The following is a 72089-nucleotide window of genomic DNA, read 5'->3' on the forward strand; positions in this document are numbered from 1 at the left end:
GAAAATTGGGATTGAAATGTGACTTCTACAGTGTTTACAAGGTTTTTCTTTTTTTTGGACCTAGTTTTTGACCCGGCACAAACCAGTTTCAAACTCGGCCGAGTTTTCATTGGGACAAAGCTTCTGACCAAGTTTCATGAAGATGGGACAATAAATGTGGCCTCTAGAGTGTTTACGAGCAAATGTTAACGGACGGACGGACAAAGACCGGTCACAAAAGCTCACCTGAGCAATTTAAAGCCAATGAAAACGCTTAAAAAGTATATTACACATGTTTAACATAAAAATATTCGTAATGGTTATATTACATTGGGAAACGGGGTATGGCACGTGAGAAAAGGGCACCATATCTTGCACGTTAAATAAATTGTGGCGCCTTAAAGCAATTCAGCTTAATATCTATAAGAAAATTTACTTAATCCTTTAACAGAATTTAATCAGACTGATACTTTCAAGAACACGAAATTGAGCACTTTTGTTGGGAAAACACAATTATTAAACTTGTGTAAATGCAAGTTTAGGCAGAAGATTGTCTCCTATTCATTGTACCAGGTCACTTTCACACATTTAAATTCCTTATCCTTACCATGTGGTGAAACTAAGTTTTTGTAAGACCAGCCAATGTTGACTCCCTTAAGTGTGAATGTCATACTTTGCTTGAGTATGGTATGAAAGTACGGAGGGTGTACATCCCATACACAATCGGTTACTAGTTGTAACAATTCTATCTCAACCGACTACTTGATTACTCCAGGTGTATGGTAAATACACCATGGGCAAGTGACTGCTCTAAGCCAATTGGATAAGGTCATTTTTAGCATGGCGTTTTCGGAGAAAACCCTATGTATTGTCATAGCCAGCTCGTGTCGTCCGACGTCCGCGTAGTGCTAAAACCTTAACATTGGCTCTAAAATCAAAGTGCTTCCACCTACAACTTTGAAACTTCATATGTAGATGCATCTTGATAAGTTCTACACGCCAATTTGGGGTCACTAGGTCAAAGGTTAAGGTCACTGTGACCTCTAAAAAAAAATCTGACAAGCTTTCATATATTCAAAACTGCACCCGTAGCCGAGCGTTTCACCCGTTATGCGTTGCTCTTGTTGTAGGAGCCATGAGGCTAGATATTTTAACATACTGAATTCCTTAATGATACTTCAGTGGTATATCCTTCATCTTATAACATGTGATATGGATATATGATGTTTTCCTGAATTACAGGAGATTGTCCTGGATGCTGTTAAGAATGGTGCATCATGCAGAGGTAGCATTGGCAATATGTAATATGTGCATTTATGTCTTGGACACAATTTCAGGTTGCCTAAGTGGGCAACACAAACAGCAACATGGAAACAAAACAGGAACAATAAGTTATTAGCCAGCAATTATAAAACCAACTTAGTGCATGTTTCAAAACATGTACATGTGTATATATATCTTCTACCAATAGTTTTGATATTCTCTTAGAACAAAGAACATCAGTCTGTCTCAACAAGGTGACAATTACTGCATTTTATGAGCTAATTAAATGATGGTCGGGGCATATGGATTTAATCAAAATAATGACATTTATTTTAATAATACATAATTATTATATCTACATTTCACATAGTTTAAGTTTATACATTATTTACATTTGTAATATTTTGGTTGAGCACAATGCAACTTAAGTTATTCAAACCATCTGAACCTAAGGAACAGAGAACTTTAATGGATCTTGAGAAGTTTGCCTTTATCATCCACTACTGGATAAATGAAAAACAACCATGATCTGGGAATACTGGTCTTAACTCTTTAAGTGCTGGAACCGAATTTTAAAGGCCTTTGCAAACAGTTTGGATCCAGATGAGACGCCACAGAACGTGGCGTCTCATCAGGATCCAAACTGTTTGCTATTCTGATAGTATTCTTTGTAAAAAATCAAAGAAAATGCGAATTTTAGAAATTCAGCAGACATTTTAGCAGACGACAAATTTCCCAGCATGCAAAGGGTTAATGCATGTGCATATTGTCCTCCCAGTTAAGCACAGGCCAATCAGGGACAACACTTTCTGTTACACTATTATTATTAATTATCAATTATTTCAGAAATAATATTTTTCTATCATGGTTTGTTGTCAAATAACCCACAGTAAGGAGTATAGATGCGTAGCAATTAAATCAAGAGTGCGAAGCACGAGTGATTTGATAACACGCATCTATACAACTTACTGTGGGTTATTCGACAACAAACCATCATAGAAAAATATTTTTCGATTCTAACACTATTCTGATTGATTTGGTTCAAGCTTGTGATCTATATTTTTCAATACTCCGCCCTTCTTAGTACAAAGTTCACTATTTAGTGACGTCATTGAATTGTACAAACATATGACGTCGTTTTCATTCATAAATATTTTGCAGATGACGTCACTTTCATTGAAAACAACAATCGTAGAAATTTAATGACGTCACGTTTATTGATGCTACTGAAAAGGTGACATGCTATAAATGTTTTCTGAATTACGTTTCCTAACAAATAACATTCTTTGTAGGCGTGGTTATGCCACTTATCACCAAATATACAATTTGTTGTTTCATTACATTTATATACATGCTACAATTATTACATTTCTTTTAGAGCGGGTTTTAGCACGTGCATTTTACTGCAATATTTTCTTTATTTATTTGGAACTATTTTCGAAACATTAAGCTCCGCCCATAAGTTATTGCAGAATAACCCACACTTGATTTCCTTCTTTGTCTATAGAAAACAAGTCATGTGCCGTGTTAGAATTAAGAAATAATTTTTTGTATCATGGTTTGTTGTCGAATAACCCACAGTAAGGAGTATAGATGCGTAGGAGTTTAATCACAAGTGCGAAGCAGGAGTGATTTGATAACACGCATCTATACAACCTACTGTGGGTTATTCTACAACAAACTATCATAGAAAAATATTATTTCGATTCTAACACGTTTTTCTGATTGATTTGGTTCAAGCTTTAGGAAGTGAACTATATTTTTCAATACTCCGCCCTCTTAAGAACAAAGTTCACTATTTAGTGACGTCATTGAATTGTACAAACATATGACGTCAATTTCATTCATAAATATTTTGCAAATGACGTCACTTTCATTGAAAACAGCAATTGTAGAAACTTTATGACGTCACGTTTATTGATGTTACTAAAAAGCTGACATGTTATAAATGTTTTCTGAATTACGTTTCCTAACAAATAACATTCTTTATTTAATGCTTTCCGGTGGTTTATAGAGAAATATCAGTGAATTAAAACTGATAATTTCACTGTTTCAAACAGTGAAAATTATCAGTGAGAATTATCGATAATTTTCATTGTTTACTGTGAAATGACGTCATTTTTTTGACGAAATGACGTCATTATCCCAGCAAAATTCGTTAGTTAAACTCTTGAACAATGTATATAAACTGTGAAAAATGCATTAAATAAAAAGAAAATTTGTTGGATTCGGTGGATTATCGACTTTAATTCACTCGTGATCATAGAAAACATATATTTTCACTTGTGGCTGCGCCACTCGTGAAAATATTATTTTCTATGATCACTCGTGAATTAAAATCGATAATCCACCGGATCCAACAAATATCCTCTATTTGTAGGCGTGGTTATGCCACTTATCACCAAATATAGTTTGTTGTTTCATTACATTTATATACATGCTACATTTATTACATTTCTTTTAGTGCAATATTTTCTTTATTTTTTCGGAACTATTTTCGAAACAAGAAGCTCCGCCCATAAGTTATTGCAGAATAACCCACGCTTGATTTCCTTCTTTGTGTATAGAAAACAAGTCGCGTGCTGTGTTAGAATATTAATTAATTATTATTGAAAATACTAAATTCATTATAACGCAGAATTCCATAAAAGTGGAAAGTTCTGTCCCTCATTTGCCTGAGGGGCCTGCAAAGGCTACTCTTAATATCTTTACTCACAACACTGCTTAAAAGAGGCAAAAATTGACAGCTGAATATTGAAGTATATTGGGTGGACGTCGTCATTGTCAAAACAAATGAAATGTACACTTCCGGGGTAGAAATACATGAAAGTAAAGGCGTTAACACAATATTTTGTTGTGTTCATAGACGAGTACCTCGGCTTTAAAAAGTATGTTTCAATGGAGAGTCTCGACCATTAATTTTTACCATATAACAGTAAGAGGTGTAGGTTCCATTGTGCACTGCAGGCACATGTCTATAAAATAGTTCAATAGATGAACAAAAATTATGAAATGTATTTCGATGTAAATCACTGCGGGGAATCACGTGATCACAAAAGTACATCGTACGCACAAAATGGCGGAAAAAGCTCTCGCTTAATGATGAAAATCAAGGTAGTATCATATTTTATAATATCTAAATTAATGATAACTATGCGCAAAGTACCCGCTTAGTCTCCTTAATATGTACTCTGGTAATTGTCGTTTTTCTTAGATTTCTGTAGTTTTCTCCAACATTCAGACACAATAAACTATTAAAATTGTACATCGTCTGAACATACTTTATTTTGACGCGTTTGCTATTCAAGATGACAAACAAACAAATAAATACAACAGTTTTTGCTTTCTAACATGCTTAGAATATTTCGTACAAGGTTTTCCACGTTGTTTAAGCTTTTTTAGATCTGTGGCGAGGAATTTGGATTACGAGGACTGATTCCAGCCACTACAGCAGTACATAAAAAGGTCCTCGTTACCAGTAGCTTCCCACATATTTGAGTTCCCAGCATAGCCTAAGGTAATTTACTGAATCACATCAGCACAAATTATCTATGTTAGTCTAACAACAATAACTGAGAGTACTGTTTAAAACCAGTTGTTACAAACAATGAGACTATTATTATAGTACATACTTTTAATCACGTTATTAATAAACATTTATATTTATTATACAAAATTAAGCAATAACATTAGCATTTAACTGACTTACATAAAATATATTGTCTGTTTTTAATTCTTTAAAAAGTACAGATGAAAATCACTTTCTCAATAATGTAAACATTACAATTTCCCAACTGACATCTGAAAATAGCCTGAAATTAAGAAAAGTTGCATCCATTTCATGGGCAATGAACAAATACAAATGATTAGTTGTGTGTAACCACAAGCACATAAAACAAGTTGTAACCTCCTTAATAGAAAAAGTGTCCGTGGCAATTCATGGCTAGTGTAACCTTGCACATAATAGTAACAATGGCTTGTCATCAAGTGAGCCACGTTTTGGAAGAATGGGACAAAAAGCATGTGCGTAACTTGCAATCCCAGAATATCTCTGCAGTCCAAACAGGCTTATCACGGATGGCACTTTCTGAAGTTTTTTTTTATTAAAGAAGTCTCTAGTAAAAATCCAGATTGGAGAAAAGTGTCGTCCCTGATATACCTATGCACACTGCACAGGCTAATCTGGGATGACACTTTACACACATGCACACTGCACAGGCTAATCTGGGATGACACTTTACACACATGCACACTGCACAGGCTAATCTGGGATGACACTTTACACACATGCACACTGCACAGGCTAATCTGGGATGACACTTTACACACATGCACACAGCACAGGCTAATCTGGGATGACACTTTACACACATGCATTAAACTCAATTTGCCCAGCCCAGAGTAAGGCTCCAGTGTAATGTTAGCCTTGATTTACCAGAAGCCTTCAAGTTAAAAGTGCCTGGCTCAAGTGTTATGTTAGCCTTGATTCACCAGAAGCCTTCAAGTTAAAAGTGCCTGGCTCAAGTGTTATGTTAGCCTTGATTCACCAGAAGCCTTCAAGTTAAAAGTGCCTGGCTCAAGTGTTATGTTAGCCTTGATTCACTAGAAGCCTTCAAGTTAAAAGTGCCTGGCTCAAGTGTTATGTTAGCCTTGATTCACCAGAAGCCTTCATGTTAAAAGGGCCTGGCTCAAGTGTTATGTTAGCCTTGATTCACCAGAAGCCTTAAGTTAAAAGTGCCTGGCTCAAGTGTTATGTTAGCCTTGATTCACCAGAAGCCATCAAGTTAAAAGTGCCTGGCTCAAGTGTTATGTTAGCCTTGATTCACCAGAAGCCTTCATGTTAAAAGGGCCTGGCTCAAATGTTATGTTAGCCTTGATTCACCAGAAGCCTTCAAGTTAAAAGTGCCTGGCTCAAGTGTTATGTTAGCCTTGATTCACCAGAAGCCTTCATGTTAAAAGGGCCTGGCTCAAATGTTATGTTAGCCTTGATTCACCAGAAGCCTTCAAGTTAAAAGTGCCTGGCTCAAGTGTTATGTTAGCCTTGATTCACCAGAAGCCTTCATGTTAAAAGGGCCTGGCTCAAATGTTATGTAAGCCTTGATTCACCGGAGCCTTTATGTTAACCAAGCTTCTAAAAAAAAGACCTTGGCAAACATTGTAGACCCAGATGAGACGCCGCATGATGCGGCATCTCATCAGGGTCTGCACTGTTTGCTTAAAGGAATTTCTGTAAGAAATATTCTAAATATAGAAATAAATATACTAGACATCCATAGTTTTGGAAATAAATTGATCCAATTTAGAAGGATAGGAGAGTCCACTAGGCTTAAATGGGTTAAAAGTGCCTGGTCCATGATGATCCATTTTCTTTGAGAAGAATTATCCCACAATCTTCGCTTTCATCCATGAACTTCTATCTCATAAAATCTGATTCTGAAATACACAATGAAAAGACAAAAACACATAAAATATAGCTAAATGTCAGTGTACATGACCATGTAAAATTGCAGTTTTGCAACATTATCAATTTATTTTAAACACTGAAATATTAACCAAGATATAAACAACTACAATATGATGACATGGAATAACCCTGACAAAATATTTTTTTCTTTTTATTCCAATGAATGAACATGTATTTCAATGTACAAATGATTTATATGACAATAGAAATAACAAGAGCTGTCAGAGGACAGCGTGTTCGACTATTCGAGTGCTTGACAGTATAACATAAGCAATCATGGGGAAATTATTCATATTCAAAAATTTAATAGACGATCTTTCAAAAATAAAAAAAGGAAAAAAAAAATTGGGGGGTAGGGGGATGAGAGGGGGTATAATGTGGTGTGTGGTAATTTACAAGATGTTTACAAAAAAAAAAATATTTTGGGGGGGGGGGAGGGAGGGATTCTGGGTAGGGGCGTGGGGTATTGTTTGGGTGGAATCCATTGTGGTATTCAGGTAAGTGTTGTATTGTCAAAGTAATTATAAAATGTGATCATAAATAAAGAAGTTATGGCAATTTAAGCAAATGTTCAATTATCTAAGTGTAAAAGGGGCCATAATTATGTAAAAATGCTTATAGGTTGGGATCATGTTGGTAAACAAGAATGCAACATATAAAAGCAATATGTCAAAGGATATAGGAAATATTTGGGGTAGTACGCAAACTTTAACATAGTTTTACCAATAATATGCATATTCTAAGAATAAAAGGGGCAATAATTATGACAAAATGCTTGATAGAGTTGTCTGCTCTTGTTATAGGTTGGGATGATGTTGGTAAACAAGTATGCAAAATATGAAAGCAAAATGTCAAGGGACAATGAAAATAAATGGGGTAGTACGAAAACTTTATCATTTGCTGCATATTCTAAGTGGAAAAGGGGCCATAATTATGACAAAATGCTTGATAGTTGTCTGCTCTTGTTTATAGGTTGGGGTCATGTTGGTAAACAAGTATGCAAAATATGAAAGCAATATGTCAAGGGACAATGAAAATATTTGGGGTAGTACGCAAACTTTGACATTTGCACTCTAACGCTAACGCTTACGGGAACGCCGATGCCGGGGTGAGTAGGATAGCTCCACTATATATATTTCATATCGTCACCTTAGTGTAAAACAGTGATAAGTCCATATTTCAAAATTTTACAGGAGAGTAAAAAAACTGATTGTTATAAAAGATTGAGCTTTGATTTTAACACTGTTAACATTTTTATACAGTTTTTAAACTAAAAATATATTAGATAAAATGTATTTCAGTATATTGCTACCAAGTAATATTATATTTGATGAATTTGCACATAACTTCATTTGACACTGAGATATTTTTAGTGCGATACTGTAACAAGTGCACTTATTACTATATTGCACTGGACATTCTTTGTGCAATAACTGAATAAGGTAAGTTATTATGGTTTAAAATCAAACAATTTACTGAATTTCTTGCAAAATTAAGAATAAAATGTTTAAGGATATTGAAAACAAAATAATGTTTACACCAATTTTGATGTAGGAAGCAAAATTATGAGCACAGGGGTTCTGCCATGCATTGCATTATGAATCTTTTTAAGATGAAATGATTTTTTTTCTTTCATTTTTAAAGAAACATCTTGCATATTAATGAAAAAAACACATGCATTGTTTGATAATTTATTAATCAGCTTTAAACAATAATATGTCACTGGTTAACAACATTCATCGAAATTTAATTTGTAAACTTCAGAAAAATAATTTCATTGGAACAGGCACAAATTGAGGAGAATGACAACATCACCATACGTTGATACAGTATACTTCGGCTAATATTATTCAATGTGAGTTAAATACAATTTGTCAAATGTGAATGACAAAAAATGTTAACCAATTAGACAAACAAGACATCTTTTACTACATGGCTTTTCTTCTATATTGATGAATCGTTACAATTTCATAGCTTCACCTAGGCTGAAGTTGACAGTACTATCATCTTGAATTTTACTGTCACACTCCCAGTATATAAGTATTGATATATAAAAAGGCTACTGATAAGCCCTCATACACTTTTATTAAAACTGGAGAATTTTGTTGCACTTTTTAACTTTAAGTAGATAAAAGTTCAAGTTTTCTTCTTAAATTTTGTTGCAAAATACCATGATATCTTACAAAACACTACAGGAAAAAATATCCAGTATAAATTTGATCATTATTGTAGCTGAGAGTAATAACAACAGTAACAATTTGGTTATCACTCACAGGGCAAATCTTTGTAGAATGCATCAATAGACTGTTTTATTTAGCCTGAGGAATGGTCTGCTTGAAACCAGGCCTGAAAGTCCTTTTAGGCAAGGCAATTGCAAATATTGTGAGCGGCAATATCCTTAAGAAGTACAAATGTATTTCCAAGCTAAGTAAAGAAACAGGGATTTCGAGAAAAGTACTAGACAGGCCACTGCAAAGGCATTGATGGCTATTCCATAGAGAAGAAAGGTCATGGAAAGAGAAAGAATCAAAAAGGAGGTGATCAACTTCATGGAGCGACACGAGTTCTGTGCTGAAAACCCAAATGCCAAGGTATCAAAATCGTTTTTTTGTTGCCTGCATCCTGACTATATACTTTTGACAAAGCTGATAACCTGAAATACATGTTCATGCAGCAAACATAAAAATTTCGCTATGAAATTTAAAAGCATTCGCTCTGTAGGAATTGATATTTCACCAAACCCAGAAACGGTTAGCAAGAAAGTATCTGAACAGGACATGACAGATATGCTAACCAATAAAATACAGGATGACACAGAAGTCGAGTTTGAGGAATTGAAACGTGTAGAAGTAGATGGGAAGAAGAAAATGAAAAAAGTTAAATCCAAGAACACAAAAGAAGAGTATAATCAAACATACACAACTGCAGTTCCGATATTTCTTACAGCATGTTTCTAGGGTGAAGACGCAATATACTGCCATAAGAAATCTAAAAGCCAACTTGCCAAGAAATGAAATATTGATCCATATGGATTTTGCAGAAAATTTCACATGCAGCAACGCCAACAGATTTCAAAGCGCTTATTGGAACAGCACAGGAGTTACACTGCACCCGGTAGTTGCTTACTATAAAGAAGAAGAAGAGCTGAAACACAAGAATTTGATTTTTGTTTCTGATGTCACAAACCATAATTCCACAGTTGTGGTCACGATCTTGAAAAAAAACTAGTCCCTGACATGAAAGCATGACTGCGTTTTATAATGGAACTGAGTATGAAACCACAGCCAAAGAACTCGAGATGAAAAACCTGAATTCTGTTTTGGGAACCATAAAGTTGCATGTATTATTTGCTGCACACAATCAGTTATATACCGCCAAGGTCTCATGTTACTGCGAAGCCTGTTCAAAAGGCGGAAACTGTGGACACTGGAAAATAGACACGTACCAGAAAAACACAATGTAAGTAACGAAGACAGCCTACGCGACTGTTCACTTAAACGGAAGTTGATAGATCATGAAGGAAATGTCGATGAAAACAGAAAAAAGTACAGAAGCTAAACATACCTAAAATGTGCGCAGACAGAAATGGCTCTTCACATATCGCAGATGAAAATGTGTCGCCCAAAGTCTCAGATAAAAATGAATCCCCATTGATCAAACCAGTCAAAGACCAGTGCTCCAGCTAGGTCTAAATTGAAGGGTGCCCCGCCCTGCCCCTCCGATACTCCGCCCTGCCCTTCCAAGGGGCCCCCCTCCCCCTGCCCTTTATTTTTTTTTTTTTTTTTTTACATTAAATTATGATAATTACCGGTAATGAATCTCTTTTTACATTGTTATTGATTTACTCTTCATTGTAGACATTGAATGTTTTAATAATAATGGGAATAATATATTCTAACAATTATTAAAAACATATAAATGAACATGCAGCAGCAACAGGAAGCATTCCAGAGACACAAGCGCACTTGAAAGTGCACATTTGACAAAATACTGTGCGTTGAAAGTGCCCTTTTGACAAAAAGCCCCCCCCCCTGCCCTTTTCAAATCCTAGCTGGAGCACTGAAGACGCATACTACGTAAATTTGGATGATGTCGTCTACCCAGGGAAACTTCTCAACGTTGATGATGACAAACAGGAGGCGACAGTTTTATTCATGGAGGAAACTCAAGGAAAAGGAGATTTGAAACTGTTTAAGTGGCCTTTATGAGATGACGTACAAGGCGTTGAATTCGAACAGTTTGTACGTGAAATCCAAGAGCCAACTGCTTGCAACAAAAGCAAAAGGCAGTTTAAACTTGAAGATTCCCATTACACGTTTTTTGACACCACTTTCAATAAGCAAAAGCAAAAGGCAGTTTATGTAGTTTGTTTTGTGAATATTGATTATTTTGACAAGTGTCAGGTATGTGGACTCGAAAATAGTTCTAAGAAGTGCGTATATAAACTACATGTACTGTAGAACTCATAAATGTTATATTTATTAAATGTGAACGTTTTAATCATAATGTTTGTTATTTGAAAATGTAAACGTAGTTGACTTAGTTGTAATTGCATGTTGTCTATCGGAACGAAATAGACTTGTCAAGCTCGTTAAATGGGCCGTCCAACAGATTTTGGCATGTATTGAAGCTTGTAATTAAATGCTTTATATTGATAAATTTAAACATTTGAACTAAAAATCTCCTGTAAGAAAACAATAATACAATTTAAAAAACGGAAAAAAAGTAAACCTCAACAGGGCTCAAACCACTGACCCCTGGAGTCCTGGAGTAAAAAGCCTCCCATCTAGACCACTTGACCATCCACGCTAATGTTTTGAGCGGATGTATTTTATAGCTATATAAACAATCCTCGTAGTTTCCCAAAATATCGTTTCGCGTCGATACGATGCTTTATCTGTTGGACTTTAAGAGTTCTTTAAATCTATGTTTTTCCATGTACATGTGTATTTAAAGATTTTTCAAGTTAAGCCATTAGATTTTTATCATTTTTTTATAAAACATGTGTATCAATGAAACGAATTAGGCATGCTTATAAAGATTCTTTGAATTGTACGTATGCACGTTTGATGGTCAGGTACGTTAAAAATACAAAGGTTGTAAACATACTTGATTTTGGCTGAGGTATTATTTTTTCCTTTAAAAAAAATATTAATGATGTTTTGTAAAAATGTTTGTTTGAATTTGATTATAAACGGACATTGTTCAAATGTCATGTATATAATCCTTTAAATGAACAGCATGATTTAACAAACAGCCCTTTTTAAAACGTGTTAAGTCATTTAAAAAAATGATGACACAAATTCAAATGATTCACAAAAAATGAAATAACAGTCAGGAATCTGTTTAGCACAAATTACCACATATAATGATAAATGATAATTGAATCTGTGCGAGTTGATTTAAATGTATTGATGTGTTAAAATGAATATAACGTTCCTGACATTAGAATATCAGTGTGTCAATGATTATGCAAATATTATGAAAATTGGATATTTCTAGATGACCCCGTTGTTATTTTATGTACAGTTTGGTGTTCAAGTTGATTTTAATAAAGTTTATGGTTCAATTGCTTTGTTTTAATTTTCCAACATTTCTCTATGAGTTAATGTCCCTTTAACTTGGATTCAATGCATAGTTTCTAGCGATGATATCATCATTTGGCCTTGATATATTACACTTATCACTATATTACACCAAATAACTTTGCTGGAAATCAATCTTATTTTGGTGCAATAAGTGAACAAGTGCACTTGTGACTTTCTTTCACAATGCAAAGCAGTTAAAATGAAAATAACATTGGTGAAGTAAGTAGACAAGTGCACTTATTTACTTACTGCACCGAACAGAATTATGTGTGTAAATAATACAGTATGACATTTTCTTAAAAATTACCAATTAAACTGGAATACCATTCTGATATTTATTTAGGACATGTATGACATGATTTTAGATCATTTTATGCAAAAAAGTCATTTTTGAAAAAAATGTCACTTATCACTGTTTTGCGCTAAGGTGACGATATATAATAGTAGAGCTAAAAATATAATAAATCAATATATATTTGCATGAATCTGATTATACACAGATCCGCTAACATATAAATGAAACCATGTATGTCTTATCCCATTTGCTCATGATAATCTTGTAAGATGTTCAAAAGCAAGTAAACCGAAAGCCAATTTGCAATCACTTGTTTCTGTGACATGCTTTGATTGTGTAAATTACTTATCCTTATCAAGGGACAATGAAAATAATTGGGGTAGTACAAAAACTTTAACATTTGCACGTTAACGCTCACGGAAACGCCAATGCCGGGGTGAGTAGGATAGCTCCACTATATATATTTCATATATAATAGTAGAGCTAAAAATGCAGAAGCCATTTAAACAAGAATACAATCTGAGCATGCAATCATAATTCATTGCAAAACGTCTTTTGAATTCAACTGTTACTGCCTACCAAAAATGATGAATATTTGAAAACCTCAATTTTTCAAGATACAGTGCATTGAAGAAATGTGATAAAAGTGAATAACACAACTAAGTCGATTGTAAGTCAAAAAATGTTCTTTAAATAATTATGTGTAACATTGTTAAAAACAAGAGCTGTTAGAAGACAGCGCGCTCGACTATTTAATGTGCTTGACAGTATAACGTAAGCCATCATAGGGAAATTGTTCAAATTCAATAAGGTCAAGGTAATATCGTTTATTACTTTAGAAGTAAAGTCACTGTTGATCAAACCACAAAATTTAAACAAAATATTCAAAGTAACTATGTCAAAAACGGCCATAATTCCGTCAAAATGCCAACCAGAGTTATGCAACGTTTCCTGGGTTCATGTTGGTAAAGAAGTATGCAAAATATAAAAGCAATATGTCAAGGGACATTCATAAAAAAGATTATTCAAATATTGTTTTAGTATTTGTTCACATCCCTAATTATCAACATATCAGGCAGACATATTTTAACTCCGTACCATGTGCATTAAAAAATATATATATTTACAAAAAAGTTTAATAATGTTTGAAAATCAGAGCTTTTTCATTTACATGGCTTATACCCCCACTCCACTTTGTCAGCTGTTGTCAAGGACACAGTCAGCTGTTGTAAGGACACACAAATAAGGATTGTATTTATTATTGAACATAAAAAAGTGAGTAGCACATTTAAACTTCATAGTGAGGGCTGGTTCAAAGTTTTAAATTAAAAGCTAGAGAAGACCGAAAAAAGTTATACATGTATTTAATGCAGACTGAGGTGACTTAAATATACACCTGACCCCCCCCCCCTCCCCCCTTAAAACTCTGTATGCAGGGGTAATGAAGATATTGATGCTTACTTGTAGGGCAATTCCTAGCCTCGTGTTCTGTACTACCGCATCTGCAAATAGAATACATACATTGAAGATGGCTTATCAAAGTGCACTAATTATTGAGAAACCAAAACTAATTAGTACTATAAGAAGAGCTGTCTCCATAGGATGACATATGCCCCCAATAAACGCTTTGATACAAGTTATGAGCATTTTTCGAAACCTAAATGCAGATTTCGAAACCTAAACGCAGAACCTCATTTCAAGGTCAAGTGGGTCAAAATTTGTGTGCATATTAAAAGGTCTTGTCCATATACACATGCATTCCAAATATGAAGGTGATATCTGAAGCGACATAGAAGTTATGAGCTTTTTTTTGAAACCTAAACGCAAAGTGTGACAGACAGACAGACGGACAGACAGATGGATGGACGGACAGTGCTATCACTATATGCCCTCCTTCAGGGCTTCGGGGGAATAAAAATGGAGGCTCAAAAATTTAACTTTCAAGCGTGACTTGATCTAGATCCTGTTTAAATGGCCCATAAATCCTACACATCATCTCTATTATATAAATACATGAGGCAAGATCCATCAATAATATTCAAAAGTCATGGAAGTTTTGGAGCATACACAAAATGATGCTAAAATTTTGACCTTCAATCAAAAACGTACTGTTAAGATGGTGTGATTGGTGCATGCCTTTTGCTCATGATCTCAATGAGCAAAACAGTTAGGCCTAGTTTCATATAAAACAAGTATGCAACATATAAAAGCAATATGTCAAAGGATATAGGAACAAGGGCTGTTTGTAAAACATTCATGTCCCCCATATGGGCTATCCGTTGTAGTGGCAGCCATTGTGTGAATACGTTTTTTGTCACTGTGACCTTGACCTTTGACCTAGTGACCTGAAAATCAATAGGGGTCATCTGCGATTAACGATCAATGTACCTATGAAGTGTCATGATCCTAGGCAAAAGCGTTCTTGAGTTATCATCCGAAAATCATTTTACTATTTCGGGTCACCGTGACCTTGACCTTGTGACCTCAAAATCAAAAGGGGTCATCTGCGAGTCATGATCAATCTACCTGTGAAGTTTCATGATCCTAGGCATATGCGTTCTTGAGTTATCATCCGAAAACCATTTTACTATTTCGGGTCACCGTGACCTTGACCTAGTGACCTCAAAATTAATAGGGGTCATCTGCGAGTCATGATCAATCTACCCATGAAGTTTCATGATCCTAGGCGTATGCATTCTTGAGTTATCATCCGGAAACCATTTTACTATTTCGGGTCACCGTGACCTTGACCTTTGACCTAGTGACCTCAAAATCAATAGGGGTCATCTGTGAGTCATGATCAATCTACCCATGAAGTTTCATGATTCTAGACGTATGCGTTCTTGAGTTATCATTCAAAAACCATTTTACTGTTTCTGGTCACCGTGACCTTGACCTTTGACCTAGTGACCTCAAAATCAATAGGGGTCATCTGCAAGTCATGATCAATGTACCTATGAAGTTTCATGATCCTAGGCCCAAGCGTTCTTGAGTTATCGTCTGACAACCACCTGGTGGACGGACCGACCGACAGACGGACATGAGCAAAGCAATATACCCCTCTTCTTCGACGGGGGGCATAAATATTTGGGGTAGTACACAAACTTTAACATAGATTTATCAATAATATGCATATTCTAAGTATAAAAGGGGCAATGATTATGACAAAATGCTTGATAGAGTTGTCTGCTCTTGTTTATAGGTTGGGGTGATGTTGGTAAACAAGTATGCAAAATATGAAAGCAATATGTCAAGGGACAATGAAAATAAATGAGGTAGTACAAAAACGTTAACATTTGCACGCTAACGGAAACGGAACGCCGACGTGAGTAGGATAGCTCCACTATATATATTTCATATATAATACTCGAGCTAAAAAGACCATTGAAATCCAAAACTCACAAAGCCAAAGGCACCATTTGCAACCGATTAAGCAAATTAATAACAAATAAACACAAAGTGTGACGGAAAGAAGGACATACGGACGGACAGTCCAAGCACTATATGCCCTTCTTCGGGGGCATAAAAAAAGAGCTGTCACCATAGGATGACATGCCACCTATTAAAGCTTTGATAGAAGTTATGAGCATTTATTGAAACCTAAACGCAGATTTCAAAACCTAAACACAGACCCTAAGTTCAAGGTGAAGGTCACAGGGGTAAAAATTTGTGTGCGTATGGAAAGGCCTCAGCATACCAAAACATGAAGGTTATATCTCAAGGGACATAGAAGTTATGAGCATTTTTCAAAACTTAAACCCAGATTTCCAAGCCTAAACGTGGACCATTAGTTCAAGGTCAAGGTAACAATAGTGAAAATTTGTGTGTGTATGGAAAGACTTTGTCCATATACACATGCATACCAAATATGAAGGTTATATCTCAAGGGACATAGAAGTTATGAGCATTTTTCAAAACATAAACGCAGATTTTGAAATCTAAATGCGTACCCTAAGTTCAAGGTCATAGGGGTGAAAATTTGTGTGCGTATGGAAAGGCCTTGTCCATATACACATGCATACCAAATATGAAGGTTATATCTCAAGGGACATAGAAGTTATGAGCATTTTTCGAAACTCAAACACAGATTTCGAAACCTACACGTGGACCCCAAGTTCAAGGTGAAAGTCAGAGGGGATGAAATTTTTTGTGCCTATGGAAAGGCCTTGTCCATATACACATGCATACCAAATATGAAGGTTATATCTCAAGAGACATAGAAGTTATGAGCATTTTTCAAAACCTAAACGCAAAGTGTGACGGAAAGACAGATGGACGGACAGTCCGATCACTATATGCCCCCTTTTCTTCGAAAGGGGGCATAAAAAGACATGTCAAGCATTTAAAATGGTACCTAATCATTTTCAGCATCTACCAGTAAGCAATTAACTCTAGCAAACAGTTGCTTTAAGGCTTCATGTGCTGTCTTTTTCTTAAATTTAAGCGTACCAGGACTATTAAATGCGCGAGTTTTGTAAAGTACAAAACAACAGTTCTATACTGTGTTTCTGGTGTCTGAGTATAAACAGGTTTTATTTTAGGATTTCCGATGGTTTAAAGAAGAATATTGGTGAATTAATTATTTTCCCCATTGTGATCCCCCCCCATGTCAACAAGGGCGATTACTCTGCATTGAATGTTTATAAAAACATACAGATATAAGCTTCCCTTGAACATTTATGTAATATCCCAAAGGGGATTTATGTTGTCCAGAATGGCACAAATACAAAAATAATAATTTGTAAGCATAATTTAAAAAGAAAATTTGTTGGATTTGATAGAATATTGATTTTAATTCACTCGTGACTATAGAAAAAAAATATTTTCACTCGTGCGCCACTCGTAAAATATCATTTTCTATGATCACTCGTTAATTAAAATCTATATTCCAACAAATCCAACACATATCCTCTATTTATTAACCTAGCTGTAATGTGTAGTTATGGCACGATGCAACTTTTTTATTATTAATATTTCTGTAAAAATAGCATCTACAAATTTGGTATGTCTTAACTGAAAGAACGTGCATATTTGCCATATGGCCCTCTATCGATATATAGATTTTCCTCAACATTCCTTATGTTGTAGGTGAATACAGCTTAAAGTTTCACTCATTTCTGTACCCATAGTAAGCTCAATTTTTGACGGTTAAAAATTCCCTGTTAATAATATATCTTCCCAATAATACCCTCTATCCATACACCAAGTTTTATCAACCAAGCCTAAGTACATTTCAAGTCATCGCAGGATTCAGACTATAGTTTGTCCAGATTAAAGTATATCTTTAACCATATTTCCAAAATGTTTTTCCACATACCAAGATTAATCAATGTAGGTTACATTCTTTCTGAATTGATCCATATTCCGACAAACAGACCAACATACAGGCACTCAGAACCAACAGTGGAAAACCTTAAGTCCCCTACAGTAACAATGGTATAAGACTAATAAACCTTTTGGTAATAAAACAAACAAGATGGCCAAAAGTTCTAGTTTGTTAATCTGAGAACCAAAGTAACTTAACCCTTAAAGCGCTGGAGCTGAATTTTAAAGGCCTTTGCAAACAGTTTGGATCCAGATGAGACGCCACAGAACGTGGCGTCTCATCAGGATCCAAACTGTTTGCTATTCTGATAGTATTCTTTGAAAAAAATCGAAGAAAATGCTAATTTTAGAAATTCTGCAGACGACATTTTAGCAGACGACAAATTTCCCAGCATGCAAAGGGTTAAGGTATCTAAGCATCTTTTGTGATGTATTTAAAATAATTGTGTCTTCCAGCCTTGCTTTTTACCATCAACCATTTTGGACAGGGCTGAGGTATCATAAGAACAAATGTTTTGATGCAGAGTTTTAAACTAAATAGGCGAAAACATTTTACTTCCAAATTATAACAAGGTTTCACTACAGTCATAAAGAAAAACTGCCCAACTAACGTGCAGCTGTGTTCTTTTAATGGTCTGAAACCATTTCATTAGACCAACTATTCTGGCTAAGTTTCCTGAGGATTGAACACAAAATGTGACTTCTGGTAACTTCACAAAGTTTTACTATAGCCATGAAAGGACACCATCCATGCTCCAAGGCTGAAATGTTTTCAATGATCTGGAACCATTTGAAAACTTGACCAAATAATCATTTAAGCCTAAGTTCTGGGTAAGTATTTTGAATGCAGCTGAGGAATTATAAGAACAAATGCTTTGATAAAAGTTTCATGCTAATAGGGCAAAAACCTGTGAGTAATGAATACTTAAGTGTTTACAGGAATTACCATAATATTACCACATACAGAGTAAGGATAACTGCCCTGCCTCCCGCCAGACATGTTTATAAACAGACTGTCACCATTTTCAAACTTGGCTGAGATAAATGATTTGAGCAAGTATCATATAGATTAGACATACAGTGTGACTTCTAGAGTATTCACGAGTATCATATAGATTAGACATACAGTGTAACTTCTAGAGCATTCACAAGTATCATATAGATTAGACATACAGTGTGATTTCTAGAGTATTCACAAGTATCATATAGATTAGACATACAGTGTGACTTCTAGAGTATTCACGAGTATCATATTGATTAGACATACAGTGTGACTTTTAGAGTATTCACAAGTATCATATAGATTAGACATACAGTGTGACTTCTAGAGTATTCACAAGTATCATATAGATTAGACATAAAGTGTGACTTCTAGAGTATTCACAAGTATCATATAGATTAGACATACAGTGTGACTTCTAGAGTATTAACAAGTATCATATAGATTAGACATACAGTGTGACTTCTAGAGTATTCACAAGTATCATATAGATTAGACATTCAGTGTGACTTTTAGAGTATTCACAAGTATCATATAGATTAGACATACAGTGTGACTTCTAGAGTATTCACAAGTATCATATAGATTAGACATACAGTGTGACGTCTAGAGTATTCACAAGTATCATATAGATTAGACATACAGTGGGACTTCTAGAGTATTCACAATTATCATATAGATTAGACATACAGTGGGACTTCTAGAGTATTCACAAGTATAATATAGATTAGACATACAGTGGGACTTCTAGAGTATTCACAAGTATCATATAGATTAGACATACAGTGGGACTTCTAAAGTATTCACAAGTATCATATAGATTAGACATACAGTGTGACTTCTAGAGCATTCACAAGTATCATATAGATTAGACATACAGTTTGACTTCTGGAGTATTCACAAGTATCATATAGATTAGACATACAGTGTGACTTCTAGAGTATTCACAAGTATCATATAGATTAGACATACAGTTTGACTTCTAGAGTATTCACAAGTATCATATAGATTTGACATACAGTGTGACTTCCAGAGTATTCACAAGTATCATATAGATTAGACATACAGTTTGACTTCTGGAGTATTCACAAGTATCATATAGATTAGACATACAGTGTGACTTCTAGAGTATTCACAAGTATCATATAGATTAGACATACAGTGTGACTTCTAGAGTATTCACAAGTATCATATAGATTAGACACAACAGCCATATAAGATCAACAGCCTAAAGCCATTCCAAGAAAACTGTTTGGCTCCTCGTGGCCATGTTTTTCAAGGGAACAGAGCCATTTTAAACAACCAAAATATAATCAGAAAAAGAGTTCCAGATAAGTTTCATAAAGATTAGTTTGGGACTTAAGAAATGTTCACATGGATTCACTATAGCAATATAAGAATGTTCACATGGATTCACTATAGCAATATAAGAATGTTCACATGGATTCAGTATAGCAATATAAGAATGTTCACATGGATTCACTATAGCAATATAAGAATGTTCACATGGATTCACTATAGCAATATAAGAATGTTCACATTGATTCACTAAAGCAATATAAGAATGTTTTCATGGATTCACTATAGCAATATAAGAATGTTCACATGGATTTACCAAAGCAATATAAGAAAAACTGCCTTGCCTCTAGACATACATGTTTTTCAATAGACCAGAATTATCTATACAACTATCTTAATTTAACTTAATGACCAAGTTTTTGATCCATGTGACAATTTTCAATCATCGGAAGAAATTTTCCAACCAAGTTTTAAGAAGTTTGGCCAATAAAAGTTACCTCTAGTGAGTTCACAAGATAAATGTTGATGACCAATGATGAATGACAGACCAAAGATGAAATGGGTAATAATGTTTTACTTACCTGACAATATCTTGGTCATAAAGAGTTAACAGAACAATACAGTATTTAACGTTATTACTCTCAGTTTTTGGACACTCTAAATTATCAAACACCCCCATTTTTATCCAAAATAATATTTTTTCGTGACTATATTTTCGGATATGTGGATTTTCGTCCATAATATATGACTCTAAATTTGCGGACAGTTTGTTTTACAATGCTATTTTACCAGAATTTTTCCCTGTTGATCTTATCTGGTGACACTTTAATTATGCGTTTTTATATCCAGATTAAGGATTTACAATCTGGCAGACAAATTTCTTGAGGCAATGGACAATTAAATTTGCGTTATTGGGTAATTAACTATGTATGCCACTTATTGACAATTGTTTCACCCAACAGCTTAATACTTATTGTCTCAAAATTTTGGGACATGAAAAACAAAATAATTATTTTTAAGTGTCCGAAAACTTTTAGTTATTACAGTATTCTTAATTTGTGGTAAACAAAATACTTACCTGTAGCAGGTCTTCTGTTGAGTGCATTCTATGGCTGTGTGTCCTGTTCCACCACATCTAAAACAAAGCACTTTGCTTGTACTGGCGGAAACAATGTGGCAATGTGTATATGAAAATTTAGGAGTACTTTTTCTTGGTTCTAAGTCTATCATCATTTCTTAAGTAAGGACAGGTTTGTGTTGATTGGCAATGATTTTTGTTGTTAGTTGTGTGTGTGTACTTTGGAAACAGCCGAAAAAATCAACTTTTGTACACAATTGAACTATCTGTCATTAAACAATTACACTATTTTATTTTATTACTAAATTTTATTACAATAGGAGATGTTAGTAAAACATGTATGCATCCATGACTGGCAGCAAAGTTGTACCCATGACTTGACCTTTGATCTCCTGATTTGAAAATCATCAATGATATGCTTGGTCAAGAATAACGAGATACCGCTCATAATGCACATCAAAAAGCAAATGAGCCGTGCTTTGTGAAAAGGGGGTTAAATGCATGCCCATAAAGTGTTATACCAGATCCGCACAGGCTTATCTGGGACAACACTTTCCGCCTTGACTGGATTTATGCTAAGAAGAGACTTTCTTTAAACGAAAAATATCATAAATGCGGAATGTGTCGTCCCTGATTAGCCAGTGCAGATTGCACAGGTTAATCTGGGACAAAACTTTACATGCATTAAACCCCATTTCACAGAGCATGGCCCCAATGTTTTACACTTTTACTGACTCCATGCAGGGGCAGGAGAGGATTTAACATACAATTTAAATGAACCAGATGACATGAGTGAACATTCTTCACATTCTAGATATCAATTTCTGTAGGAGTTGTCACACTAGTCAATTTCTTAATTTTTATTATAAATTTAATGTCAAATGGTAACCAGGGACGACACTTTCCAACTCAAGTGGAAAAAGAGACTATCTTTAAACAAAAAATACTATAAAAGCAGGACTGGATACTATGGGTGGACACTTTAGCACATGCGGGATACTATGGGTGGACACTTTACAGGGGACAAAAATATTGCTAAACTGCACTCGTCCTGCAGGACGAGTGCATTACAATTCTTCACTCGCCCTGCAAACACATGCTCTTGTCCTTCAAATATGTGTGAAATAAAGATTGCAAATGGCTGATATGACTAATAAAGTTTCCTATATCACTGCTAAAATGCTGCATACTAAGTTATTCCTGTCAGCTGATCACAAAAGAAATGGTTTAAAACTGTACTTCGAGGTAAACTTATTCTTTAAAAATCAATACATACAATGAATGAAGTCGTATGGTTCCCTGTCAACATGGACGCGCAACGTTTACACCAAAAACCTATATTGACTCGGGACACAGTCTCGCATAACAACGCGCACCTGCTGTATGAAATTTGCAATAACAATTTCCGGTTGATTCTCGTTCTACTTTCGGAATAGATATGCTTTAAGAAAATGATTTTATTTAATGAAAAAAAGTCTTGCTGTTCAGAAAACACATATTTTAACATCAGTTTTTTCACTTGTCCGGAGGACGAGAGCTTTAGGGAAATTCACTCGTCCTTTCAAGATTTCACTCGTCAATACGAGCGGACGAGTAGAATTTTTGTCCCCATGCTTTAGCACATGCGTGAAGGCCGTTTTTTTTCAAGAGCACGGCTATTATGTTTATTTCAAAGCGTCTGTGAACATGAACTATTGACCACAAAATTGATAGACTTTGGTGTCTTCCTTTCCTACCAAGTAAGAGTCATATTAAGGGGTCCTCTTTATATCCTGCATAAAAGAATGATCTATGGACCAACTAACACTCGGGGACTGACGGATGTCAAGCAATATACCGGTACCTCTGCTTCTGGTGAGGGGAAAATAATTGAGCCGAGTTCTGAGAAAACTGAACATAATGCACGTTTATACAGTGTCGTCCCAGATTAGCCTGTGCAGTCTGCACAGGCTAATCAGGGACGACACTTTCGGCTTTTATGGTATTTTTAGTTTCAAGGAATCCCACCTTACTGAAAATCAAGTTTAGACGGAAAGTGTCGTCCCTGATAAGCCTGTGCGGACTGCACAGGCTAATCTGGGATGACACTTAACGCACATGCATGAAGCTCAGTTTTCTCGGAACAAGGCTCATTAAGTGGTATTGAGTATTTCATCAGGAGTCTAACCAGTTTTTCAACAATTAACCACCCCAGAACAATAGGCTTTTGGGTTTACAGTTTTATTGACTCCATCATTATATAATAACATCATTATTTACTATAATTATTTAATGTGGGATAATGTTTTTATATCATGGTTATAACTTAATGATCAAGATACTCTAATGGTTTATTTTTATTTAAAAAGAAGTACACACTGCATTACTTTACCTTCTACATTTCACTTTTGATGTATCTGTACTTGTGCAATCTCTTGCCATGTGTCCCGTCTCCCCACATCTGTAATAACAAGCAAATTCGTTGAATTGATATCCCCCGCCAATATGCTTCTGGACACAAAAGTGTTATATTTTACACTAAAAAAAGCATTTTTTCAAGATACAAAGGGCCATAGCTCTTATCAGATGGTGTACAATGCCATTTGGCATCATCCTATTATCTATATCAGGGATCATATTTTCCCGCACCATCAATCGGTCCGGATATAAATGGGGAAAAGTATCCAAAAATGTATATCCGAAATCATGACAAATTACGTTAAAATATATACCATTGATTTTGCCATTTATGAAGGTGGTATAATACATGTACAAGTAAAATTTCCTTAGGCATTTTTTTAAACGGAACGTGTTTTCTCAACTGGTTTTATCATTTTGTATTTCATTGTTGTTTCGTGTGCTGTTTTATCAGACTTTTTTCATCGTTGTCAATATTATTAATCTGTGTAAGTCTATACCGATGTTTTTAATTGTTGTCGACTCGATAATAGCTTACAAACATGCACTGAACCAAACAAATGTCTGTGCGTAGGTTGGCTACTGACAACAACCAAATATTTAATAAATAATTTGTTGTCAAATAACCCACGGCCGATAGTTTAGATGCGTAGGGATTTAATCATGAGAGCGAAGCATTTGAAACCACGCATCTAATTTTCCGGTCGTGAGTTATATAACAACAAAGTTATAAAGTACATGAATTATTCCGATTTTAAATCGGTTTAACTAAAGATTTATTCAATGTATATTATTTTTCTTGTGTACTATTTTATGTGAAGTTCCGCCCATAAAAATAACTTTCGGCTGTTCTGTCGATCAGATCCGCGACTTTCATTCATATTATATTACCGGATTATTACGCTGGTGGAAAATGTATCGGCATGTTTTGTTTAGTTACAGCGCGTGCATTCAGACGCGTCTTTTCGGATGCGTCTTTAATCCGCTGTTCACAAGCTTTTGATTCCTGGTCTGACACGCAATAAACCGGTCCTGACCGGTTTAGAGACTGCAGCGAATGGTTATCACACCTAATCGAGATAAGAATGTCATGAGGGATGTGTTAGCATGTACACTGTGTAATCGATTTCATGACATGGGAATTTTAATAGCAAACAGAATCGGACCGACTGTTTGGGATTTTCAATCGGTCTTTCATGACCCCAATCGGTCTAGGACCGACAAAACCGAAAAAAATATGATCCCTGATCTATACATATACTCATACCAAGTTTCAATGAAATCCGCCAAAGCACTTCCAAGATATGGCTCCGGACGGACAGAAAGACAGACGGACGGAAAGACGGACAATGCCAAAACAATATCCCTCCGCCTTTGGCGAGGGATAATAACATATTAATGCAAGAATTTATGCATATGAGCTACATTCTGGGAACACTGGACTTCATGCAAGTCTGCACAGGCTAATCAGGGACCACACTGTCTGCACAGGCTAATCAGGGACCACACTGTCTGCACAAGCTAATCAGGGACCACACTGTCTGCTTTTAAGGAAATTTGTCTATAAGAAGATCTCTTCTAAAGAAAAAATTCAGTGTTGGCAGAAAGTTGTGCTGCTGAATAGCATGTGAAGACTGCACTTGCTAATCTGAGATATCGCTTTATGCAAATGAGCCCCGTTCTGAGAAAACTGGGCTCAATGCATGTGCGAATAGTGTCGTCCCAGATAAGCATGTGCAGTCCACACAAGCTAATCAGGGACGAAATTTTCCGCATCAACTGGATTTTTGAGTAGAAAAGACTTCCTGTAAACGAAAAATACCATACAATCGGAAAGTGTACACATTTGTACATATGTACACATTTAGCCTTTGAACCCACTGTTGTGACCTTGACCTTTGAACAAGGGAAACGGGTCTTGCATGCAACAAGGAATATGTAGGTGATGCACATATGTGGTAAGTTTATTTTAAATTGCATAAAAAATGCTGCAGTCAAGAAAAGCTGTATTATGCCAAAATTTTGCCTTTTACATCTAAGTATGACTTTGACCTTTGAATGTTGACTTAGCATGCACCACACCACACCAACATAGTAAAAAATCTGTCATACGTTGTTTTTTTTACTTTCATGGTGAAAGATGAAGTAACAGCCCTAACATTCTCTACTAATTGTATTCCTAATTTAACTTATTGACCTGAAGTATGACCTTGACCTTTGAGCTCGTAATATGGTTATTAATGAAACCATGCCGTGACAGTAAGAGCTGGAAATGCTACATGAAATATCATACTCACTTACGCCAATAAAAAATTACATATGTATCTATGAGTATTGCATACCGATTACAGATAATTTTTGAAGGGCAGTTCTTGGATACGTGTCCTATTTCACCACAGTTCCAGCACTGAACTTCACGTGGAACTTCACGTCGGCCTTCTGATACTGCATATGAAAATAAAATTGTACACCTGAAAAAATCTTGTATAGATAAACAAGACTATTGCCAAGCAATATAGTCCCCTACCGGCTCCACCATTGTCAGAAATTCAACCATTGTCAGAATTTTTATAATTTTTTTATTTGTTGCCATAGCAACCAGAATTTTTGATGTAGGAACAAAATGAAATGATGTGCATAATGTCCATATTGCCATCTATCCATGTTTCAAGTTTCATGAAAAAATATTAAGAATTTTTTAAGTTATCACAGGATCCAGAAAACCACACTTTTCAGCAGTATTTCTAGTCTATTTGTTGCCATAGCAACCATAATTTTTGACGCAGGAACAAAATTAAATGACATGCATAATGTCCATATTGCCATCTATCCATTTTTCAAGTTTCATGAAAAAATATTAAGAACTTTTAAAGTTATCACAGGATCCAGAAAGGTGTGACAGAGAGACAAACCATAAGTCCCCTCTGGTGAAACTGGTAGGGGACAATTAAAATATGCTTACTATGAAATTCTTATCAATAAAAGTTAAGAAACAAGAAATGTTACACAGACACCTGTGATTTTTTCCTTCTTTATTAAGTTCCTCAAAACTGATACTTATCTAATCATGAAAACAATAAAAACCCAATTGTCATCCAAAAAATACCAAACACAAGTAATCTCAATTTTGTGCCAAAATTTCATGACAGACAAGAGAAAATGGTTTCGTCCGGTGTAAAAACGAGTACCTTGCTTGATTAATCAAGTTTAATAAAACAGCACATTTGATCAATCTAGATACAGAGATTAGTTTACCTACTTTATAAAGTACCGGAAAACGCCACTTTCCCAACTAGGAAAAAACTACCGGTACATATTTACCAATTGCTGTCAACAAAATTTCCAATTGAAGGTTTCTAAAAAAATAAATAATATAAAAATAAAAATTAATAAATAAAATGTAACATTTACTTAGTTTCCCTATGAATCTCTATGTGTCGCATAATTGATGTTTAGATCTTGTTTGCTATAATGGGTGCCCTGTGGCTTCGTCAGTGTGGCCGGAGACCAATTAGTTTGTTTACAGTAGAAGCATGCTTGTAAAAGGGTTCAGTCAGTTTAAATGATGTTTGTTTTCGTGTCGGTGCAATTACCAGATAATAAATATACCAGTATATGCTAATTTCAATGTTTTTGAGGCAGTTGTTTGTTGTGCCTTAATTATACCTACCACACTGATTGGTCCCTATGGTGTACTCCTCGACGATAAAATTGTGGCAGGTTACTTAAGAAACTGAAGATGGCAACTGGGCACTTATGAAAATCGAGCATTTAATATGTAGTACTGTCAAATACATGTTATTTTTGACATGTAAAGCGTTATTACGAACTATCACATTATTCGTTATTCATTACACAAAACTGTGAATGTTTTGTTGAATTTTTCAATCAGCATTATTAAATTTGTAATATGATACACACCTCCAAATTTTAATATTAATGTCACCGAAAAACTTTAGCTTGCAGAGAACATTGAGATACTATAGTCACTGTTGAACTTTTTGTAGTTCATATTAACAAAATAATATTGCGGATATTATGGCATTGACATTTATTCTTTATTAACATCAAATCAAACACACTGTATCATTATCGTTATGGCCATTTAGATAAGGAATTGTAGAAACAATTGTGTGTATTTAGAAGTTGATTTATGGGTCCATCAGCCCCTTTATAGAGTGCACCTTCAGGGTGGACCTGCCCCATTGACCTTTCAGGGGAAAAACATTGATTTTGGGCCAAAGTGGGTCAAGTTTATCCCTGCTACCTAGTAGGTATTCGCCTAAGATATAATTATGATCCAGGCAGACCAGTGCACGGTGGCCAATGAGACCTTAATGTGCTCTGGTAGAGAGATTCATATGTGGTTCATCAGATGGGTAGTTAAGAAGTCAAAAGGTAGACTAGAGGAGCAATGAAATATCATACTATACCGAGATAGCCTTACTTTTTTTATTGCACAGTATACTAATAACAAGAGGCCCATGAGGGCCTGAATCGCTCTACTGGCTGGAATAAATAGGGCTCAAGCCCTTGATAGTATGAACAATCTGAGTAAGTTTTAAATAAACAGACTCAAAATGGGAAATTTATCGCATAAACAAGAAGAAACGTCAAATTTAAACTTCAAATGGCTCCTTTTCAACAATAAGTTGGACAAATTTTCTTCACTCTCAATGGGGTTCTGGCCCTTGATGATATAAAACATTCGTTGAAGTTTCAAAAGGATAGAACTTAATATGTAAACAAACAAGAAATGTGTTTGTCGGAAACAATATGTTCCCTTCTGCGCGGCTTTTAATTATTTTTTTTACCTTTGACCTTGAAGGATGACCTTGACCTTTCACCACTCAAAATGTGCAGCTCCATGAGATACACATGCATGCCAAATATAAAGTTGCTATCTTCAATATTGTAAAAGTTATGGCAAAATGTTAAAGATTTTCATTTTTTCACAAATTCAAGGGGAGATAATTCTGGACTTATAACACCGATATTGCTCATTTCCAATAGGGTTTGACCTCATCATTCAGTTAAAGACACTGTGCAAGTTGGGAAATGATTGGATGAAAACTGTGGACTTAATTGCACAAACAAGCCTTATTTCACAAGTTTCTCACATTCAAGGGGAGATAATTCTAGACTTTTTACTCTGATGTAACCCATTTTCAATAGGGTTCGAGTCCTCATTAATATAAAAACACTGAACAAGTTTGAAAAGAATTGGATGAAAACTGTGGACTTTATCACGTAAACAAGAAAAAGTCTAACGCACGCACGGACGACGGAAACCACGCCATCACAAAAGCTCTTCAGGCCTTCGGCCAGTAGAGCTAAAAAGAAAATACAGACAAAACTGGATTAACTATCAAGTGTTGTACCAACATGCTTAGCAGGACATGTTGATTCATTATCATGATAAATAAGTCATTACAAAACCTTAACCATGCATTTAGAAACATTTCAAGTTACTTTAGTATTTTGACCATAATCATTTTTATTTGGACCCCTCATGATTTTGAGACCTTCGGTCATTTTGATTCCCAGTTTTGAAAATCTACTGAAATCCCTGTCCTAAGTAAAACAAGCAAATTCTTGAATTGATATCCCCTGCAAATATGCTTCTGTACACAAAAGTGTTATATTTGACACTCAAAAAAGCATTTTTCAAGATACAAAGGGCCATAACTCCGTTATTAACAGAATAGATGGTGTACAAAGCTATTTGGCTTGCATCATCCTCTTATTGATATACATACCCATACCAAGTTTCAATGAAATACGCCAAAGCACTTCCAAGATATGGCTCCTGACACACAAAAAAAGCATTTTTTCAAGATACAAAGGGCCATAACTCAGTTATTAACAGATGGTGTACAATGCCATTTGGCGTACATCATTCTCTTATCCATATTTATACTCATACCAAGTTTCAATGAAATCTGCCAAAGCACTTCAAAGATATGGCTCCGGACAGACGGACGGAAAGACGGATGGACAACACCAAAACAATATCCCTCCGCCTATGGCGGGGGATAAAAAAGGAGCATTATTCTGGTCATTGACCTCACACAATGACCCGGAGCAAATGTGTGACGTTTCATTTATATACTTGATCTGAAAACAGTGATGGAAGCAAATGTGTGACCTTTAATGTATATACCTGAACTGAAAACAGTGATGTCAAGATGTTGAATGTTTATCTTAACAATATCATACTTACAAACAGGTTCATAGTTCTATTAAATTACAGGTTGCAGGGTAATGGAACTTGATCAGCAACCTTCCACAATAACCCCAAATATGTTTGAAATTTCGAATGATTAGCTGTGATAGAGACCGTGATATTTAAAGGTTGCATGTTTACCTTCAGCTGTATGTCTAACCTAAAACTAATGCAGGCATATGGGCGAGTTATATAGCTATGGGGAATATTCTGTGAACTGTCGAGCTTAAAACTGGCATAATTACTTACTGAATCTGGACTGAGTAAACTGTGTGAGGTGAACAGAATCATTGCGTATCAGTGAGCATCTAAGTGGATCTGGAAATAAAATTACAAATAAGAGCTTTCCCATACATACCAGAAGTTTAACCAGTTGAGATATAACTTCTGGTTCTTCATTATAAGTACACAGTGACAAATTATGACAAAGTCAAAGTTAAGCAGTTCAATATATTATACCGAGGATAAAATCATAAATACAACAGCGCCACATAACGGGTTCGAAACGCTCAGCTGGGGGTGCAGTTTTGAATAAATGAAATCTTGTCAGATTTTTTTTAAAGAGGGCACAGTGACCGTGATTAAATACTTGATTAAATAGGACATTATCCAACTAGACATGAACATGTTACCCTTCAAGTTTCCTCTGTTTAAACGCTTCATAGTGTTTTTATGTTTGGTGTCTTATGTATGTTACTTTATCCAAATATTTTTTTAAACAAAAAAGACATCTATAATTTAATGATAAATTGAAGACAGGGGTTTTTCTGCCTATTTTGGGAAAAGGAGTCTGACCAAATTGGGAATTTTTCATCGACAAAATTGTCCATTTTGGGAATTTTTGCTTCGATGAAACGACTCATTTGGGAAAACATTGTGAATTTATCATGCTTAAATAAGTCAGTGGTTTAACAAATAAATTTGTTTTAATTTGTTATTTTGTCTTCTTTATATAAACACATGCAATATAGGGCATGTTCAACGTCTATTCAAGTACTGCAGTTTTGTTTTTCAGTTACAATTACACTCTGCAATAAGAACTGTACAGTAAAAAACTTAAGCAGATATTTTTGACCAAAACAAACACTGGTTTGTCACACAAGTTACAGCATAAATTTTTCTCTGCTTGCCTTTCTGTTTTTGGAAGAATCACAAAGCTCCTCAAATATTTTGTCATTCAGGTCTATACCTTCAATGCAGGTAAGCATCAGATGAGTAAGCTTGGTTTGTGTGAATTAATAATCTAATAATCATAAGTCATAAGACACTTCTTAAAAAAAAAAATTTTTTTTTTTGCAAATAGGGATTTTTTTTTATAATTTTGGTTTGGGATTGGGTCCGTTTGCTCTGGGAATGCCTCCGTTTTCCAGAGGCGCAGACAGTGCTGAAAAACCCCTGGAAGACAACAGCAAATTAACAGAAATTAACAAATATCAACACAGATGAATAATTGTGATATTAAAATTTCCACAGAGGTCTTAAAATATTTTGAATATTTGCTATCAATTTATTACGTACCTGATATTGTACTTGATGTTGTGGTTGCCAAACAGGAGAGAGCATGATGAGATCTACAGCCCGTTGCGAGTCGTGGTGCACTGGTTAGGGATCTACAGCCCCTTGTGAGTCGTGCTGCACTGGTAAGGGCAATCTTGAACATGTCTGGCATTAGCAGGAGCCCACCAGAAAAGTAGAACTATAAACAAGAGGACCATGATGGCCCTGAATCGCTCACCTGACTAACCAAATACAATCCCAACCCAGATTTCATCAAGATAAACATTCTGACCAAATTTCATAAAGATCAGTTGAAAACTGTGACCTCTATTGTCTACACAAGTTTTTTTTATTATTTGACCTAGTGACCTAGTTTTTGACCCCAAGTGACCCAAATACAATTGCAACCAAGATTTCATCAAGATAAACATTCTGATCAAATTTTATAAAGATTGGATGAAAACTGTGACCTCTATTGTCTACACAAGGTTTTTTCTATTATTTGACCTAGTGACCTAGTTTTTGACCCCAGATGACCCAAATACAATCCCAACCCAGATTTCATCAAGATAAACATTCTGACCAAATTTCATAAAGATTTGATGAAAAATGTGACCTCTATTGTCCATACAAGGTTTGTCTATTATTTGACCTAGTGACCTAGTTTTTGAAATTGTGACCTAGTTTTTGACCTACTGACCTAGTTTTTGACCCCAGATGACCCAAATACAATCCAAACCCAGATTTTATCAAGATAAACAGTCTGACCAAATTTTATAAATATTGGATGAAAACTGTGACCTCTACTGTCTACACAAACAAATTGTTGATTGTTTTTCTATAATTTGACCTCGTGACCTAGTTTTTGACCTCAGATGACCCAAATACAATCCCAAACCTGATTTTATCAAGATAAACATTCTGACCAAATTTCATAAAGATTGGATGAAAACTGCGACCACTATTGTCTACACAAGGTTTTTCTATTATTTGACCTAGTTTTTTACCTAGTGACCTAGTTTTTGACCCCAGATGACCCAAATACAATCCCAACCCAGCTTTTATCAAGATAAACATTCTGACTGAATTTCATAAAGATTGGATGAAAACTGTGACCTCTACTGTGTACACAAGGTTTTTCTATTATTTGACCTAGTTTTTTACCTAGTGACCTAGTTTTTGACCCCAGATGACCCAAATACAATCCCAACCTAGATTTTATCAAGATAAACATTCTGACCAAGTTTCATAAAGATTGGATGAAAACTGTGACCTCTACTATCTACACAATGTTTTTCTATTATTTGACCTAGTTTTTGACCTACTGACCTAGTTTTTGACCCCAGATGACCTTAATACAATCCCAACCCAGATTTCATCAAGATAAACATTCTGACTAAATTTCATAAAGATTGGATGAAAACTGCACCCTCTATTGTCTACACAAGGTTTTCTACTATTTGACCTATTATATGACCTAGTCTTTGACCTAGTGACCTAGTTTTTGACCCCAGATGACCCAAACACAATCCCAACCCAGATTTCATCAAGATAAACATTATGCAGGCTTGGCGAAATTGGAAAAAAGCTGCCGGTCATCCAGACAGGCATTTCAGAAAAAAAACAACTAGAAAATTCAAAGATGACAGCGATCACATCTTGATCGTTTTGTTCAACCGTTCGTTAAACCGATTTTAATCGCTTAGAGGTTAAACGACACCGGCATCTTATTGGTGTTAATCTGTTGTGTAATGTCAATAAAGGTGCGAAAAATTCGCGTGTCAGTGTTTATTACATGCACAATGTATTCCCTATCAGCGGTTCGGTGGACTAATTTCAATAACGTAAGTGCAAGCCGAATAATTATCAAATTATAGTTATTTAAAACGATAAAAACATTCTTGCATGTACATGTACTTTGATATAATTGCAGTTTGGAGCAGACCGGCTGTTAAATATACTGCGCACAGTATAAAACAAGTTTCCTGACATTTAATTATCATTTTAGTATTAAGGCATTTCATTTTTCAGAACGTGTACGAGAAATTAATTAAATAATCAAGACGATTCATTTACATGCTAACGCAGTGTAATTGTTAACAGAGATTCATTTTCATTTTTGCCTGGTATCAGAAAGTCCCCAGGAAGCACAGTTTTTTACATTACACTGCGTACTGATGCAATAAAACAGTTCTTTGTACATGTAACGTATTGCATTCAATCTAAATTTGAATTCGCTCGTCCAATGAAAGCTCTGCCCCATAATGCACTGTACTCTTTACACTTCTGAAAAATGGCGTTTGCATATGGTTGTGTTCATCACTAGAACATTGTTTATACTTAATAAACAACCTTTTTAAAAGCCATGCTTCATAAAGAAATTCATATTTTAATGTCCTTATTTACTCGAAAAATATGTCAAAGCTATCAAGATCTTTTTTTTTAGAAGGCAGTTGCCGATTTTGCAACTGAGTGTGAATTAGGTGTTGTGTAACCAGTTGGATTTGCTAATTGTACATAACAAACCTTTTGCAAACATCAAAACAATGAGCGATTTCATTTTTCATGATGTAGTAAGGGGTTTGCTCTTCGAATTTTCAACTTTGAAAAAAGAAGATTTGTTTGCAGTCATTTCACATTTTGCCAGTCGCCAGGACCGGCAGTCTTGTTAATCCTGCCGGACCAAATGGAAATCTGCCGGTCAGGACCGGCGGACCGGCAATTTTGCCAAGCCTGCATTCTGACCAAATCATAAAGATTGGATGAAAATTGTGACCTCTACTGTCTACACAAACAAATTGTTGACAGACACACGCACACACACGCACATACGGACGCCGGACATCACACGGTCACATAAGCTCACCATGTCACTTCGTGACAGGTGAGCTAAAAACACATTGCATGGCACTCAACCTGACAGCAAGCTGTCCCAGGTTAGAGTCCCTGACTGGTAGCACAATTGTCTCACCCCTGTAACATTGTGACTGCCAGAATTAATCTTGAAGCGCACATAACTGTCGTCAATTTGTTATCTATTAAAGTGATTTTTTTGCTGAATTGGGAAAAGTACCAGAACCAGCCCTATTGGGAAAATGTCCACGAAAAAGCCTTTTTAATATTGGGAAAATTCGCGTTGTGATGTCTTTTTTTTTAAGAAATTGGTGTATTTGATTTTTTGCTCCTAAATACTTTACAATTGATAACGTAATGTTTTCAAGTTGTCAATAATATGTTAACTTAGGTTCAAGCCATAGGGAAACTAAATGGTGCATTTTATTCAGTGTTTTTTTTTCCGTTTTGGGGGAAAGGGGTCGGGTCCCCTCAGGGGGGGGAAATTCCCGCGTAAAAGGGGAAAAAGGGGAAATTTCAATGCTTAGCAAGTAACAGTACACAAGTCAAGTTTTAACACTATAATTCACCATACATAGAGAGTAAAATATTATTACAACTCTTTTTTTCATCAACATGTTATGTTCATGTTCAAAGATCAACATTTCTTGGCTTTTCTGCGAATTTGTCAATTATTCTGGGGACCTCCTCTTCACCAAATTTCTCTGCGTGCAGTCAGGCACTTAGAAGTTTCTGGCATTTCACTGCCTGCATTTGAAGAAGACTGACTACCGGTAAGTTGTGCTTGTTTAAAGAGAATATCAAATTTTGTTTAAGTTAAAACATATTTTTTGCGGTAGACATCGTAAAGCGAAAGTCGTGATAGTGAACTACGTACAGTTTCAGGTAAATGAGTAAAGTCTAAAAGAAAGTAAACATGCCGATACAGTTCCGGAAAATTATAGTAAATAAATTCGTAACGAAAAGTGCGGATATGAATAGACAACGGCTTTTTAAATGTATTTACCTTTATTTTGTAACATGAAATCGAAAAAACACGTCGCTCATGTGTAATGTTAAGATCAGTCGTCGAAATTTGCACTAGTCCGACAGCAAAAAACTAGTATTTTTCCTTTTAGACTTGTAGAAAATCCAATATTACAAGCCCAACGTACTTGTAAAATTAAGAAAACAGAAAAAGAGTTCCACTTTCGTTTTCAATATTTGTAAACAAAGTTTTGAGCCGCTTATATCAACTGCCGCTTATGTTTTTAACCCCTTGCGCACACGTGCTGCGCAATCAGCCCATTATTGGATTACTGCGCATAAAGAGCATGGTTTTGTGTTCCCAGAGTACTATCATACAAAATAAATGTTTTGCGTTGCGTTCGGGACACAGAGAGTAATGGCCAAACAGTTGTTATAGAAGTACGCCGGGGGGGGGGGGGGGGGGGCGATACCGTGGAGAAATGCAAATCTGAGGTAACCTGTGATTGACGCATTTATCAACTGGCTTTTTGTAGAATAACCTGTTACTTAATTGCTTATTTATTCAGTGATTTTCCTCCTTCTTTATAAAGTACCGGTAAATGGTACTTTCCCAATCGAGCGAAAATTCCCAAATTCCCAATCGGCATCTGAAAAATCCCAATCGGCGTCCGAATTTTTTCTCAAAACGATCGAAAGTTTCGTAACAAAAACCATCTTTCTGCGAGCGGACAAAGAAAATCGTATAGTTGTGTGTAACCACGCGCTCGATTAATTTCGGGTTTTATTATTCAGCGCGTTCAATCAATAGAGTCGTTACTGTTTCCGGTTCTTTTGTCAGGCAGCCAGCGTACTGTTTTACGTCGGTTTGTAACCTTATCGTAGTTTGAAATGAGTCATAATAGCAAATATTATGCAAAAAAATTAAAAAAGAGTCATCAGGCAAGTGGATCCCGTTTACTGACGCAGTTTGGTTTCAAGATTTCAAACAATCTTTGCACGACCAATCGGAACCGTCTATCACAGGACACATCGACAGCACTAATGATGCTGTGCAGAGAGGGATGCCAGCAACTGAGTGATGATCAAACATCAAAGATTGTTGAAATTTTCAAAAAAATGAAAGAGAGAGACATTGCTTTATAAGAGATTAAAACAACTAGTAATTGATTTTGTGTGTTCTTTATAACATTTTGTTATTTATAATATATAATAAGACCCAAACTTCACGACGCGATTTTCCCAATTTAAGGATTTCACGACTCGATTTTTCCCAGTTTTGAGGTTTTCATGACTCAATTTTTCCCAATTGGACCGGTACGGGTACTTTTTCCAATTTGACAAGGAAAATCGCTGTTATTTTCTGGTGGTTCAAGTTTGCTCTCTTTCACATTGATATATTGGATACAGCTCTGTTAATTTTTCAATTAAACTTTTATATCATATTTATAATTGTGAGTAGCTTGAAATCCGTGTGTGAAATAAATTTCTTCTTATTTCAGGATCCAAAAGAGGCTGGCTCAGATGACGAGGAAGCTGACTTGGACAAGGATGAAATTAATAAGAGAGTTGTATTGTATTCTAAAGATTGAATAAATGAATGATTCTTTGGATGTCTTATGTTATGTTTATCTGCACTTAAAATAAATGTTTGGGCTAGTAAAATCTGACTTGGGCTAGTACAAATTCCCATATTACTAGCCTGACTTGCTTGTAGATTTAAATCTGAATTTCAATGACTGGTTAAGATCGAATAAATTTAAAAGCGTTTTTCATTGGCATTTTAATTTCAGTAACTCCAAAGTCATATCCGCGAATATGAACGACCAGTCAGAACACTGCTTTTATAAAATTGCTCTACTTTGAGGCAGTCTTAACAGATCTATCAAAAATTGTGATTTTTTAATTGAACGGTGATTTGTTCATAAACTAACTGCAAAAAACGCATAAATATTGCTATATTCGTTCATATTCGCACGTTTCGTTCATATCCGCGGATATGAGTCATATACGCATTTACACGGACCGTTATTGTGACCTTAGAGGTAACACACCTGCGTCGCGAAAACATATGTCATTTTTAATGTACGCATGTTTTTGCATTACTAAACCATACAAATAATAATATTATAAGATAGGATGATTATAGTTTTAAATCTTTCAATAATTTGATCATACCAATATTTTTAGTTACCGGATTACCTTATAAATAAGTTTAACAACTTAATAAATTAGGAACGGTAATTCGTCTCATAAGACAGAACGGTCATTCATCCAGTAAGACACAACGGTGATCAAGCAAACATTGAAATTTCGCAAGACAAAACGGGATATTGTGGTCACACCTTCAATTGGTATGAACATAGCTCCGGCATCGGATCTTTCGTGTTTCCAAACATTATTCACTATTAACAATGTGCTCCTATTAAAACATAACCTTCTATTAACAGAAATTATAATGTGACCCTTCAACAGGTCAGGTCGCCTGGGGAAGTCTGCTGAAAGTTCTTGGCACATATGTGGCACCAGCCTTGTACTTGGGAGCCTTTTGCTTTAGATCCCTACTCAATGTTTCAAGTATCTTAGAATCTAGACTAGCAAACTAAGATTCTTCCAGGAAAATGGACTCGAAGGTGGCTCATTGAGACTGCAACTTTACAGAATTTACATCAAATAAATAAATTAAAAATATCATAAACTATTCACAACTTATTCAAGTGTCTAAAGATGTCAAGAGTCTCTCGTATCTTTGATTATATTCAAAATAGGGTTTAAGTTGTTTAAGTTGTTAAGTGGAGAGAACCCTAGTCACAAATCGCATTTTACAAGACTTAGTGGTTTCCTCGTCATTGGCAAAAAAATAACAAAGAGGTCTGGTGATTAAAACATGAAGGTGCCATAATGACCCTGGTCACTCACCTGAGATTGATGGAGCATAAAGGTTTGTAAAACATTTCAAGCATGTTAAGAGGGGACATTTAAAGCAAAATTTAATGCAGGTAAGAGGTCATACTGGTTTAGTGGACATAGTGTCTCTGATATCACATGTTTAATCACCACTATGAAAGTTGGTTTTAGATATCTCCGTTAGACACCAAGTTCTGGTTCCACCTAAGAGACTGACAAAAAATAGTTTCAATGAGCCTTAAATGCTAGCAAACTTATATAAATAGGTTTGAAATTAGCGTATTCAAATAATTTTAACTTTTTAAATTTATCTAATATAGTTTTCACCAAATCCATGTTCCAGAAAACTAATCCCCTTGTGGTCATTCTTTTTTATCTGGTACACAGTTCACGTGGAACACATCTGTGATATTTTGAATACCGTACATGTCTTTAAAAAAATACAGCCATTCAATTCTGAGGGGATAGGCCTTATGTGCTTTGTTTTGTATACATTCAATAAATTTTCTAAATAAGTTTGTTTAGTTTTTTGCTCAAGTGAGGTAAATTTTTGAAATAACTGAAATTAAAAATGAAACAGACAGCAATGGGACCTACAGCACTTACATGAGACCGGACAGACAGCCATGGGACCTACAGCACTCACATGAGACCGGACAGACAGCCATGGGACCTACAGGACTCACATGAGACCGGACAGACAGCCATGGGACCTACAGCACTCACATGAGACCACAGACAGCCATGGGACCTACAGCACTCACATGAGACCGGACAGACAGCGATGGGACCTACAGCACTCACATGAGACCACAGACAGCCATGGGACCTACAGCACTCACATGAGACCGGACAGACAGCCATGGGACCTACAGCACTCACATGAGACCACAGACAGCCATGGGACCTACAGCACTCACATGAGACCTTCGGTCCATATACTATTTGGGGCTGCCTGGCTGGTCACTATTCTGCCATTGGGCCTGAAGAGAGGTTTTCTGTTTCTTATATTATACTGAACATTTTTGTGAAGATTAATGTCAATAGAAACTAAAATTACACAATATAAATTCCATCAATATTTAGCAGTTACTATTAATAATAAGTATTGTATTATTGTTGTGCGCGATTTGTCTCCCTGCGAAAGTTGGACACGGTAAATATTCTTTATACAAAATTAATTTTTATTGTATAGCATTTCGAATATTGAGGTATATTTAATAATAAAGATATATCACAAACAACATGTTGCAAAACATTGATCCCAAATGAAGCATTTAATTTTTGTATTTTTAAGATTTGATTAATAATAAAAAACACACACTTGAGACCTGCCAAATGAATCGTGCGTTTACCCTAAGTATATAAATACAAATCTTTGCGTTGTAAAACTTGCACAAATGTTACAAATAACTAACATTCTAGCGCATTCTATTACGTTATAGCGCCCGCCGACTAGATACGCGCGCATCTTTACAGGGCACTATTAAAAAAAACGGACCTGTGAAGTTTATATACGCAAAGACAAAACAAATTTATGCGAGGTATAATATAGTACGTTATGAAATGTCAATATTTAATGTCTAGGCACATACATATTAACAAACATTTCATAATTGAATAGTAATTGTCAACACATATACATTCTGTTTATTAAAACTTAAACCTTAAATTAATGTATGGAGGTCAACTCTTCTGGAATTATTGTGTGCTCTGGTGAGCTTTAACCCTTTGCATGCTGGGAAATTTGTCGTCTGCTAAAATGTCGTCTGCTGAATTGATAAAATTCGCATTTTCTTCGATTTTTTTCAAAGAATACTATCAGAATAGCAAACAGTTTGGATCCTGATGAGACGCCATGTTCTGTGGCGTCTCATCTGGATCCAAACTGTTTGCAAAGGCCTTTAAAACTCGGTTCCCGCACTGAAAGGGTTAAATAAAATGACCAAGCCAAAATAATACGTGAAGACATCTTTTAACATAGTTCTTTTAATATATATAGGATACGGCATGATTTATCATATCTTTTGTATAACATGCTTTTAAATGAGCAAATTAAATATATATTTACGCAAACATAATGATTAATCCCGAATGTTGTTTACATTTCGTGACGTCATTTGACGTTGCAACGTCATTTCAACAAAATAACAAAATGCGATTGGTCAATTAACGAAAACTAAGCCGATGAAAAGCTTTAAAATGTTGTATTACGCATGTGTAATATAAAAAAATATGTAATGGTTGTATTACATGAGAAACAGGGTATAGCATGTGATAAAATAATTTTTCAAGCATTCACTTTAAACATGTAACAATACATGAATACTTGTAAAACAGAAACATCATTTTAACTCAACACAAACATAACAGTGGTATACATAAATATGGCAGGAAGCTGTGGTTTCTTGATAAGCCATTATTTCATTATGATAAAACAATATGTTACCATTAGAGTTTGTTTTTTAACAACTATGCACTGGTAATCTTAACAATTCTCATATGCGATGAACAATAATTATCTCAAAAATGATATGCACATATAAAAACTGTGACCATGTTTATAGAAGAAATGACATGCATCATGCAAAAAAGGGTCTTATGCTTAATGCTGCCAGCTTAGATTCAGTCCGGCCAGCAAAGCTAAAGACAAGCCAGCAAATTCACTACATGACTAGACTCTATGAATGCTGAGGCTGATCTTGAGCTACGATGGCCGTATAAATAGAGAATACTAGGTCAGTGCTGAATAAAGCAAAGTTTATTTTGCGAGGCGTAGAAAATCTGAACCACGAGCCTTGGCGAGTGGTTCAGATTTTCTTGCCGAGCAAAATAAACTTTGCTTTATTCGGCACCGACCTAGTTTTCGATTTATCCCATCAATTTTCTTAGTCGTAAATTATTTCTTTAAAAATAGAATAGGAAAATTGAACTACACGGAAAATCCCAAAGTTATTTAAAGCAATCATTGTTTCATTATTTTAATCGTGCAGAGCCTAATACATTACAAAAAGATCAGTAACTAACCTGTTTTTCTGTTTATCATACCTCTACGTCCCAGATTTTTAAGAAATAATGAAAAAACACACTAAACAACTGCAGCTTTAGCATGAAAGAACATGCATTGTGTCGTATGACGTGTTAATAATGACGTCACAAGTACGCGCACGTAATAATGTAAATAATGTTTTTTTGCTTTTTGAGTTGCATTATGTTGAAAATATATTACATCTTGGTATCAAATTGTTTGTTTTGTTGAATCTGATTCGATTTTACTAAAAACGATTCCTTTATAGTTGATTCCGAGTAATATGACCATTCTCCGCCACGCGTGACAGCTATATTTCAGCACTGCCGAAATAGAGGAAAATTTATTCCACAGTGGTTTATTTCAACAATGCACGTCTGATGATGGGATAAAGCATAAAGCATGGCATGAAGACCGTCAAATAGTTAATAGTTTCCATTTTCTAGGCTCACCAACTGATAGAAACATGCTTTTGTATATAACCGGTATCAAACATATAAAAGTATAAAAGCTTATATTTACAAACATGCAAATGTGAAGGTTCATGGAATGGTTGTTGTAGATTTGGTTTAAAATTAGTGAGTGAATATGCAAAGGCTTAACAGACCATAATGTACAACTTATAATGTTTTCACCGGTGAACCAGTTGTTTCGACTGTGGCTGTCAAAGCATTGAGTGCATTAACCCATTTATGCCTAGCGTCTAGAGAAAAGGCCTTGGCAAACAGCGTAGACCCAGATGAGACGCTGCATGATGCGGCGTCTCATCAGGGTCTGAGCTGTTTGCTTAAAGGAATTTCTGTAAGAAATATTCTAAATATAGAAATAAATATACTAGACATCCCTAATTTTGGAAATAAATTGATCCGATTTTAGAAGGATGGGAGAGTCCACTAGGCATAAATGGTTTAATATTTAAATGACTTCTGAAACCCAATTCGATTTTTATTACAAAAGAGAATTCCTACGTAATAATCAACATATTGCACATTTTTATTGGATTTTGATAACTAGGATACTAGATCATATACCCCAGTACTGTCATGGTCTTTTTGTTGGTAAATCATGTAATCATATTGTTATTTCATGTCAATAAGCGTGGCATTTATTTAATATAACATAATGATTATACATGTTTTTTAGTTCCAGCATAACTTGCTAGACTTGATAAAAAATACAGCAATATTTTTATGCTGTCAAAACTAATTTCACTGAATGTTGCTTAATAGCTATATTATAGAAAATACACACTTTTTAACAAGCAATATATAAAGCACCTAAGTCAACAGTCAGGATTCCAGAGAAATCCTGAAAGTTTTACAACTTATGAAGGGGAGTACTCTTAACCTTTTAAAATGAGTCGTGTTCTGAGAAAAAAGGGCTTAATGCATGTGCATAAAGTGCCGTCCCAGATTAGCCTGTGCAGTCCGCACAAGCTAATCAGGGACGACACTTTCCGCTTTAATGGTATTTTTAGTTTCATGGAAGCCCCTCTTTACCGAAAATCAAGTTTAGGCGGGAAGTGTCATCCCTGATTAGCCTGTGCGGACTGCACAGGCTAATCTGGGATGACACTTTACTCACATGCATTAAGCCAAGTTTTCTCAGAACACGACTCAAATACTCAATTAACTTAAATACTTTACAAGTACAATAGATAACAGTATATACTTATATGTTTTGCACAAAACCTAACTATGATGATTAAAGCAATCTATATTATTCATATAGCACAAAAAATCAATACATTATTATGTTATTTCTTGATTACAATTTTCAAAGCACATATCAAAGCATGTAAAACACACTGTTACTTCTGATACAGAAAAGTACAGCATATGACTAACACAAACAAGAGGGCCTGAAAGGCCCAAAGTCGCTCACCTGAGATAACAAGATATTATTTGGGACAAATCTTCTGACCAAGTTTAACAAATCGGACAATAAATGTGGCCTCTAGAGTCTTAACAAGGTTTTACTATAGCCATAGGAAAAATGCCCCGCCCCCTGGCAGCCATGTTTTTCAACCAACCGGCATCATTTTCGAACTCGTCCAAGATATTAATGGGATGAATCATCTGACCAGGTTTCATTAAGATTGGACAATAAATGTGGCCTCTAGAGTGTCAACAAGATTTTACTATAACCATATTAGGAAAAATGCCCCGCCCCTTGGCAGCCATGTTTTTCAAGCAAAGGTTACCATTTCTGAACTCATAAAAGATATCAGTGGGACAAATCTTCTGAGCAAGTTTCATGAAGATCGGAAAATGAATGTGGCCTCTAGAGCGTTAACAAGGTTTTACTATAGCCATATAAGGAAAAATGCCCCGCCCCCTGGCGGCCATGCTTTTCAAATAACCGACATCATTTTTGAATTCGTCCAAGAAATCATTGGGATGAATCTTCTGACCAAGTTTCATGAGGATCGGACAATAAATGTGGCCTCTAGAGTGTTAACAAGATTTTGCTATAGCCATATAAAGCCATTTAAGGAAAAATGCCCGCCCCTTGGCAGCAATGTGTTTCAAGCAAACGTAACTATTTTCGAACTCATCCAAGATATCATTGCAACCAATCTTTTGACCAAATTTCATGAAGATTGGACAATAAATATGGCCTCTAGAGGGTGAACAAGGCAAATGTTGACGTCGCACAACGGACAACGCATGACACACGACGCACAATGGACAACAGACAAAAGGCGATCACAAAACCTCACCATGAGCACGTTCTGCTCAGGTGAGCTAAAAACAATAGTAAAATATCAAGTATAGGAACAAAATAAGATTGTTTACACCTTTATCTGCAATCCATTCAATTTAATGAAACATCTTGGTCAACAGAACACAAATGCACTGTATTGATGCATGCTTCCAAAAACAAGGGCTGTTTGTAAAACATGCATGCCCCCCATATGGGCTGTCAGTTGTAGTGGCAGCCATTGTGTGAATACGTTTTTTGTCACTGTGACCTTGACCTTTGACCTAGTGACCTGAAAATCAAAAGGGGTCATCTGCATGTCATGATAAATGTACCTATGAAGTTTCATGGTCCTAGGCCTAAGAATTCTTGAGTTATCATCCGGAAACCATTTTACTGTTTCGTGTCACTGTGACCTTGACCTTTGACCTAGTGACCTGAAAATCAATAGGGGTCATGTGCCAGTCATGATCAATGTACCTATGAAGTTTCATGATCCTAGGCAGGGTTTTGTTTTGGCCCGATTTTATAGCCGAAATTCGGCTATATTCCCAATCACAAAAAGTATACTTTTTTCTTAACCAAATTTTCAATTTTCTAAGTATAAAAAGGGCACATAATTCTGTCAAAATGCACACCAGAGTAATCTAACTTTGCCTGCCCAGTCCCCTCATGATAGTTAGTAAGTGTACCAAGTTTGAATGCAATAGCTTTGATACTTTATGAGAAAAGTGGACCTAAATACAAAACTTAACCAGACGCCAACGCCAAGGTGATGACAATAGCTCATAACTTTTTTTTCAAATGACCTTGATCTTTTACATAGTGACCTGAAAAATCAATAGGAGTCATCTGCGAGTCATGATCAATGTACCTGTGAAGTTTCATGATCCTTAAGCATAAGCAATTTTGAGTTATCATCCGGAAACAATTTTACTATTTTGGGTCACCCTGACCTTGACCTTTGACCTAGTGACCTGAAAAGCAATAGGGATCATCTGCGAGTCATGATCAATGTACCTATGAAGTTTCATGATCGTAGGCGTAAGCATTTTGAGTTATCATCCGGAAACCATTTTACTATTTCAGGTCACCGTGACCTTGACCTTTGACCTAGTGACCTCAAAATCAATAGGGGTCATCTGCGAGTCATGATCAATGTACCTATGAAGTTTCATGATCCTAGGCCTAAGCGTTTTTGAGTTATCATCCGGAAACCATCTGGTGGACGGACATACAGACATACATATGGACGGACGGACCGACATGAGCAAAACATTGTACCCCCTCTTCTTCGAAGGGGCATAAAAATGAAGGCCGAAATTGCAAAAAAACTTATAAAGCTATAAAAATACTCAAACACAATTATATAAGAACATTAAAAGTGAACAATTAACACTCATCTCCTCAATTGGCTGAATGACGAATACCTACTTGTTTGATTAAAAAAAAGAAAAGTTAAAGCTGTAGTGGGTAAAAACACACCTATCAATTTCCCTTCCACAGTCACTATGCATTTAAACAAGCAAATTCGTTGAATTGATATCCCCCGCCAATATGCTTCTTGACACAAAAGTATTATATTTTACACTCAAAAAAGCATTTTTTCAAGATACAAAGGGCCATAACTCTGTTATTAACTGATGGTGTACAATGCCATTTGGCGTGCATCATCCTGTTATACATATAAATATACTCATACCAAGTTTCAATGAAATCCGCCAAAGCACTTGCAAGATATGGCTCCGGACGGACGGAAAGACAGACAGACGGACAACGCCAAAACAATATCCCTCCGCCTATGGCGGGGGATAACAAGATCAAATAATTCCTAAAGTTTAGCATCAAGGTTACCGTAGGCATGTGTAAGTGCTTATATTTTTTTCAATGGTATTCAACTATTTCAAAACACTTTCAAATACATTTAAAGTTATAGAGAAATAAAAAGAGGCAAATAACAAAATAATTGTAATAATTATACTCTTGCATTTAATAAGCTGTAAGAATAAATAAGATTTGTGTTTGTCAGAAACACTTTGTCCCCTTTTGCGCCCCTTTGAAGCTATATATTTGACCTTTGACCTTGAAGGATGACCTTGACCTTTCACCACTCAAAATGTGCAGCTTCATGAGATACACATGCATGCCAAATATCAAGATGCTATCTTAAATATTGAAAAAGTTATTGCAAATGTTAAAGTTGGGGCAAACAAACAAACACACAAACCAACAGACAAGGCAAAAATATCAACTCTCAAACTAAATACCCAAATGCCCTACGCTTTTTTCTTGAAGGGCTTTATTATTATTTGTATTACTATTATGCTTAATTAACACTGTACATGTATTATGTGAATTGGGAATAAGACATCTAACTGGGAATGGACATCATTTTGGTGATTTTCTCAAACAAAACTTTTCATTTCATGATCTACATTTATTTTTGTAATATATTATCTATAATATAAGCTTATTAAGCAATTTTCCATGACTTTTTCATTAACAGTGATTGTATTTTTAAACTGTGTCCATGAGCGGCATGGACACAGTTTCATTTCATGAGTTTGTTTTTTTTTAATTAATAAAGAAAAACAGTTTTGAAGTAAAATCAATTTAAATGATGCTATTATATATGCAAGTATCTGTTTTAATTATAATTTGTGAAACTAGATAAATACAACATATAAAACTGCATATTATGCACTTTTGATTAAACACAATTTATTCCCAAATTGATGTCTTATTCCCAATTCACATCATGATACAGTGTTATATAAAGAAATGCCTAATTCAATGCATTTGTTGAACAGCAATTTCTTGAGATTGATAACAAAGTATTTTAGCCTCATTTATAATTACTAACATTTCAAGACCGATGAAAAATAATTTTTCCAAGGGACATGTTCACAGCAAATGGCAATATTGTCATTGATTTCAAAAAGAAAGTAAACAAAAGTATTTTTTTTAAATAAGCATTATAATTATTGCTAAGAAATTAATGCCATTTAAGATAAATTATTTTGGTAGTGGATAATCATCATTCCCAATAGACAAAAATATAAAGCATTTGTAATTGATATAATATGTTTATCCTTCGCATTGCATTAAAAATAAGCAATGCTTATGTAAATCCAGAATGACAGAGTGTTATCTTGTTAGATTTTGATCTTAAACCACTTAGCTTGGAATCCTTGTGTTTGAGCCGCATCATGTCAAATGGATATTACCCAATATAGTAGCATGGATACTACCCAATATAGTAGCATGGATATTACCCAATATAGTAGCATGGATATTACCCAATATAGTAGCATGGATATGACCCAATATAGTAGCATGGATATTACCCAATATAGTAGCATGGATATTACCCAATATAGTAGCATGGATATGACCCAATATAGTAGCATGGATATTACCCAATATAGTAGCATGGATATGACCCAATATAGTAGCATGGATATTATCCAGTATAGTAGCATGGATATTACCCAATATAGTAGCATGGATATTACCCAATATAGTAGCATGGATATGACCCAATATAGTAGCATGGATATTACCCAATATAGTAGCATGGATATGACCCAATATAGTAGCATGGATATTATCCAGTATAGTAGCATGGATATGACCCAATATAGTAGAATGGATATTGCCCAATATAGTAGCATGGATATTACCCAATATAGTAGCATGGATATTACCCAATATAGTAGCATGGATATTGCCCTATATAGTAGCATGAATATTACCCAATATAGTAGCATGGATATTACCCAATATAGTAGCATGATAAAAGCAAATCACTGACAGCAGTCTATTTTCATTTCATTTTAAATAGGCATAAATACTGTGCTTGTCATTTGAGCCAAATCACATTTTTATTGGAAATTTTTGTTGCTTCCCTGTGACGCAACAGGCCATGATTTTTGGCAAAATGATTGCGTAATTAAAAACATTTACACCCCAAACCCAAACACATATCATCAACAAGATATTTTCTGTTCATTGTTACTTTTTCTTCTTCTTTAACACCATTGTTTATCACTATAACATTTTGATTGCATTTGATGTGACAAAGCTCTCCTTATTGTTATAAATGGCTACTGCCGTATATTGATTGACCTGCATTTTGGGCCCAAGGCCTTTCTTTACAGATGGTGTGGAACTTGTCTGTTTTTACTTTATATTTGTAAGATGATTCAAGTTCTGTGAATGATTCTTTATATGTATAAGATGCCAGTAAATGATGCCCGTTCATAAAAGCCACATGTCTCAATGTATCCCCCGCAGGTTCATCTTGCCTGAAAACAAGAAAACAAATTAATGCCATAAAAATATTCAACAAACAAAGCAAGAGCTTTGTTTGTAAAACACAATGACCCCTACTGCACTTTGAAGCCACATAGCAGCAATTTAATAGAAAATTATTAAGCCCAAGGCCTGTAACTTTGTCAAATATCAATGGACATGAGCAAAACCTTAATTTGATCTGAGGATATGTAGATACACTCACAAACCAACTGTCAGCATCTGGAAGATATTTGGATTTTTTTTCCGGAAAAGTAAAAAAACAAAATTCCCAAGTCCATGGCATGTATTTTCTCAAGAATCAATGGACCAAAACAAATTTAAACTTGATCTGTTAGTCATGTCGATAGACTCAAACATAAACAAGAGGGCCATGATGGCCCTGAATCGCTCACCTCACTAACCTTGCTACATCAACTTAAATTCTATCAGACCCATATACAATCACAAGCCAGATTTCATTAATTAATACATTCCGACAAAATTTCATTAAGACATGATGAAAACTGTGACCTCTCTTGTCGACTAATGGGGTTGTTTACCCTCAGGACTTCCGTTAAAAAACCATTGCCTGAGCACACTGCTTAACATAAAACTCTGCATTAAAAGGTTAAAAAACCGCCATAATATGGTCAGCCCAATTTTACTGGGCTGTACCATTTATAAATAGGGTACTTTGCAGTGTTGGTGCGGTGCTTTAATAAAAATCTAGTAGTTAAAAATAGCTTTACTTAAAATTAATTACAAGCGTTATAAATACATTACTCAATTTAACAACAAAGTTACTGATCCTAACACTATTAAAAAGTGGAGTTTTGATTGGTTCATAGGCCGATAAAACAACGTCTCGGATTGGTTAAAATTGCTTAATAAGAAATACATGTAGGTCAATCCGTTTCGGAATCTGAAATTTGCACAGCGGATGACCTTGACATTGTAGAATGTAAACAATCAATTTTTATACAGGAAATATTAGAAATGAGTGATAAAAGGATAATTAAATCCAAAAGAACTTAAATTTTACTAAAATCGAACATAAATTGATTTATAGTAATAAGTTACTATGTTGATGTTATATTATACGTATTATTATTTATATTATTATTATGATATTGTTGTTGTGTGACCTCTATTGTCTACACAAGGTTTTTCTATGATTTGACCTAGTGACCTAGTTTTTGACCCCAGATGACCCAAATACAATCCCAACCCAGATTTCATCAAGATTAACATAGTGGCCAAATTGTATTAAGTTTGTATGAATACTGTGACCTCTGCTGTCTACAAAAGTGTTTTTTTAACTTTGACCTAGTGACCTAGTTTTAGACCCTTTATGACCCAAATTCCATTCCATCCCAGATTTTAACAAGACAAGCATTCTGACCATATTTCATTAAAATCTGATGAAAACTGTGACCTCTATTGTCTACACAAGGTTTTTCTATGATTTGACCTATTGACCTAATTTCTGACCCAAGATGGCATCACAATCCCAACCAAGATTTCATCAAGATAAACATTCTGACCAAATTTCATAAAGATTGGATGAAAACTGTGACCTCTATTGACTACACAAGGTTTTTCTATTATTTGACCTAGTGACCTAGTTTTTGACCTCAGATGACCCAAATACAATCCCAACCCAGATATCATCAATATAAACATTCTGACCAGATTTCATAAAAATTGGATGAAAACTGTGACCTCTTTTGTCTACACAAGGTTTTTCTATTATTTGACCTAGTGACCTTGTTTTTGACCCCAGATGACCCAAATACAATCACAATCCAGATTTTATCAAGATAAACATTCTGACCAAATTTCATAAAGATTGGATGAAAACTGTGACCTCTATTGTCTACACAAGTTTTTTTATTATTTGACCTAGTGACCTAGTTTTTTACCCCAGACGACCCAAATACCATCCCAACCTAGATTTCACCAAGATAAACATTCAGACCAAATTTCATACAAGCTTTTGTATCTCAACACGGATTGACCTACATGCAACTGCAAGCTAAGGAAATCCGACCAATCAGAGCCATGTTTTTAAAATGCTGTCAGCCAATAAAAATTCCGCTTTTTAACAGCGTTAGGCATAGCGTTGCCGAATTATCGTGTATTGCGTTTTTAGAGCCTTTTGAATAATAAAGTAAAGCTATTTTTAAACTACTAGATTTTTATCAAAGCACCACATCCACACTGCAAAGTATCTTATATTATAAATGGTACAGCCCAGTATAATCGGGCTGACCATATTATGGTCGATTTCGGCTTTTTAATGTAGAGTTTATATGTTAAGCAGTGTGCTCGGGCAATGGTTTTTAACCGAAGTCCCGAGGGTAAACAACCCCATACAGCAACCAAATTTCATAAAGATTGGATGAAAACTGTGACCTATATTGTGTACACAAGATTTTTCTATTATTTGACCTAGTGACCTAGTTTTTGACCCCAGATGACCCAAATACAATCCCAACCCAGATTTCATCAAGATAAACATTCTGACCAAATTTCATATAGATAGGATGAAACCTGTGACCTCTACCGTCTACACAAACAAATTGTTGACGGACACATGCACAACGGACGCCGGACATCACATGGTCACATAAGCTCACCATGTCACTAAAAATCAGGTAAATATCATGTCACTAAAAATCAGGTAAATATCTGCAATCTTTTAACAAAATAAAAGGGCCTAAAAGGCCCAAAGTTGCTCAACTGATGACTGACATGTTCTGTGCTGCCCAAGATATCATTAGAACAAATGTTCTGACCAAGTTTTAGTAAGATTGGACTATAAATGTGACTTTTTTAGTGCACTACATGTATAGCCATATAAGAAAAAATTCCCTGGCACCCATGTTTTTCAACCAACCATTTTCAAACACATCCAAGTTATCATTGGGACAAATCTTCTGACCAAGTGTCATTAAGATCAGACAATAAATGTGGCCTCTAGAGAATTAACAAGGTTTTACTATAGCTATATAAGGAAATATGCCCTGCCCCCTGGCGGCTATGTTTTTCAACCAACAGGAACCATTTTCACACTCGTCCAAGATATTATTAAAACCAATCTTCTTGCCAAATTTTATAAAGATCAGGCAACAAATGTGGCCTCAAGAATGTAAACAAGGCAAATGTTGATGCCGCAAGACTCACAATGCATGACGGACTAAAGGTGATCACAAAAGCTAAAAGTCCAGAAAACTGTTATTGTAGAAAATAAATTTTAAGTCACAGGGTCATAACCAAAAATCAATGGAGCCAAACTAAACTCAATCTTGATCATTCTGTAGCTAATGCGGGTTTGCTCTCATACATAAAAGCAGGTACATGTCTCAAAGCGTTTCAAAAAAAAATGCTGGACATTAAAAAAAAAGAAAACATTTCATCATAAATCTATGCGCCGGACCCAACATCATTTTCAATCTGTAAGTCATGTGGACGGACGTCTGAAATCAGGTACATAAATTTATGCATTTGGCAAAAATGTCCGCAAAACTACCCGGTACAAAACTACTATAGAGAAAATGTTTACTGGTCATGTACGTAATTCCGGCCTGTACGTAAAAAATCGGCCACCTGTGTAAAATCATTTTCATGATCTTTACGCATATATTTTGTTTTTATTTAGAAAAATCAACATGAAAACCATCCCCACTCGCAATATTTTGCAAATGTAAGAACCATATCACCGTAGACTTTTGCGTTAAAATGTCACAAATATAGCAGGAAATATTTGGCTCATGGGGAAAGTGATGTCATCATATGTTGCAACAATTATAATCATATAAGAAACAAATATATTTGATAAAATAATTTTTATTTTATCTAATAAACTTTAATCAAAGTTTTACCAATTTATTGTACAAAAACTTATATTCAAAACATACAAATCAGAACCTAAATATAAATTTTTAATATATGAATTACCTCCCTTTATAAGAATATTGCTAGATTACATGTTTAAATATTATATATAAGCGTTTACTAATAATCAACACTGAAGTCAACTTTTCAAACAAAATGTGTTTACTTTTTTAGCTATGTTTGAAAAAATTTATTAAACACATTAAAAACAAATATTTTTTAATGAAATAGCAGTTTCCCCATTGTTTATATTTATTAAAATAGGTAGGGGGAGTAAATGGTATAATAATTTCGCATTTTTTTTAAATTTCAAGTCAAAAATATTAATAGTATAAACATTGATTAATACTCTGAAATTGAAGACATTTGTCAAAAGATATTGCTTTGTAATTTTATCTGCAGATCAAACTGAAAAGTTTTTAGGTACATTTAACCTACGAAAATGGATAGTTTACATGTCATCATTTTCTGTTCATAAAGTAACATTCACTGATCTAATTCTATTTAAATTTTCATGCTAGGTGAGTTTTGAACCCAGGATTATATATGTGAAGTTTAGTTTCAACCAGTTGCCTAACACTAAAGATTTTTCTTAAATAGTCCCAAAAGTGGCCGGAATTACGTACATGACCAGTAAGTCCAAGGCCCAATATTTTCGCCCAAAATCGAATGACCGGAATGAAACGCAAACTTGCTCTGTAACTCATGCAGGTAGACTTAAAAAAATCAGGTAATTATCTTCAAGCGTTAAGGAAAAAAATCCGCAAACAGAATGCCCGACAGACAGACAGACTGACATTCCGACTATTATGTGCCATCCTACCAGGGCACTAAAACATTTTCTTGGAGATAATAATGTTTACTCTCAACGTTGGGCAAGAAAATGGACTGTTAGATATTGTTTTTATACATATCTGTGCAAGCTAGCCATGGTTACTTACCTCGCTCTTTCAAGCCCTGATCAAAGTTCCTGTAGACAAAGATGAGCTCATACATCAGGAACAGCCAGGCTAGCCATGGTTACTTACCTCGCTCTTTCAAGCCCTGATCAAAGTTCCTGTAGACAAAGATGAGCTCGTACATCAGGAACAGCCAGGCTAGCATAGCGAGGGCACCTGAAAATTGGAGCAGCATTCTGCAAATAATGGGCTTAATGTATGTGCGAAAAAGCGCTGTCCCAGATTAGCCTGTTCGGTCTGCATAGGCTAAACAGGAACAAGAACTACTGCCTACACTTAATTTTCATTCAAAAAGGGACCTCATTAAAACACAAAACTGTTGTCCCTGATAAGCATATGGGGACAGCACAGGCTTGGATGACACTTAATCCACATGCATGTAGTCCAGTTTTCCCAGACCCAGGCTAATATCATGTCTCACATGACCTAGGACAATATCATGTCTCACATGACCTAGGACAATATCATGTCTCACATGACCTAGGACAATATCATGTCTCACATGACCTAGGACAATATCATGTCTCACATGACCTAGGACAATATTCCTCAACTTAATTTTATACAAAAAAATAATTAAAATCATAAAAAAATATTATATACTTGGTACCAATTTCATTTGTGTCATTAAAATCGGTGTACATAAAGAATGCTATAGATAGATTTGCTAAATACTATCTTGTTTAAATCAATTTTATAATCTTCATTGGACAAAACAACTTTCAATATATTGTGTCTATGTATATGTATCTTTCCTTTTATTGAACAATTTACTTAAGAGATAACCACTGCCAGCCAGTAGAGTGTTAATACACCATTGACGCCAGCAACATACCTGCTACGATGACTATGTACACCATCATTGTGGCTTGAGTGGTAATGTCATGATACACCTGTAAAAACAATCAATGAAGCGCATACATTCACAAAGAATTCAAACCAATTATACAACATTTTTATAAAGAACTCAAATTCTAGTCTTAAGGTATTATATTTCATTATAAAAATGTGACAGTTAAAAAAACAAAAAAACAAGAGATGTGTTTGTCAGAAACACAATGCCCCCTACTGCACCTCTTTGATACATGTTTTTTTGCCTTTGACCTTTAAGGATGACCTTGACCTTTCACCACTCAAAATATGCAGCTCCATGATATACACATGCATGCCAAATATCAAGTTGCTATGTGAAGGGACTTACAAGTTATGAGCATTTTTCAAAACCTAAATGCGAAACCTAAATGCAAAGTGTGACGGAAGGACAGACGAACGGAAGGTCCTATCACTATATTCCCTCCTTTGGGGGCATAAAAATAAAAATGTAAGCCATGTTTAATGTTACTTTAAAAAAAAACCACAGAAAGTTCATAACCCATTATACCTACTCTTAAATGCACATTAAGGTCGAAACAGTCTCTATGTTTAAGCAGTGCAGTTGAGGCACATACAATAAATGTGTATCTTACCTTTACAAACTTGAAGACATAGTAAGCAGGTTTTGCAAATCCGGAAATGACAAACACAGGGACAGCCCATTTTAACTCCATTCGCAACTGTAAATTATATTATAAAGAACCTTTATAAGAAATATCAACGTTTAGTTATGATGCAAATAACAATGAATTTTTCTAAACTATATTACATGAAATACTAGTAGGTATTTATATGTAACCTTACCTTTTGATGTGTTTCACACTAACAATATTTATACACTGAAACACAATTAATTCGAAGTCTGTAATATCTTGATGTCAAATATATTGCGAGTTATCAGTGGACTCAATTTTTTCGCGCACTTCTATTTTCGGTATAATCCAACATTCATAACTAAATCCAGTTTGGTCCTGATTCTTTGCCCCTACATTATACATCAAGCTTGTGTATTGCGACAAACAACCCCACTTGCCCTACATCAAAGATTTACATTTTTACGCCATTGCGCGTGTAACCTTTGACAATATTCTCTACTATCAGCCAATCAGCTCTGAGGCAGCCGTTTAAACACATTAACCACATGAAGGTGTATACAATAACTGAAAATGTAACAGATCGATACTAATCTATCTCGACGACTATAACCCGATAGTTATAGTGTAAGCTAATCGTTTTTAATTTAGAGAAAGGATTCCATATTAAACAAGAGGGCCATGGGCCCTGAGGCGCTCACCTGAGACCCAAAAGAACTAAACTATGCAAGGAAGGTGGAGTTCAAAATAATAAAAGTACTTCATGAAACATAAATATCATCATAAGGTTCACAAGAAGAAATTCGCTCGCCCCTGGAAACCATGCTCTTCAGAGCACCGGAGCCATTTTTAAAGTAAATCAAGATATTATAGGAACATATGTTCTCATTATGTTTCATTAAGATTGAACTAAAATGTGGCTTATAGAGTTAACAATGTTTCATTATAGCAATAAAAAGAAATCTGCCACCCACCTCAGGGCCTTGCTTTTAAACAAACTTAAACTATTTTCAGACTCACCTTGCAATGATATATCCAATTAAAACAACAATCAACCCTATTTAAAACACAAATATTTGATAATCACACACCAAAACTACCGTCCTGACATCCATAAACTGTGCCCAAACAAAAAAATCTTAAGCAAATTGTACCAAAAATGTCAATAAATTGGTAATAAATCTGAGAAATACAATTCATTAGCCCCTTTTATTGACAATTCATTTAACGAATAAGCAATAAATTGGTTTCTTCAGTGAAAGCCCTAACCCTATTTGTTGTCAACTCATTATTAAGGCCCGATTTCTGTACAATTTATTTGAGAAAGAAAATACATAGAGTACTCTTTATTGCCAATCCATTGTAACAGAAAAATGTTTAGTACTATTTATTGCCAATTCACTATAGATAGAAATAAGACAAGCACTATTTATTGCCAATTCATTATAGATAATAAGAAATAGAGCATTATTTATTGCCAATTCATTATAAATAGAAATAAATCAAGCACTATTTATTGCCTATTCATTATAGATAGAAAAAATTGAGCAATATTTATTGCCTATTCTTTATACTTAAATATATGTCTTGTACATATTAAATTCATAATCATAATATTTGCGCAATGAAAATCGTTTCCTGCTAATTTCAAACATTATTTTTAAGTAGCCATAAATTGGTAGATTTTATTTAAAATTACAAAGCCATAAAAACCTGGTTTCTGGCAATTTTAACATGATTAATTTATACAATAAGCCTGATTACAATTCTTGTTTATCAGAAGACCAGCCATCTTCATAAATACTGAATTCAATACTAATTTAAATATATAATTTTTGTCAAAAAAACTGATGAAGATCAAAGATATTTGCAGTTATGTCTTCCATAAATTAAGGTCATGGACGCTATACCTTGCTCAGTGCAGACGACCCAGCGAACACGAAAGCAAAATTTGTTTTTCTATGTAAATGAACATTTCTTTGTTTGTTTTTTATCCTTTTAAAAATGTATTGTCAAACAACAAAACACAGTCAATGAGAAACAAACACATTATTCTAGCAATTTGTATACATTTTTAACAAAACCTGTGCGCTGGCTATATCGATCATATGTAACCGCTGCTTACTTCCCTTGGATATATCAGTGTTTGTTCACCTACGAATGTTTGAAGCGTTTGCCACCATTGTTATTTCGGCATTTTCTAAAGACGTTTATACCGGTTTATAGCCCCGAATGGTGTAAGTTTCCACATGTTATCAATGCTATATAACTTGTATTTTGTTAAGGCAGTAATTATTTTTGAGGTATATTCATTCATTCAGGGTTTTTCAGTAAATGCTATTTGTACCCAAATTACGTCGTACCTACCATTTCGACCCAGTTGAGGCTATATGTCCTAAATGTAAGGGTAACTTCCAATGTTTTCTTTCGTAACTATGTCATTGTTTATTAATTAGGTATAGGCTATATGTTTTACCTTTTTTTAGTCATTTTAAGTATTTTTTATTACAATACACCATTTTCTTTGTATCATAGCAGCTTAAAATTGAGTCGTGTGAGAAAAAATACGAGGATCTGAAAAATACTCTACAAAGTGTTGTTGAAGAGCAAGTTGAGAAAGCCATCACTGAGTACAGAGAGCGCGAGGAGCGTAAGTTGAACATTATTATACACAATGTGCCAGAACCGAGAGCGGAAAGCACCGATAAGAAGGGGGGCGATGAAATTTCTCTGAAAGAAATACTTCTTACAACCAAATGTGTTGGTCTGAAATTTTTTGATTTTGTACGCTTGGGAAGGCCATCGGACGGAAGGGATCGACTGATCAAGGTAACTCTTGGGAGTGTTTCAGACAAACACAGAGTTCTAGGGGGGACAAGGTATCTGAGGGCGAAGATAGGGCAAGTTTATGCTCACAGATGGAGCAAGATTTTCATAACCCCGGATCAGACTAAAGAAGAGAGAATAAAGAATATGAATCTCAAAAGGGAACTGGAGAAGCGAAAGTTGGAAGAGAAAAATCATGATTTAATTATTTTTAGAGGGGAAATAGTGGAAAGAAGATCAGATAGTCTTGTGAATAGCACAATGGCGACACCGGGCATTTCAGAGCCGGGTCGGCCATTTCGTCTATGATAAATTTAAAGAAACTGTAAATAGAGTTAGTGTTCCAGTTTCAAGTGTTCACCACAGTTCTTTCGTTGACAGTTTTTCAAGTTGTGTTAATCACAGTTCTTTCGTTGAAAGTTTTTCAAGTTGTGTTAATGACTCTTTGTCTGAAAACAATGAGATTTTAAACAGTAATCAGAGCAATGATTTGCAGTATAGGCATAAACAGTGTCAAGCAATTAACTCTAGTCTAATCACGTGTGATTTTAAATCAATAAGTGATCAGGAACCCTGTGATATTTACCGAAGTATTGATTCCACTATTGTCGCGAAAACAGTTTTAACAGAATCAATTGCAGAAAGATGTAAGTGCATGTATACTAATGCAGATCAGCTCCAAAACAAACTTGATGAATTGCGTTTGCAGTTGTCTATTGTGTCACCAGACTTTGTATTTGTTACAGAAGTGTTACCCAAGTATAATTTCGACAATATATCATGTTCTTCCACATTGTATCATATTGATGGTTACTCAGCTTTTCCTGGAACTGACCTTGGTAGAGGTGTCATTATTTATGCGAAAACAGAATTGAATGTTTCACCAAATACCACCCTTAATTCCTTTTATGGTGATGCTTCGTGGATTGACTGGATTAGTGATAGCAAAACAATAACATAAGGGTGTATATATCGGAGCCCCTCCAACACTAGAAACTGTGAAGAAATTAACCATTTATTAAACATGGCAGTTGGACTCGCCGAGAATTTATTAATTACGGGAGACTTTAATATGAAGGACATTGATTGGGACACGTACACCACCACACATGGAGAGGATCATCATGAAAGCTTATTTATTGAGTGCTTAAGAGATAACTTTTTGTTTCAACATGTAAACCAATTCACAAGATGTAGAAATGATCAGAGCAAGAACATACTTGACCTAATTTTATCTAAAGATGAGAATGACATAGTGAACTTAGAATATCTACCATCCCTGGGATGCAGTGATCATGTAACATTACTATTTGACTTTTTATGTGATTTCAAAATAATATGTACTGGAGCTAGTTCCTATCAATACAGGAAATGTGATTTAATACGCTTTACGGAAGAGTGGGAAACAACAAACTGGCAGGAATATTTCCAACACAGCGATGCTAACAGCATGTGGGAGTCTTTTGTTTGCAAATTCAGAGCTAGTGTGGAAAAGTTTGTTCCAAAGTTTAAACCAAAATCAGGACACATGAAGAAACCGTTGTGGATGACACAGGATTCATTGAGGTTTATTAAGGGGAAGCGTCATGCCTGGAATAAATATATGGCTACTAAAAGGACGGCAGACTTTGGAACATATAAAGTGGTGAGAAATGCGGCCAATGAATGTGTGAAGAAGAGTAAGAAAAACTATGAACGGACTATTTCGCTTAAAGCTAAAAGTGAACCGAAGCAATTTTGGCGGTATGTAAAAAGTAAAGTTAAGTCAAAAATTGGCGTTTCTAATTTGAAACGGGACGATGGGGGGTTTGTTGGATCGGACAATGAAAAGGCGGATGTTCTTAATGGATTTTTTGCCTCTGTGTTTACAAAAGAAACTTTACATAATATACCTGATTTACCAGATAAAACTGTGGAAAATAATTTAAATGACATACATGTTTCTGAAGTGGAAGTCTTAAATTTGCTAAAGGATATTGATTCGTCTAAGTCCATGGGTCCGGATGAAAAACATCCATATTTGCTTAAAAGTATGCCTGACGTTTTTGTCAAACCGCTTTCATTAATTTTCAAGAAGTCTCTGTCATCCGGAGAAGTTCCAAAAGGGTGGAAAGATGCAAGAATATCGCCAATTTTCAAGAAGGGTAACAAAACTGAGCCATGTAACTACAGACCAGTTAGTCTCACATCAGTAGTCTGCAAGATCCTTGAAAAAATAGTTAGAAAACATATCATGTATCATTTAAGTGTGAATAATTTATTATCAAATGATCAATACGGCTTTAGACCACATAGATCCTGTGCGTTACAGTTGCTACATGTTAATTATGTTATGGAGGACTGGACAAAGTTCATCGAAGGAAGCGAAAGCTGGGACAGCATTTACTTAGACCTTGCGAAAGCTTTTGATAAAGTTGCGCATAGAAGACTCATAAGGAAGGTATCTGCGTATGGCATTAAGGGAAATGTTCTGGCCTGGATTGAGAACTTTCTGAGTCAGAGAAGAAAGTGTGTGTCAATAAAGGGAAGTACATCTAGCTGGATAAGTGTAGAGAGTGGAGTTCCTCAGGGAAGTGTGCTTGGTCCAGTACTTTTTATAATATATGTTAACGATATCACCGACTCTGTGAGCTGTATTTCTAAAATATTTGCTGACGACACCAAGTTATATGCACCTGTGAAGGACTCAGGCAGGCTGCAGGAGGATCTTGACTCTCTCAGCGAATGGGCACAAAAATGGCAACTTGCCTTCAACGTTGACAAATGCAAAGTTATACATTACGGAAACAATAACCCCAATCAACAATATACTATGAATAATAAGCCTCTGCAGGCTGCAACTGAGGAATGTGATCTGGGAGTGCTCTTCGAAAGAGATCTAAAATTTAGTAAGCATATATCTACAAAGATAAATAAAGCAAACAGTATCCTAGCCTTAATAAAGAGATCTTTTGAGTTCATGGACAAATACTTATTTTTGAAATTATATACTGCCTTGGTGCGTCCGCATGTTGAGTTTGCAAATGTTATATGGTACCCATATTTAAAAAAGGACATTATTAGCATAGAAAAAGTTCAAAAAAGAGCCACAAAACTTGTACCGAATTTGAGGAATTCATCCTATGAGGAACGACTTAAAGAACTAAAATTACCATCACTTGCTCATCGCAGAATTCGTGGGGATGCCATTCAAACATTTAAAATAGTCAAAAATATAGATGATTGCGTTTTTGAGAACTTTTTCAATTATACATCATCAACTAGAGGACATAACCTAAAGCTTGAGAAACCAAAGTCCAGAACATTTTTTTGTCAAAATCAATTTTCCAGAAGAGTGATTAACATGTGGAATGACTTGCCTCAATGTGTAGTTGATGCCAAGAATGTATTAGAATTCAAGAGCAGGATTGATCTACATTGGAATGGGGACATAGTGTATAAGTTTTAGTGATCACAACTGTTGTTTGTCAAAAGGACATTCATTCTTTACCATACTTAAGGAACAATTTTTTTACTGAATAAGGGCTATTTTTATTAGTTGTGAGAACACATACGGATACAGTACCATAAGACGTCGATAAGAAGAGGGGTTTAAAAAGGACTCGAGTCCTTACCACAGAGCCCAAAATCATCCTACAGGTATCCTACAGGTATCATTGATACTTAATTTACTGCAGAACTGAACGTCTTTTATTTTGTTTTGCAGCAATTTACCACATAAATCGAGTTGAATCTAAGAATAAATACTGAATACCACCACATACAGTATTCTTGTTCGACATGATCGGTTCACTATCTGTTTCCAGAACAGAATAGTAAATTGACCTACACTTTGCTTGTAGCAGATGGAGATGACGGGTACTGGACATCAAACTAAATCCACATTCAAAATGGTCACACTCAAGTCTCATCTGTATTTAAACCGGCTTTAGAAAGTTTATTGTATGTCAACACAGCGTGAACGTCTGTTATCTGTATAAGGAATGGCTCTTTATGAAGAGAGAATTGATGACTTTAGGAAGCGCTGTTCTGCTTCATGGCGCAAAGTGGCTGAAAGTTTGGACAAATTAAGTAAGAAGTTTAACTTATGAGAGTTATGTTGGTGAAATTAACCTGATTGAACAGCAATTACAAGAAACCTATGAAAGTTACGTAAAAGTAAAAGACACATTTGAAGTGTACTTAAAAAATGTGTTAAGTGAAGCAAGTCTTAAAGAATTATTGGCTCTCACTATACAGACGCGTTGCTACAGGAAAAAGCAAAGTTACATGCGCTGGAAAAGATTGACCAAATTAAACAATAAATATTAAGAAAAAAGTCATGTTAAGCATGAAGCCAAACTCTGTTTATGGTGGTGTGAATTAAGACACACAGTTCGAGATATTCTAGCAATTGGAGTGAAGTTCAGTGAACTCATCACATTGAAACAAGCAGAAGCCGAATCTGCAAAGATAAAACAGAAATATACTCAACAGGTAGCAGCTCTTTTGAAACAAAAGGCAGAATCAGAAGCGAATTTTCAAGTTCTTTCTCAGCAAAAAGCTTTTGAAGCCGCGGCTGCAGAAATAAAGGTATTACAAGACCATGATGAGCATGAGGCTCTGATGGGTCGGAAAGTCATGTTGCACCAGACATTAAATTCAAATTGCAAACTTTGCCTGTTGTAAAACCTGACAATCTAGTTCAAGATTACATCAAGAAATCCACAAAAAATCCAACAGTATCTGACACTAATATTGGAGAAAATCTGTGCAAATTCCTCCTTAAAAAAGACTTGGCTCTCTCGCGACTGACTATATTTAGTGACAAGGCGGAGTCTTATCAAGCCTGGAAAACTAGTTTCAAGAACGTGATGTTCGAGATGGATACAAGCGCTTCTGAGGAAATGGATTTGGCTGTGCAGTGGCCAAGTTCTCGCCAGCACGCAGTTAGCTTGAGATCATCGTACCGCAGAGATCCAGTCTTAGCATGTGAGAAACTATGGTCTCGACTGGATGAACGTTATGGAAAAGCGGAGATTGTCCACCAATCTATCACAAGGCGTATTGAATCTTTCCCTCAGCTGACCTATAAAGACTCAAAAAATGGTATGAGCTTAGTGACTTGCTGAATGAAATACGTGCCTTGAAAGAAGACAATGAGTTCTCAACGGCTCTATCGTTCTACGATACCTTGATTAGCTTAGCCCCTATACTAGCCAAGCTTCCAGCAAATGTTCAAGAATGTTGGGCAGCCAAAGCCAACGATTACGAGAAGAAACATATCGTTAGTTTCCCTCCATTCACTGCCTTTGTGGAATTCATAAGAGACCAGGCTACTATATGTAAATTGTAAATAACTAATATTGATAAAGGCACCTGATATGTACATTTACGCAAAACAAAACTCTGCGCAAGTTTTCATTACTTTATAAGAATTATAGAGCTACAATTCATATTCTAAAGATAAAAACATAGTTACATAAATTTGACATACATTTTTGTGGTCACTACCATTTTGCGTTTATTTCGATCCCCTAATTTGAAGCGTATAACATTTTTGAAACATATTTGAAATATATAATTAATTTTATATACAATTTCATATCATTAAGCTTGAATGTTGATCTTTCTTCGAAAGATACCCTCCATTCTGTATGGTCTCAGACAATTAAAGGCTATATTCTTTTCCTTCAATTACTTCCATATGATTTCATCATCAATACTACATGTTGTTGTATCTATAGCTTACCAGATATCTAATATATTGTATAATGCCCCTCCATTAACTGGCTATATATTTCTTTGTAATGTATTATATGTGGAATGATGGGCATATTTCCTTTTTTCCTGAATATATATGGCCTCAAAATATGTGTTCATGAACTTTTATTAGTATAAACGACGCTTTCTTATTATACAGCCCATGCATAAAAAATCTCTGTAACAAACCAATACATTTAATAAAAAAAATACAGGAGCAAATTAATACTTTGTTACATTTAAATTTCCATCAGATTTTTTTTCAGTTTTCAGAATTTATCAACACTATTTATTGCAGACTTGTTAACCCGATTTATTGTCAATTTATTGCGTTTAGGCTTTGTACTTAAGTCCAATTTATTGCCAGTTTATTGAACGTATTTATTGACAATTCATTTATCATGTATGAAAAAATTATTCACAATTTATTGCCGATTTATTGATCCAATTTTTTGCATATTTATTAGATACCCTATTTATTGACAATTCATTAATCATGTATGAATAAATTATTCACAATTTATTGCCGATTTATTGATCCAATTATTTGCCAATTTATTGCATATTTATTAGCTCATCTGCATGTGATTTGCATTGGCAATAACTATGCAATAAATAGCTTATTTATTGACTATTAGTTAACCATATTTATTCTCAGGTTTTTTTTGTTTGGGGTGTACCATAACAATTTGTGTTCCACTCTTATCAGTCTGAAGGTCTTTGATGTAAGTTCCCAGCTGGGGCCTATTTCTAGGGACTAAGGCTTTTAAGCTGCAAGCCTGTTACATCAAATTAACAATTCAGGCACAGTCAATAGAGAATTAATTAGTTGCTGATAAGCAGGTGGATGAATGGGATCAATGGCGAAATAAGAGTGCATTTCTGACAAGCCATGCATTCATGATTGGAGGTCAAACAGAATTCAAGTTATATACAGTTGTTTCTCCCCTAAGTGATTTTCTGTGAAATCAAAATGACTACTTAAAATTTTGAGAATATTTAATAAAGGGTTTACAGATGGCAAAAATATGTTTGTTGCACTTCATCCCCAACCAATCATAGACATAATAATTCTCTTCAGAAAGGAACAAAAACAAATTTAAACAAAATTTGGCAATTTAACTGTTTATCTTATCGGCAGAATAAATATTCAGATGACTGCATGGAGATCACCAATATCATAATATGCATAAATTTCATTCAACATGTACATCGGTAATTTCATAGTAGAGTGTAAACAAGGTTACACTATAAAGCCATTTAAAGCAATGTTTTTCAACAAACCGCAACCATAAAGGAACTTGGCCTAGATATCATAACAAGATATCCATAAAACCAATGTTTTGACCAAGTTTCATGATGATTGGACAAAAAATGTGACTTCTAGAGTGTTCATAAGCTTTTTTTACTATACAAAAATTAGGAAAAAGACACCCCCCCCCCCCTGTTCTGACCAAATTTTTATAAAGATTGGGCAAAAAATGTGTCTTATAGACTGTTCACATGTTTTCTCTATATACATATAGATAAAAACTGCCCCACCCCCTGGCGACCATGTTTTTTAAATGTTCACAACTATTTTCAAACTTGTCCAAGAAATCCACATAACCAATGTTTTGACCAAATTTAATGATGATTAGGCAAAAAATGTGACATCTTGAGTGTTCACAAGCTTTTTTACTATATAAATATAAGGAAAAAGACCACTCCCCCGCTGGCGGGCTTTTTTTTATACCAATCTGAACCATTTTCAAACTCAACCGTCGTATCCAGGAAACAAATGTTCTGACCAAATTTCATGAAGATTGGACCAAAAATGTGACTTCTAGAGTGTTCACATGTTTTCACTATATACATATTGAAAAAACTGCCCCCTCGTGGCCATGTTTTTTCACCGTTCTGGACCATTTTCAAACTCATCCGAGATATAACCAATGTTTTGACCAAGTTTCATGACGATTGGGCAAAAATTGTGACTTCTAGAGTGTTCACAAGGTTTCTCTATAGCCATATAAGGAATACTGCCCCGCCCCCTGGCGGCCATGTTTTTCAACGGACCGGAACAATTTTTAAACTCAACCAACATATCATTAAGACAAACATTTTAACAAAGTTACATGAAGATTGGGCATCAAATGTGACTTCTACAGTGTTCACAAGGGTTTTCTTTTTTTTGACCTAGTGACCTAGTTTTTGATCCAGCATGACCCAGTTTCGAACTCAGTTGAGGTATCATTGGGACAAATGTTCTGACCAAGTTTCATGAAGATCGGACAAGAAATGTGGCCTCTAGAGTGTTCACAAGGCAAATGTTGATGACGGACGCACGACGGACAAAAGGCGATCACAAAAGCTCACCATGAGCACATTGTGCTCAGGTGAGCTAAAAATGCAATACAATTTTTTTATTCAAAAGTAAATTTCTTAGAGTTAGTTGACTCCCATGCGCTTAAAAGTTTTTATTCAGCAGTGAAATATTAAAGCCGAGGCATTCCCAGAGGAAGAATGATGTGATGTTGTTAATGAAGTGTATTTTTCACGTGTATTTTTCACATGCTTTTGATCAATACCAAGATTTACATGAAATACATGAGCCATGTTTATTTGTGGCTAGAGTTTGATAACTTTACATGAACAATACAACTGGGATTTTTTTTTTTTTTTTTTAATAATCAGCGTTCGAAAATACTTACATTGTATAATACTTTTTTCACACCAATGGAAAACATATGGATATATCACATGATGCAATAAGGTAGGTAAATAACTTGTTTTGAGATTGCTTAACTATGCTTATCCATACATATGTCTGCATAAATGACATGACGAGTTATAACGTGATCCAGATGTATTGCGATCGGGATCCTTGGTTCCCAGGAACAGCGATAGAACAGAGTTGAAGGGTAGAAATCTAACAGAAATTTTATCGTCTGAACTATTGTTATTAAAATGATTTCTGGCCAGTCCTGAGAACTATTATTGTAATTATGTTATATATATTTCCAACAAATTGAAGAGCTTGAGAGTGATAACAATACCATGAACCATCCGAAGACATCCCAGGCCAGTGTGTATGGAATGCCTACTGCCAGGATAACTGTCTCCAACGTTCCAATGTTGGTCCCAGATCTTAAAACAAGGATGACCAGGCTTACCTACAATATTACCCACACAATGTTGGCAATTTTTCATAGAGTTGTTTAAAATAACCAGAGGTAGACTAGGCATTCCATTTTTGTCTAAAATTAAAAACTCCACAAATTAAATGTAGAAAAAATTACCAAAATAGCCACCTGCACAAATATGTGATAGTGATAAAGGTGAATACAAATGATCTAATATCTACTGGTATTCTTTAGCAACATAATGCACCGAAAAGCTTCGGTAGCACAGTTAATATGTTGCCCAAGTTTCATCACTCAAGCAGCAAAACTTTTATTACCCTTTAAAAGGGACATAACTCTGGTCAAAACTCCAGCATTTATACTTTGCATCACGATATGCACAATACAACAATTACATGGATGGATAAACTAACGCAAGGACATGGATTAATCAATATACCCCCCCACTCTGCTAAAAGTGCTCTGCATTTCTGTGCGTCCAACATATGATGTGAACTCATTGAATTAAGCAATCTTGCGCTTACCGGTATTTATTAATTAGTTAATTATCCAACTTGATGATTTATACATACTAAATTCTTAATTTCTATAGACATTAATACATCAGCTTAGCATTACTGGGAATACCAGTAGTTAATTTCGGTTTGAAATGTTAGCTTTTATTTACTTCCTAAAATTGGCAAAAATTTTATTTATGTGATTTTGGAACTGAAATGCTCTCGCATAAAAACAGGGCAAAATACCCATCAGTAGAGAAACATTGCTTTTGTTTTATACCAAATGCAGCAAATCCATTATGTAACCTATTGTTGAATCAAATTAAAGTCAGATTTCATAAAGATAGTTTTCCAATGTTGTTTTCTCATGTTTTTTTGGTGATCATGCCTATGACCCAAATGCAAACTTGGGCGACAAATTGGTAAAGATTAACCCTCTCAGTGCGGGAACCGAATTTTGAAGGCCTTTGCAAACAGTTTGGATCCAGATGAGACGCCACAGAACGTGGCGTCTCATCAGGATCCAAACTGTTTGTATTCTGATAGTATTCTTTGAAAAAAATTGAAGAAAATGCTAATTTTAGAAATTAAGCAGACAACATTTTAGCAGAAGACAAATTTCCCAGCATTACAAGGGTTAAACTTCTGACCAAGTTTCATCAAGATTGGCTCATAAAACATGAGCAAATTCTAGAATCGCAACAAATTGTTTGTTTAAGATGTTACCTAGTGACCTTGTGTTTGAATCCACTCGAACCAGATTGAGACTTGCCATAGATATTGTTAAGATCAACATTCTGACTACCTTTCATGAAGATTAAATCATAAATTAGGTGTCTAGAGTTGTAACAAGCTGTTGAAATATTTGTTCTTAGTATTTGACCTCAATTGGCATGGATTCGTGCTAGGCCTAGATATTGGCATGGATTCGTGCTAGGCCTAGATATTGGCATGGATTCGTGCTAGGCCTAGATATTGGCATGGATTCCTGCTAGGCCTAGATATTGACAAGGATTCGTGCTAGGCCTAGATATTGGCATGGATTCGTGCTAGGCCTAGATATTGGCATGGATTCGTGCTAGGCCTAGATATTGGCATGGATTCGTGCTAGGCCTAGATATTGGCATGGATTCGTGCTAGGCCTAGATATTGGCATGGATTCGTGCTAGGGGCATAGATATTGGCATGGATTCGTGCTAGGCCTAGATATTGGCATGGATTCGTGCTAGGCCTAGAAATTGGCATGGATTCGTGCTAGGCCTAGATATTGCCCAGGGATTCGTGCTAGGCCTAGCTATTGGCATGGATTCGTGCTAGGCCTAGATATTGGCATGGATTCATGCTAGGCCTAGATATTGGCATGGATTCGTGCTAGGCCTAGATATTGGCATGAATTCGTGCTAGGGGCCTAGATATTGGCATGGATTTGTGCTAGGCCTAGATATTGGGATGGATTCGTGCTAGGCCAAGATATTGGCATGAATTCGTGCTAGGCCTAAATATTGCCCAGGGATTCGTGCTAGGCCTAGATATTGGCATGGATTCGTGCTAGGCCTAGATATTGGCATGGATTCATGCTAGGCCTAGATATTGTCCAGGGATTCGTGCTAGGCCTAGATATTGGGATGGATTCGTGCTAGGCCTAGATATTGGGATGGATTCGTGCTAGGCCTAGATATTGGCATGGATTCGTGCTAGGCCTAGATATTGCCAAGATAAATATTCTGACCACGTTACATCAAGATTGAATCATAAATGTAACTTTTAAGAGTGGTAACAAGGTTCCACTAAGATATAGCAGAATTACCTAGCTTTTGACCCATTTATCCAATATTCGATCTAGGCCTACTGATATTGTCAGAATGAACATTCTGCAAAAGTTACTTTGTCCAAAATCAATAGACTTGAATGAAATTCAAACTTGATCTGTAAGTCTTGTAAGTAGACTCACACCCCAAATATCGGGTCATTTTCTACAAACGTTAATTAAAAATTGACAGAAAACGGTTATTCCAGACATCATTCCAAGGCCCGTAACTTCAACAAAACTCAAAGGATAGGAATGAAAGTCACACTAGATCTGTAACTCATACAGGTAGACCATAAATCAGGTAAACATCTGATAAAAGGGAAATAAACGGAATGCCAGACAGCAAGACAGACCTGGTGCTCCCTTACATGCTGTGTGTGTGTGTGTGGGGGGGGGGGGGGGGGGGTATGGGGATAAATGCTTTTCTGATTATCAGCTTGCTACTTAACCCTTTACCACTTAGATACCTATTTAACCCTTTACCACTTAGATACCTATTTAACCCTTTACCACTTAGATACCTATTTAACCCTTTACCACTTAGATACCTATTTAACCCTTTACCACTTAGATACCTATTTAACCCTTTACCACTTAGATACCTATTTAACCCTTTACCACTTAGATACCTATTTAAGTCTTTACCACTTAGATACCTATTTAACCCTTTACCACTTAGATATACGTATTTTGAAGCATTTTTCAATTCCAACCCTTAGATACTGATGAGCAGCAAACAGCATAAAACCTGAACAGACTGAGTTACTTGCAGGCTGTTCTGGTTTTATGCTGTTTGCACATAGCCATTTCCACTTTGCTTCTGAGAGGGAAAGGGTAAATACTTACTGAGACTTGGAGGTCAAACTTCAACCAACAGGAAAATATTTCAGCATTTTTGTAACAATCTGGAAAGAGATTGATATATTACTATTAACATATACCAGATTTCAAGCCATAACAAAACAGTCACTTACTCAGCATTTTTTACTTGACAGAATTGGGTTTAGGGGAGCTATAATACACCTCTTGACGGCATTATCTCTGAAATTCCAGTGATTTTACAAAATGGTGGAATGGGTGGACCATGGTATGACAATTAAATTATCAATTTTATGGCAAATAATTTAAAAATAATATTCAAATAGAATGGTTATGATATTCATTGTGACATGTTCATCTTAATAAATGAAACAAATATTTACAGATTGTTTTCTTCGCATGATACATCATAACATGACAAAGCTGATGAAAAATAGAAGAGATGTTATGTGTTTTTTTTATAATCTTTTTTGTCTAAATTGCTGGTTATAAAAAAAGAACAAGACTATTGCCAAGCAATATATGTCCCCTACCGACTCCACCATTATCAGAAATTCAACCATTGTCAGAATTTTTATTTTTTTAATTTGTTGCCATAGCAACCAGAATTTTTTAGGTAGGAACAAAATAAAATGGCGTACATAATGTCCATATTGCCATCTATCCATGTTTCAAGTTTCATGACAAAATATGAAGGACTTTTAAAGTAATCGCAGGATCCAGAAAACCACCATTTTCAGCAGTATTTCTAGTCTATTTGTTGCCATAGCAACCAGAATTTTTACGTAGGAACAAAATGAAATGATGTACATAATGTCCATATTGTCATTTATCCATGCTTCAAGTTTCATGACAAAATATGAAGAACTTTTAAAGTTATCGCAGGATCCGAAAAGTGTGACAGACTGACAGACAGAGTGCAAACCATAAGTCCCCTCCGGTGAAACCGATAGTGGACAAAAACAAGAAGTTTACATTTTGATGGGAATTTTGAAGTAAATATAGGGAACAATTTGCTCTAAAAATGAAGCGGTATCACACCACCTACTGACAACCATCGTTACTGCACCTACTCTGCAGGTGTTCGGAGGCCCCTGCAATCCTGAATTCCAGTTCCCCAAACTCCTGAGCCACTGTCCACGCCAGATAGATGTTTGGTGGTGCCACCACACAGGCAATTATCAGGCGCACCTGCAATGCAATACATGTACCACGTTATTAGGGGACTGTGTGCTCGATTAAAGGTGAAATTTGTTAACACTTACAGTGCTGAAACGTGGCGTCTCATCAGGATCCAAACTGTTTGCTATTCTGATAGTATTTTTTGAAAAAAAATCGAAGAAAATGCTAATTTTAGAAATTTAGCAGACAACATTTTAGCAGACGACAAATTTTCCAGTATTCAAAGGGTTAAGACCAAATGAGCCTCATTCTTGGAACACCGGGCTTGATGCCTGTATGCAAAGTGTTGTCCCAGATACCAGTAAGCCTGTGCACACTGCACAGGCCAATCAGGGAAGAAAATTTCCGCCTTGACTGGATTTTTGTTTGGAAGAAAGTCCCTGTCAACGAAAAATTCCTTAAAAGTGTCTGGGATACACATTAATTAAGCCCCATTTTCCCATTGAGGCAATTTGGTTTCAAACTTTAAATTAAATACAAATGCACTTTCATTCTGATATATTTTTAGAAGTACCTAGTTTTACAAAACAGCAAACTTTGTCAGTGCCTTAAATCATACTGCTTGTTTTTTTCTTCTATTTGTTTCTTTTTGTGGAAAAATAATCAAATAGCTTTAGTTATCATATTTGTAAGCATTGACAAAATGACACAGAAACCATTATTGTATAGGGCTAGATATTATTGGTGTTAACAAATTCATTTTAAAAGGTGAATAGGTAATAATTGATGTTGCAAGAAAATAAAGAAAGCCATTCCCTGGTGGCAGATCAAACATTGATAATAAAATTTGTTTGGTCTCTGATGTTTCTTGTTCAACCTTTTTTAATGTTCAAAATTAATGGTCTCACCTTCATCTGAAGCATCTGATAAAACCCCAAAGCTGTTTCTCCTCCATATATTAAAGTAAAAATATTTGTCCACTTTACGTCATTGTGCTTAATTTGAAAAAATAATGTTGGAATTATTAACAAAATAACTCTAACTTAATAATTTTTGTTCGAAATAGCTTTTTTTCAGCTTATAAAAAGAGGGGAATGTTCAGTTTATTCTCCAAGAAAAATATATAAATTTTGAGCCGCTTGAATGGGGCTGCTTTTGTGTCCAAATTAGTCCTAAAAGGTCTACACATGCACTTACAAGTTTGGCTATGTTATGCTTGCTAGCATTCACAGAATACTCTGTGATACAGTAGACCAGGATGACAAGGATGGACTCACCAATTTGACTGTGTTACGGTTGCCAGCGTTCACAGAATACTCTGTGATACAGTAGACCAGGATGATGAGGATGTACTCACCAATTTGACTGTGTTACGATTGCTAGCGTTCACAGAATACTCTGTGATACTGTAGACCAGGATGATGAGTATGTACTCACCAATTTGACTGTGTTACGATTGCTAGCGTTCACAGAATTCTCTGTGATACAGTAGACCAGGATGTTGAGGATGTACTCACCAATTTGACTGTGTTACGGTTGCCAGCTTTCACAGAATACTCTGTGATACAGTAGACCAGGATGACAAGGATGTACTCACCAATTTGACTGTGTTATGGTTGCCAGCATTCACTGAATACTCTGTGATACAGTAGACCAGGATGA

At 35.3% G+C, this 72089-nt stretch overlaps 2 protein-coding genes across 7 annotated transcripts in view; both read right to left on the reverse strand.

The window, feature by feature from the left end:
• Positions 1–4509: 4509 nt before the first annotated feature.
• On the reverse strand, positions 4510–37506 carry LOC127846756 (uncharacterized). Of its 5 annotated transcripts, XR_008033644.1 has the most exons (9): positions 37409–37496; positions 31433–31610; positions 30164–30232; positions 26031–26133; positions 23663–23731; positions 21292–21348; positions 14051–14091; positions 5570–6675; positions 4510–5401 (listed from the first exon to the last, which is right to left on the reverse strand). XR_008033644.1 is itself a non-coding variant. In XM_052378277.1 (8 exons), exons 2-8 carry the CDS (start codon positions 31572–31574, stop codon positions 6656–6658), a joined length of 501 nt encoding a protein of 166 aa, XP_052234237.1. In that variant the 5' UTR covers positions 31575–31576; positions 37433–37506; the 3' UTR covers positions 4510–6655. The 5 variants fall into 5 exon arrangements, 4 of the variants coding, with proteins under 4 accessions (XP_052234237.1, XP_052234236.1, XP_052234235.1 ...); XM_052378277.1 differs by having other exon boundaries at positions 4510–6675; positions 31433–31576; positions 37433–37506; XM_052378276.1 differs by having other exon boundaries at positions 4510–6675; positions 31433–31576; positions 37409–37502.
• Positions 37507–40327: 2821 nt separating this feature from the next.
• LOC127846752 (uncharacterized) overlaps positions 40328–72089 on the reverse strand; it is a 47444-nt gene continuing 15682 nt past the window's right edge. The window contains exons 4-10 of one of the 2 annotated variants that reach the window (XR_008033640.1): positions 70379–70496; positions 69333–69391; positions 66093–66209; positions 54487–54573; positions 53856–53913; positions 53003–53176; positions 40328–48175 (exon numbers count right to left, since the gene is read on the reverse strand). Coding sequence is in view for 1 of the 2 variants with exons in the window: in XM_052378268.1 (XP_052234228.1) it covers positions 48147–48175; positions 53090–53176; positions 53856–53913; positions 54487–54573; positions 66093–66209; positions 69333–69391; positions 70379–70496 (555 nt within the window). In the remaining variant the exon portion in view is untranslated. The remainder of the gene's footprint in view (positions 48176–53002; positions 53177–53855; positions 53914–54486; positions 54574–66092; positions 66210–69332; positions 69392–70378; positions 70497–72089) is intronic. The other variant, XM_052378268.1, reaches the window with a different exon arrangement.

This window comes from Dreissena polymorpha, chromosome 9 (genome assembly GCF_020536995.1).
Source record: "Dreissena polymorpha isolate Duluth1 chromosome 9, UMN_Dpol_1.0, whole genome shotgun sequence".
Taxonomy (NCBI): Eukaryota; Metazoa; Mollusca; class Bivalvia; order Myida; family Dreissenidae; genus Dreissena; species Dreissena polymorpha.

Coding starts and splice junctions, on each gene's coding strand:
- LOC127846756 (XM_052378275.1), bottom strand. CDS start 31,583: ATGCCAGACATGTTCAAGATTGCCCTTACCAGTGCAGCACGACTCACA. Junction 30,233..31,432: donor AACATCAAGTACAATATCAG/GTACGTAATAAA, acceptor TTTTATTTCCAG/ATCCACTTAGATGCTCACTG. Junction 23,732..26,030: donor TCAAAAATTATCTGTAATCG/GTATGCAATACT, acceptor TTGTTATTACAG/ATGTGGGGAGACGGGACACA.